Source organism: Anabrus simplex, chromosome 8 (genome assembly GCF_040414725.1).
Source record: "Anabrus simplex isolate iqAnaSimp1 chromosome 8, ASM4041472v1, whole genome shotgun sequence".
Taxonomy (NCBI): Eukaryota; Metazoa; Arthropoda; class Insecta; order Orthoptera; family Tettigoniidae; genus Anabrus; species Anabrus simplex.
Window position 1 is genome coordinate 52138974 of NC_090272.1, and position 72089 is coordinate 52211062.

At 39.0% G+C, this 72089-nt stretch overlaps 1 protein-coding gene across 1 annotated transcript; it reads right to left on the minus strand.

Annotated features, from left to right (window-relative positions):
• Positions 1–18183: 18183 nt before the first annotated feature.
• On the minus strand, positions 18184–51922 carry LOC136879292 (uncharacterized). The gene is given in 8 exon segments (XM_068229049.1): positions 18184–19008; positions 30710–32655; positions 38549–38952; positions 41701–42015; positions 44186–44254; positions 47107–47264; positions 50850–50853; positions 51692–51922. Coding segments are annotated over 8 exon segments (3474 nt in total). The 3' UTR covers positions 18184–18661.
• Between the last annotated feature and the right edge of the window lie 20167 nt (positions 51923–72089).

Here is a 72089-nt window from a genome sequence, read left to right on the forward strand (position 1 = left end):
TTGCTTGCCTGGTTGGCATTAGGATTACATAAAATCAGCTTCATGGTCCGTATCGCACTTCAATAGATTCACAATGAAGTATTTATTTATTTTCCACCTAGTCGATATAATGATTGCCTAAGGCAATTTTTATTGGTCAAAAGTGGTACATGTTTCGTATATTATCAACATCTTCAGCCACATAACACAGTTTAGATGAAAAATATAAAATTGACAAAGTAATGCTTTAGAGGAAGTGTCCTTGAAATTAACATAAGATTGACAAGATTAAAACAAACAAATAACTCAAGAGAAAATATATAAATTATTTCTACAATAGAAAGCAGTCGTCAAGGAAACACTTGTACAATATTCCATAGAGAAATTGTCCTAATAAATATTCTTTTCTTAATAATCCATGAAAAAAGATCAATTTATAAATTAAAAATTATACATTTTATAAGTAATTATCGAAATGAAGAAATCCTGATATCACAGTGCGGCTCTTATTATTAATGTAGATGAAAATATAACTAATTCCTAGTTGTCAAATCTTATTAAGCCTGCTTTCCTTTGGAACAGTAACTCCTGTCATTCTTTCACAGTTTTGCGCCGGGTGTAATATTGATGATGCGTTCTTCCTTGTTCTTGCACCTGAGGAGGAGGAGGAGGAGCGGGGGATATAGGTGTGTCAAGAACTTCCTTGCTGTCACCTATAGCTTCAACTGAGGAGGAACAAGTTGTAGGGCTATCTGTAGGTGGAGAAATTCCAATTCTTTTTTCTTGATCCTTCTCAAGCATTTTCAAATATACTAGAATTTGATAATATAATGGATTCTTATATTCTACAGCCTCATTAAGGTTATCATTTTTCTTTACAAGTTGGTCTAGATGAATGTACAGGTCTTCATATGTGTTCATTAAGCTGCCCTTTTTTAACTTTTTTATGATGGTCAGGTCTTGTTCTATGTTTGTAAATTTATGACCTGTGGCAGTCATGTGTGAACCCATTGCTGAGAATCTTCTATGTTTTTCAGCATTCACATGTTCCAAATATCTAACTTTAAAATTGCGGCCAGATTGTCCTATGTATGTGTTCTTACATTCAAAGCATGTGAGTTTATATATACCGGAATCAAAAAATTTATCTTTTTCCGAGAGATTTATTGTATCATGGTTGAAAATACTATGTTTCATGTTGTTATTGGTGGAAAATGCAATTTTGAAATTTTTTCTTTTAAATAAATTTGTTATTACATGAATGTTTGGATTATTATATGTGAACTTGATATATTTTTCAGTTTTACTAGGTTCGACTGCTAATTTAGATTGTTGCTTCTCCGAAAATTTATTAATTATTTTATCAATCATGTTATTGTTGAAACCATTCAAGAGGGCTTGTCGGATAAACAACAGTTCTTTATTCCTTTCAGATTTGGATAAAGGAATACTAAACGCTCTGTTAATGTAACTATAATATGCTGATCTTTTCTGTGCCTCAGGGTGTAACGAGTTGTTCTTGATAGTGGTCAGTGTGAAAGTGGATTTTCTGTGTATTTTGAAAGAAAATCCTTTTTCTTCTCTTGTTGTGACTATGTCCAGAAAATTCAGTGATTTTTCAACTTCTTCTTCTAAAGTGAATTTTATATTGAAATTAGTAAGCATACCAGAAATTGAAGATTTTATTAATGTTTTAAAATTCGTGTTAAATCAAAATTATTTTACGTTTAATAATAAAATTTACCAACAAAAAGGACTTTCAATGGGAGCCCCAGCATCAGGAATATTGGCTTTATATACTTAGACTATTTGGAACACACGAAAATTATTAATCAAATAGAGGGTTTGGATTTTTGGACACGTTATGTGGACGATGTTTACGCTATAATAGATAACAGACTCACCGATAGCAATAAAGTTTTAAATATATTGAATAATTTGGATTCCAATATAAAATTCACTTTAGAAGAAGAAGTTGAAAAATCACTGAATTTTCTGGACATAGTCACAACAAGAGAAGAAAAAGGATTTTCTTTCAAAATACACAGAAAATCCACTTTCACACTGACCACTATCAAGAACAACTCGTTACACCCTGAGGCACAGAAAAGATCAGCATATTATAGTTACATTAACAGAGCGTTTAGTATTCCTTTATCCAAATCTGAAAGGAATAAAGAACTGTTGTTTATCCGACAACAAGCCCTCTTGAATGGTTTCAACAATAACATGATTGATAAAATAATTAATAAATTTTCGGAGAAGCAACAATCTAAATTAGCAGTCGAACCTAGTAAAACTGAAAAATATATCAAGTTCACATATAATAATCCAAACATTCATGTAATAACAAATTTATTTAAAAGAAAAAATTTCAAAATTGCATTTTCCACCAATAACAACATGAAACATAGTATTTTCAACCATGATACAATAAATCTCTCGGAAAAAGATAAATTTTTTGATTCCGGTATATATAAACTCACATGCTTTGAATGTAAGAACACATACATAGGACAATCTGGCCGCAATTTTAAAGTTAGATATTTGGAACATGTGAATGCTGAAAAACATAGAAGATTCTCAGCAATGGGTTCACACATGACTGCCACAGGTCATAAATTTACAAACATAGAACAAGACCTGACCATCATAATAAAGTTAAAAAAGGGCAGCTTAATGAACACATATGAAGACCTGTACATTCATCTAGACCAACTTGTAAAGAAAAATGATAACCTTAATGAGGCTGTAGAATATAAGAATCCATTATATTATCAAATTCTAGTATATTTGAAAATGCTTGAGAAGGATCAAGAAAAAAGAATTGGAATTTCTCCACCTACAGATAGCCCTACAACTTGTTCCTCCTCAGTTGAAGCTATAGGTGACAGCAAGGAAGTTCTTGACACACCTATATCCCCCGCTCCTCCTCCTCCTCCTCAGGTGCAAGAACAAGGAAGAACGCATCATCAATATTACACCCGGCGCAAAACTGTGAAAGAATGACAGGAGTTACTGTTCCAAAGGAAAGCAGGCTTAATAAGATTTGACAACTAGGAATTAGTTATATTTTCATCTACATTAATAATAAGAGCCGCACTGTGATATCAGGATTTCTTCATTTCGATAATTACTTATAAAATGTATAATTTTTAATTTATAAATTGATCTTTTTTCATGGATTATTAAGAAAAGAATATTTATTAGGACAATTTCTCTATGGAATATTGTACAAGTGTTTCCTTGATGACTGCTTTCTATTGTAGAAATAATTTATATATTTTCTCTTGAGTTATTTGTTTGTTTTAATCTTGTCAATCTTATGTTAATTTCAAGGACACTTCCTCTAAAGCATTACTTTGTCAATTTTATATTTTTCATCTAAACTGTGTTATGTGGCTGAAGATGTTGATAATATACGAAACATGTACCACTTTTGACCAATAAAAATTGCCTTAGGCAATCATTGTATCGACTAGGTGGAAAATAAATAAATACTTCATTGTGAATCTCAATAGCTGCAGTCGCTTAAGTGCGGCCAGTATCCAGTAATCGGGAGATAGTGGGTTCGAGCCCCACTGTCGGCAGCCCTGAAGATGGTTTTCCGTGGTTTCCCATTTTCACACCAGGCAAATGCCGGAGCTGTACCTTAATTAAGGCCACGGTCGCTTCCTTCCACTTCCTAGGCCTCTCCTATCCCATCGTCGCCATAAGACCTATCTGTGTCGGTACGACGTAAAGCAAATAGCAAAAAATGTCTTTGTAAGATCAAGAAGAATTTAGAATTGTCATTTGTCTGTTATCCATTGCTAGCAGAATGTCGTTAGTTACTTTTACTAATGCTGTGTTGGTACTGCAATTCGATCTAAACCCTGATTGATTTCTGTCGAGTAAGTTATGATGTAAGAGAGAGTCTGTCATTTGTTTGTGTACTAGTTTCTCCGGTACTTTTGCTAGTACAGGGAGGATACAAACAGGGCGGTAATCGTCAAGGGTTATGGGGGTACTGTTTTTTGGCAAGGGTCGGCTGATGGCATTTTTCCAGTTCTCAGGAAAGATTCCTGTCATAAGAGAGGTGTTAATGATGTGTGTTATTGTAGAAAGAATGATGTCTAGAATTTTTCATAAAAGGTACAGGTTTATTCCATCGTGTCCAATAGACCCTGATTTTATGTCATTGAGGGCGTTTACATCACGTGGAGTCATATGAGAGAAGTAGATATTCTGTCAATAGTGCCTCTCTTGGTATTTCCGTTCATCTGGACGTTTCTTGAGCTAAAATAATCACTCAGATCATCCAAAGGTCCCTTACAGTTACTATTCTTTGTCTTTGTTTTATTTAGACCCATATCGCGGAGAGTTTTCCATACAACAGCAGAGTTATGTATCTTTAAAATTTCGTACGAGTAGCGTATTTTAGCGTTTCTTATCATTTGCGTTGTTTTATTTCGGAGTCTTTTATAATTCTCAAAATTTTCTTGTGCTGGATGTTTCATTTAGTCCACTTCTATCTATTCAGCGACCAAGGTGACGTACTTTAAGTTGTTAACGGACATTACACGAAAATGTGCAGGGGCCGTCCTGCATAAAGTACATCTCCTGATATATTTGTAGTGGCACGTCTTCTGAGAGAACAGGGAACGTGGTGCGTAAAAATTGCCTGTAGGCCTCCCATGTCAGGTGATTGGGAAGTACAAAGGGTCGCAGCAAGCACTCACCAAGGATGCCGGCCCAAGTTTTGATGGTGAACCTCTGCAACAGTGACATGTGGATTGATATCTGCCCATATGTGCTGGTTATAGAATGCCATCGCTTGTGAACGTTGCCTCATTGGAGTATAATACCAACACTGGAAAATTTGGCCATGGAATGCACTCTTGGAGCAACGACTGGCAGAACATTAGTCATGCAGGAAAATCTGCTGGTGCTGGGGCTTGGACCCACTGTAGGTGGTTCGGATACAGTTCGAGTTGGTTTTATCGCAGAAGTTACCAGATACTGACATGAGGAAGGTGCATCTGTCTACCTAAACTCCATGCGCTGACGTGAGGATTCTGGTGTACAGCCTCGAGAACATCTTGAATAGTGGCAGGGAAAGTGGATCTTGGCTGTCCTTCGGTGCCAGGTGCAAGTGTAAAGTTGCCATGTTCACGTAGGCGGCAATGGACACATTTAAAACTTTTACTATTAGGGCAATGACTATTTGGATATTGTTCTTGGTAGAAACGACGTGCCTCCACGTGTTTACATCCGCTGACCCATACACAAAATGCATGTCCGCAGTCTCAACATTGGAAAACCTGTACATTGCCTGGGAAACAACACAGCTGAATGAGTAATTGCACTCACAATCAACTTCAGTAGTTGCTAAGAAACTTAAGAATCGTACGAACACCCATAGTACGTCAATAGCAGCAATCAATCCTCTAACCTGTTTCCAGGAATCCAAATGTTCATGTTGTCCCCATCCTATTTGTTTGGAAACCACCGTACCCGTTTTGCAAGTGTTAACAGACTCCGTTCAGCATTGGTCTTTTTAGCAATGATTGGTACAGTTGATTAGTGTTAAATTAGTGTCACACCATGGAAGTGCAACAAACATGTCAGGTCATGGCATTTGATGGTCTGATAGACAGGTAGTGTCTGATATCTCAGAAAATACGCATTTCCGGACACATGTATATACACTTTTTTTTCCTTCTCCGTACGTGAGGAATCTGTTCCTTTCATTATGCCGTGTTTTTCTAAAACACCCTGTATGTATGTTCTTTCTTAAATTTTAAGCATTCTTATATACTGATGTGCCATTGCATTATGACCACCTGCCCAATAATGTGTTGGACTACCTATAGCTTGCAGAACTATGGCTACTTTGCAAGGCATTAATTCTGTGAGGTGGTGGAACAGTTGCGGCAATTGGGAGTTAGAGTGAGGGGGGACAAAAAATTGTAACAGACAACAAAAAGTATTCGGGTTTGTGGGGTATAGTGGGCAGGGGTTATACACATCAAAACTGAGAGGGCAAAAAGCTGCACTATGGTAAGTTTCTGTTATGCTCTCTGAACGAATTTTGACAGAGATGTAGAGGTTGACAGTTTACCAACCTAAGTGCAGTAATAATAGCTTTTTATGATTTTGACTCAATACCATACAATAAAACTTTCACCAAAGGCAAGATATTACACATGTATTACAATTAAATAGAAGTATGGCGTGACTGTACAATTAAAAATCATGTAGTATTCGACTACACACTAAGAAACTAACAGACACTAAAGAGACTGATGAATGCGCGTGGCAAGCGGGTGAATCATATCTCAGTGTCCATGACCTTGGCAAAAAAATATACCCATGCTACCCTTGCTCCCAGCAGATGCAAAGTCACCACCACTTGCTGTGGCACTATACATATCAGTTACTCATGACGAACAACATTTTGTGCATATTTCTGCTATTGTCTTAACAGCTAATTCTTTCCTTTATTTTCTTTAATTACTAACAAAAGAAAATAAAGGAAAGAATTAGCTGTTAAGACAATAGGGCTTTTACAAATGTTTTTTTTAAATAATTCCTGTAATTATTCCTATTTTCAGCTGCCTGAAATGGAATAAAAATGTAATGTTTTCTTCACGAAGTGAGGGAGTGACTGCCCCCCCCCCCTTTCCCCCCAATTGCCATTTCTGTGGTGGAAGGTATTGTGGGGCATCTTACACTGCAAGCACAACAGTAAGTCTTCCAGTTGTTGAACACTTGGGGTGGTAGTGATGTAACGTGAACCCACTTCTCCTAGTTGAACCACAAATGTTCAGTTGGGTTCACATCCGGGTTATTTGGGGGCCACGGCATTAAAACAAGTTCACTGTTGTGTTTCTCAAACCAGTCCTTCAAATTCCTGGCAGTGTGGCATGATGTGTTATCCTACTGGAAGTGGTTAACATAGGTAAGGACTCTGTTGATGTGAACAGATGAACTTGTAAACTTAAAAGCTTTCCAGTCTGATGTTTTTCTTTCTTTTTACAGGTATGTTATAGTGTAATATTTATATTGAAATTGTATGTTCGGCAGACTGGAAAGCTTTTAAGTTTACATTTAAACTGAGGCAACACTGTAAAGTATGGCTTCCTTGTTAACAGATGAACTTGGTTCCCAATGTCCTGATACTTGTCCAGTGGACCAGTGCCGTTCTGGGGTGGAGACATGAGATGCCATTGTTGTCCCTCCAGGGCAAAATGAATGCTCCCCACTACAGGGATAACATTCTCTAACCCATCATTGAATCGTTTCATCAACATTTCTGGGAAGAATTCAAGTTTATGTATAAAAAGTTTGCATCCATCGTGCAGGCATCGTCAATAATTTCATCAGTCGTGTCGGTATTACCTGTCTGGATTGGCCTCTATGTTTCCCTGATATCTATCCTGTGGTACATGCTTAGGATGCTTAGGATCGATTGAAAAGAGCTGTGCAAACATGTTCTGCCCCACCACAAAATCTATGGGAATTATGCAGGATTGCCACTGAAGAACGGGATAAATTAGACCAGCAGTGGTTAAATGACCTGGTGGACAGCATGCCACGTAAGGTGCAGCCTGCATTCATGCAAGGGGACATGTTAACTTGTCTGAATGAGGTTACTACATAATGGTCTCTTATCTCAAGAAAAGCAATTTGTGTTTCTGTTAGCTTACAGTCGAAGTGATTTGTTTGGTTTTGGTTATCAATAAGTAAACTGCACCTTTCAAAGTGCCATTTAAACATTGTATGGAATGCCTTAGAACTTTTGTTTGGTGGGTGATGCAAAACTTTTTTTGATATGTGTAAATAAAATAAAATCTTACTTTCAAAGGAGGCAAGGATTTCATCTAGGTTAAAGATAAGATCAAAATAAGGGATATGCTTGTAATAGAAGAAAGTAATACCAAATAACAGAGGGTGAATATTGTACTTGAATCTTCTAATTTACAAAGTTGTGATCATTTCTATTCTTCTAAATAAATTTTTCTACTTACAGGTTACAAACACTAAAAATTGTTATGAATATAAATTATTACATACACATTCTAATCACAACATGTTTGTTGACAGAGTTTAATAGTTTTATAAGAATTCACTTATAAACAAAAAAATAAAAAGACCTATAAATGTGTCCCTGTTCATAAAATGACACTTCACAAAGATAAAAATGAACAATCATATTTACATTTTGTGTTGGAAACATACCGTACATTAATTCAGATTCTGAAGATAATTCACCTCTTTTGGCATAGTAGTCTAATATCATAATGATAAATAAATAACAAATATATATAACATAACAACTGTTTTATATAAAATGGAATCACGCAAACAATTTCCTTAAGGATGTTTGTTTACTTTGTTGTTTTATTTAGACTAGTACCTTATATTTTCTGTAGTGGTAGAGTACTTTTAATAAATTGCCAGCACAGCAAATAGAACTCAGGTCTTTTCTTCTGGTATAAATCACTTTTACAATATTCACACACAATAAATTACATTTCTGTTCATATTTTAATAATAATCTTTTGGTATATGTACATATATCTTTGGACATATTTCATACGTAATAATATTAGAGTATACCATACATTTTAGAATGTCTCTTCGAAGATAATCTGTATTGCTCTTCAACTGTTCATAATGCAAAGTGTTAGGAATGTCTTTTGTTTTTCACTTCTTTTGACTGAAATAATAACAAATTAAATAATATACAAAATACTATTCATTCATATAATAAAATTAGTTTAATTTACCACTGCTGATAGTGTGTTTAATAAAATAATCATACTAAGTACACTCTTATGATCATTATTTTGATCTCCATCGTGATTTAAAGCTTCCATCATATAGTCTTTAAAGATTCCAGATATGAAGCTGGTAACTGCTATGTGCATAATTTCTCAGTAATTACCTTGAGATACTGGTCTTTCTTTAGCACTGTTAGGTTGAGTATTAGAGATTACCATAACCCAGAAGTTGATTTGATCTCTTCTACACTGTATAAAAAATTACATTACATTTACTTGAAGTAATACATAGAACATAATTTTCAAAATGCTCCTATTCTAGGTTGTAAGGAAATGCTTTCACAGACATAGAAGTTTATCTACAAAAGAGCCTAATATTTTTTTGTGGCCAAATGGCAATAATTTAAGAGATGTTCTAGGTTACTGGAAAGTTTTTTACTAAAACAGATGTCCATTCTTCAAATGTTCATTTGCATATCAAGGAACCTTTGGAATGGTAATCTGATACTGAGAAATAAGTACCTATTTCTTTCTACTAGCCTCCTATGTACACTATCACATTCTATAATTTGGCTACAGCTATAATATTTAGGTTTATTATATAATGAGGAGTTATTTTAGGGGGAAATGAATCATTATCATCGTCAAACAATTTTTCAGCATGTACATGTATTTACTCAATATCATTCTAAAGGTTCATTTCAACCAATATCTGAATATGTTTATAATGAGGTTATGGTCTCCAAATCTCAAATGTACTAAAAGTATTAAAAAGAAGTGCAATTCTGATACTATCCCTTAAATAATTGCAAGTTTCATACTTCACCGTATTAAATTTTTATGTGAAAAAATGTGATTATTTGTTTCACTAATTAAATTGACTGCTGATCAAAAGGTCAAATGCCAAGGAGTAGAGATGGGAATTTTTCTTGTATGAGAGTCTCAAGGCCTGCAGCGAAAGTCTCGAGAATCTCATGTAACACCTGTCAAATCAAAGTGAATAGTGCTCTCTGCATGCCTGTCCAAACCACAACATGTTCCTTATTCACATTTTTGGTTAATCTGTCATAACACATAACTTTTTAGAATTTCTTGCCTGTAGGGTAGGTACTTGGTCAGTCACAAAAATGATATGAAGAAGAACAGAACATAATTTAAGCTACAAATGCAGCCTGCAAAGTACAAGAGCTACCAGCTAATGCTTGACTACATTGAAATGTATCGTAGAGTGTGGCTCTTCAAATGGTTAACCGTGCTTGATATATGTTTGCTGTAGAACTCTTACAGCAGTAACAAATATTACGTTGAACTTCATTTTCTAGGACTTCTGTTAAATACTCCTAGGTTCATGATTTTTTGTGTGTGCTTTAAATATTACATTCAATAAATTATCAGCAGAAGGGTGCAATCTCACCAATCCACTATAAATTGAAAGTTCAGGCTTGAACATAATGACAGGTTCTGTTATCCGCCTTGTGTGTGAATTGACTGCAGAAAAATCAGACCTCCTACCACCTTTCCTTCTCTGGTTCACCGCGATATTATGGCATGTGTTCGCTGTCTGTGCACCACACACTTACTCTTTCTCAAGAGCTCTACTGATACGGCCACGTCACAGAAAACTCTTGCCACCGTTGAGTCAAGAAGAGACCAAGGATGCCCAAGAGCAATGTGGTGGCAAACAGCTGAAGCCACCTTAAAGAAGGACATTGTGTTGGGCTAGTTACAGAAGCACGGTGAATACTCTATTCAGATCAGAAGAGCTGACCTTGTGTGATATTTGGACTTTTATATGGCCAGGAAAGAAGTATTGGAACAGCAGAGCTCTCTGCTTTGGTCACAATCTCAAAATGTTTTCGTATGAATAGTACTTTCCTTAAAGTGAGTGGTAGTCAATCTCTGATATTCCATGTTCGCATATAATTCATTCACTTGAAAGAAATTGTAAGTTGCATAATGTATCAGTATTTTTTAATTTAAATAATTCTCTCCCCAAGAGTCCAATGAAGTAATTTTTTAAAAAAATTTTGGATTGTAGATATAGTTTTTGGTTACCAATATGTTGTAAAGTTGTAAATTGCATGAATTTGAAAGAATGAATGATAACCTGTCTGGAGAGTGGGAAACCATGAGTCAGTACCAATAATTGTTGTTAATCTCTTCACTACTTTGAAGTATACTAAGTAGGGTTTCTAGCATCACCTTATCCCAGGAACAGACCTAGAAAGGGCAGTCAGGGTCTGAAACAACAGAGGATGATAGTTTTACTGACCAGTCATTGCTTGCTTGATCTCAAGTATTTTGTTTCTTTGATAAAATTTCTAATATCATCTAATATCCTGATCTTCATTATAGTTTTCTCATTAAACTTGTAGCCTTTTTACTAATTTATGAGAAAGTTGGCTGAATGTTTCGGGCTGTTAGCTTGCAATGGGGAGATGGTGGATTCATACTCGACTGTCTGCAGCCCTGAAGATGGTTTTCCGTCATTTTCCATTTTCATACCTAGCCACATTTGCTTTCTTCCCAGTCCTAGCCCTGTTCAATCCCATCGTCACGAAGTTGGTGGGACGTGGAACCAGTAAGGGAAAAATATCATTTTTGAATCATTTTCAAACAATACCTCAAAATTAACAATCTTACAATCATAATACTGTTTTACTTATACTTGCTTCAAATATCTGAATTTTTTAATATGGTACCATATAATTATCTTGGTTTAAGGAAATTAACATGTGGTAAGAATTATTTATAATTATGGTATGGAAGATTTTGATTATATCAATGGTTTATAGCCATGAAAACTTGCTCTTCAGTAAAAATAGTTAATTATTTTCTAATAACATGCTATAATCTCTACATAATTATACCTAGTTATTATCAGTTTCACCATTTCTTCAACTATCCTTATGATCTACAACATATTTGAATACCCTGCCAACAATCACGTGCAGTTGAAATGGGACTGACTACAAACACTAGCTAAATTACAACAAGAAACACTCTACTACAATGCTTTTTTATCTGATATATACAAATGTGTTACACCTTACCCAAACTACATCAAGTCTTGTAAGTTATCACTCTTTAATAGAGGCACACACTGTTCCCAGCTAATGTTTCCCATTTCTAACTTTTAGGGACATTTTACACATTTTTTAGGGTTTCTTAAAAGAATATATTCATTCTTTTCAGTACTAGAATAAATTAACCCATTGTCAAAGTCACAAAACTTGGAGACATGTTATATGTTGAGATCTATTTTGTAAATATGAAATGCTGCTAAATGGGCTACATCTTAATAGGACTGGATTTCTAAATGGGCAAATGAGGTATGTATCTAGGGATTCCTTTATGGAGGGGCACACAAAATAGAAAAATATCCAAGGAAGAACAAATAATAATGTAGTACTGTATAGGCAGTTTTAAAAAATTCTGGTATCTGTTGGGTGTTTGTTTATAATATTGTAGGAATTCTTGTTTCTGTATACAGAAACTGTTTGATTATGAATTAGGTAGGGAGCTGCTAAGGCACTGAAAAAAAAAAAAAAAAAAAAACTGGCCTAGTGACCCAATATTTTAATGCAATAAAGAAGAATTATTCTGCTAACAGAGATAAGAACTTCATTGACCAGTACAAAATACATTCTGAAAGTTATTTCTCAATTAAAATTGATAACATTTATCATGGTTCCAATTTAGTACTGCAGTACATAGTAGTGATGGGTAGTCTGAGATGGGTTCTCCAGATTTCTCAAGATGAGCTCAAGCACTGTTCTTCGTGATGAATTTCAAGAGATCTTGAGAGCGTTGTCCTTGCATTGTATGGCAAGCAGCATGTCGTAGACCTACAGGTAGATGGAGCTGAATCTCGTTTGTACGGAGTGTGCGAATAGCTAACCATGGGCTTTCTCCATTACATAAATACGTGCTAAAAAGTTACTAGGCCGTTAATTTCTATCAAGGTCTCTTATTGACGCAGTATAATAAGGATATGCATTCTGGAACTGTATGCAGTGGTAAGTACACGAATAAGTAGGCTAAGTGCAGAAACTGGCTCTTACTGTAGGTGTATATCATTACTGCTCATAATTTATCAGATCCCACATTCAATATCCATTTGACCCGTACTTATGTTTACCGACATGTCATGCAATGTGTAATTCTGTCTAATTGTACATGACAACTTTAAGATGATATCTGAAACACAACATAACTCGTGGACGTAAGATTATTTTGAAGAGATGCTGCATCTGTGTTATTTGTTCAAAAGAAGTAAAATACATCAGCAAAAATACTTCTGGGATGATCCTGCACCGACAAACATATAATATCACTGAAGGAAAATCATCACAAAGAACACCTCCGGCCCAGTCTGTATCACAGGAATCTACCCTGTCGACAACAATTGCGAGGTATCCAGGTAGGTGGACATCCTATCTATAGTTATTCACAAATTGTACAGGTTATTCAGCTAACACCTCAAATAACTCATGAACTGTTTAAGATGCTGATATTCTGTTTTCACTTCCGTTAATGCTTTTTAGGTGGTCGTAGTTGAAAATGAAGTACTCTTCCAGGCTTTTGACTAAATTTATTGGCAAACACGTTTCCATATGAGAGCGTTATTACACGCAATAACTGCTGATGACATGCTATCAAGCTTAGACTTTCAGTTACTGGGATGTTGCACAGGTTGCAGCACAGGAGAATTGGTCTCGAGATTCTCACGAGAGTCTCTAGATCTCTGACATCAAATCCTGAGAGTCTCAAGCGAGAGCATTGCCCATCACTACTACATAGCTTGCTATTGCATTGTGTACATAAACTATATGGTTATTTCAGACTGATTGCTGCTTCATGAACCATAGTTATAAATTTTGTATATTTTAGATAATATTCTTTTGGATTTATCCTTTACTTTTCACAAAGGTTTTGCTAAACGACTAACCACAACTGTTCTGATAATGGCAAAGGTCAGCTGTTGTGGTTCACATAAGAGGAAGCTGAGCAAAGTCTTCCCAAATGAAAAGTTTCCCTGCAGTTTGTCTTGTTTCACATGATATAAATACAAATATCTATTATTTGGGGCTGTGCCAGTATATGTTTTTTGTTGTTGTTTACCTATCAGTTTTGTATAAAACGTAAGTCCATACTTGTCAATTACTTTTTGCCATTACAATGTAATGGTGACACTGATGATGAAGTGTGAGGAAGAAAAGGTGTGACCTGGTTATGATGGAAAGAAATTACATGAGTCTTGTATGACAAGAAAATGCTGATTTAATTTAAGTCTAAGATCTACAGAATCAACAATTTGCCCAGTGGCACTACATGGAATCTGCTGAGCGCTGCCTCCATGCATTGGAGATGTGGATGGCCCTTTGGTCACTTGAAGTCTCCCTACTCAGCCATGAATGAATGACGAAATAAGACAGCAGATGGATATCGTGCCTGTCATTGATAAGATGAGAGAGAGAAGTCTCCAGTGGTTTTTGTGTAGTTTGCCACTTTTATCATTGCTGTTCACTACTTAGAGGCAGATAGCTAACATTCTCGTGGTCAACTATCCCGGCGTTGGATTGAACTCGGTCAACACAGATATGAATATCACGGCCTCCATCAGGAATATGCATGTGATAATGCTAAATCAACGAGTTCAAAATCAGAATACTCTACCCCGCACTGTACTGGGACGCTTAGAAGACGATTATTGGAGAAATGGAAATTTTTCTTTTTCTACTTTTCTTTTTACATTGTAACAGGGCTGTATGTAGACTTCTATGTTAATCCATTAAACCTAAAATATCAATCAGACAGAATGAATTTACTTAGAACAATTCGGCATTCTAATTATGATATTCAGTCATAAAATGCTGTATCTCTATTCACATACAATTCTTATTCCAGACTCTTCTGTTTACAATGAACTTTCTTAACTTTTGCAACATGTTATATTTTTTGTTCCATTCAAATGGGATGGTCAAAGCATTCCTGATAAACTGGAATGTCCACCCTAATAGAACTGAGTGAGTGCTTGCTTCATATGAATGCAGGATAAACCTCCAGCCGGGTGTAAATGGAATTGGTCTGAAGAGACAGAATATGTATATATTTTTTTTAAATCGCAACCTATATGAGAAGCAAACTGAGGTGTAAGTGTTCAGAGTCTGGAAAAAAAAAAAATCTTCAGCTTATCCCAGGTAATTTTGGGGTCGCTAGAGCCACCTTGACTCATTTTTGGTTTTGGCCTGTGTTTTAGGCTGATCACCTTCCTGATGTCATATGATTTTTCAACTGCACTCTGGATCTATCAAGATTCACACCTTGGGAATCCAGCAGCTTGGCCACTGTGTTAATGATGCCCCAATAATAATAATAATAATAATAATAATAATAATAATAATAATAATAATAATAATGATGGTGATGATGATAACTAAATCTGGTCACAAGAATGCAAAAAAAAAAAAAAAAAAATTCAGCAAGAGGATAAAGATATTTTGGTCAAAGAAGAAAGTGATCACATCTGCTAAATAAGGTCAATTAAACTTCCCAGTTGAGTATAACAATGTAAAAATAATAACAATATTCTAAATGCTATGACAAGGATGAAGTGAAGACCTCTCTGGTTAAATTTTTTAAATAAAAGTGAAATGCACACAATGTGCAGATAATAACAAACAAGATTTACTTTTATGTAAAAGTGTCAGTGAGCATGTAAATTTCTCAATCACATCTGTCATTTACTGATAAAATATGTTTTGATTATAATAATGTGTTCTTGTTTTATGCAAACAATGGGTTAAAATTTATTACAGATCCTTTTATGAAAAGTTTTGTAAAAATATATTCAAAATTCCAAGATGTTTTATTTTAATGTCACTGCGGAAATACACAGTGAATTTTTGTTTGGCACATGTCTCGTAGATATATTACTAATATTTCCATAACATATAGGGATGTAGCAAAATATAGAGTATTTCCAAGGCAGACAAAATGTTTGGTCTTAGGAAGGAACACAGCATTGTAGAAAAGATTTAAATTAACAACTCACTTATCCATAAGGTTTGAAAGTACCATGTGGTCTATTTGGTTTATTAACATTGGATTACTTGTGTGTCTTGGAAGTATGGCAATAAAATAGAAGTATTTGTAAGTTCAATTTCATTCCTGATACCTGAAGACTATTTCAGAACAATTCTATGTAATGATAACAGTTCCATAATGTTACTTCAAACATCAAGAGTTGTTAGATTTGTTTAATTTTTTAAGAGAATTTATTAATACTTTATCAAGAGAAATATGTTCATGATCATGTTTCCTCTATTTGCTGGGATATCCGCAAGAAAATTTCTTTTGGTCCAGCAGCCAATGTTGTTGCTTACTTAGCACCACCCGGGGGACACGTGTAGGGCACTTTAAGGTTATACCTACGGATGTGGGCTGCTTCAAACCCTGACCAGCTAGGATTGATATCTGACCCTTGTAGGAAACTTGCTGGGTTCAACTTGCCAAAAAGTATCTGGGCTTCGTTGAACAGGGTGCAGACTGGTCTTGAAAGATGCAACTTCTAGCTCCACAAGTGGGGAAAAATTTCCAGCCCTCATTGCGACTGCGGTGACGTGGCTCAGACAGTCCACCATGTTGTAATGATGGCCCACTTTGGAGCTTCCAGGGAGGATACCACAAACTTCATGCGGCAAGTGAAGAGGCAGTGAATTGGCTAAATTCTCTGGACATTAAATTATAAGTGAACTACTATTGATTGATCCTTTGTCCGATTGTTGTTTTTATCTACTTTAAGTGTATATAGTTTCTCTGTACCCTCTATATGCCATATGAAATAAATAAAAATAGAAATGTGGCCAGTGAAGTCTTAGTGATGATCTAATTCCCTGGTGTAACCTAGGTGCAGTTCATAAGACAAGTCCATGTAAGGATTAAAAAAAAGGAAAAAAAAAAACTCTCTTTGTTAAATAAGATGGTGAATTGTGGCACAAGATTGGAAGACAATGATTTCTTGTGGAAGTTTGAGATATCACCTACATCTTCGCTAATATCACAGTAGACTAATATAACAAAGTTACATATAAGCCAAGTCATCTCCGTACAAGCCATGAAGGCCCTTAGAGTGGTGGAAGGTAAAGGCTTCCAGTATCCGTTACCTTGGCACTTTATGGGGTGGAGTGGTTACCTCTATGCCCAGCCGCCTTTGCCCCCAGGAATTAACCTGGTACTCATTTTTGGTGTAGGCTGAACGAACCTCAGGGCCATGTACACCTCCGGGAGTGGAAATCTCGTTTCTTAAATTTTACGACTTCCTGACGGGGATTAGAACCCACGTTCTTCCAGGCGAACCGAGCATGCCTTTACCGCCTCAGCCAGGCAGCCCTTCTATATAACAAAGTGACATATAGCATATCAGTTATTAAATATGTATTGTAACTGGAGTATCTTTTGTAATTTTCCATAATCATTTAGTATTCTGAAACTTTTAAAAGTAATGGAACAAATATGTGTTGAATGGAGCCCAGAAGATACGCAAAATGCTTTTTTATGTGGGTGGATATATCGAACTGTCACATAGAAACAAACCTGTTTCTGTACATTTAGGAATGGTAGGACCAGTTATTTTTTTGCCTATTTTAGTTTCTGTAGCCTATTTGATAGATTAATACCTTTTTTGCCTTTTTTAAGTTGTGGATATTTTTTGCTGTTATTTATGTATTAAAATTAATCAATGAAAAGAAATAAATATATAATTCCAATGTACTGTATTAATAATAAAGAAAACTCATTTTAACTTACTAGATAAAAAATAACATTTACACAAACAATATTTTCATATTACACAAATTTCTACCAAAAAGTCCACAAGCCAAATGGCTCAAATCTCTATGATCTGACACCATGGTTAGTAGGTTCAAGACCTGTTGGTGGAAAAGAATTTCACCATCAGAATGTTGGCCATCAATTTCTAATCCAAGTCCAAATTCTGTTCCAAACCTCTCCGCAGAGTTCATATGGAGTGAGGGCACATGACAGTTGGTGGTGATTCGTCTGTTGGGTGGGAGACATTAAGCCTTGAGCGGACCCCTTGGTATTATTGGACAGGATTAGGCTATGGGCCGATACCGGTTTTCACCCTCTCCCTATCTCGTTATCACTCACACATACACAATGTGTAGGTTGCCTATGAGAGTCAACTAAAAGACCTGCACAAGACCTTTCCAGCTAATTTATGAAAATTCATGTTACCATTTCTGCTGCTTTCCTGTGCCAAATAAATAAACCAACAAACATTTAGATACTGGACCTTATTTCTTATCTGTGCATTTTTTTTTTTTTTTTTTTGCCATATGCTAAGTTTAGAAGTGACACCTCCAGATGATGAAGAGTGGTTTTATATTATAATGAGTAGCAATTACAAAAATGTACAGAAATCCTCTGAAATAGCCTTTGTAACTATACCCATTTCCACTGTAGTATTTTAATATGTTTTGATTTAGGAAATTTTAAAACTAAAAATAATGAAAAAGGACCACATGGGAAGAGAAAGGGGAAAAAATATGCAACACAGTTTCCTTATTTTCATGTCATACATTCAGTCAAACTGAAAATTTTTATCATTCCCACAGACCCTAACATGGAACTCCTCTTGCATTCAAAGAACTTACTGTAGTACCCTCTTTATCTTGTATCTGTGTCACTGAGAGATTGAAATTATACTATAAAATAGTGTAGAAATAGTGTTTGTCATGGAAGAAAGCTTTTCTTTCTATTATTTCCTGATCACAATTTGTTGCATGAAACATCCTGAAGGGCATGTTCAAGCCAGTTATTGAATTTAATGATAACTGGAGTGTATATTATTATTTTTACAATGGTTTAGCATTCTAAAACTTAGAAAGCTATAGCCTTTCTACCCCTTCATCTTCATTTCCTTCTAGTCTGAGACTTTCTGATTCACTAGTGTCCAGTTGAATTTCGGCAGCGCTAGAGGAGTTTTCTTCATCTTCAGGATGGAATGTTTCATGCAGTTTTGCAGACTGGTCTTCTAAACTCCTCTTGAGTCCTTCGATAGTGTGAACCAACATTTGACGACGAAGTAGAGATAGCTGCTTTTGACACTGAGCTTTGTCGTCGAGCCTACGCCTGTCCTCTTCCTGAGCTTCACGCACTTTAGCTTCCACTTCGAGTCGTTCACGACGAAGCTGCTCTAACTTCTCCTTTAGACTTCCTTTACCACCTTTTTCATCTGTCAACAAACAATTACACCATGTGCAGGTGCCACAAGATTAGATTAAATTGAGATTCATGACAAGTTTAGAGTAAATAAATTTCTATTAATTCTTGTTTCACTAACAAATAAGGAGTGTAGATTAAGAGAAGAACTATATGACTTCCATCCAGGAATTACAAGAGTAGTGTTCTGAATGCTAGGAGGATTTAGCGATTGCTTTCCTGGAGACAAAGAAAACATATGACAGTGTATGCAGAGACCAAGTCCAGGAAGTCCTGCAAATTAAATGATCAAGTAAGAAAATGCCAATAAAGGCTTTCACAGTTACATAAGAAAGATCACAGCAGTTTTGGATTATTAGGCCATGTGTATGTGCAGTGTTTTGCCTACATTGTGCCATTTGGGCTCGTCAGTTGGACTGGCATGCCTTTCCAGTTTTGTTTTTTTTAATTTTTTTTTTTACAATTGGTTTTATTAAGAGATAAGAATTTCATATTGTTCTGTACCGAAGTGAGTTCAATAAAGTTAAAAGAAGGTATATAATGGTTCCATCTTTCAATACTATTAAAATAAGAAATGTAAGATTACATTCCTAATTAATTAAAATTGGTACCTGTTTCGACCAGTATTCGTGGTCATCATCAGTCAGTTACAAATAAGTGTAAAACAATGCATAGAAAAATAAAATGTGAAGTTTAAATAATTCTGTTTGGTTTCTGCTATTAAAGCACTAAAACCTTTAAGGAGCACTGTGCTTTGAAATATGCATCTTATTTGTGTTTTTTTGTTATATTTCAACGCACAGTGCTCCTTAAAGATTATAGTGCTTCACTAGCAGAAACCAAACAGAACTATTTAAACTTCGCATTTTATTTTTCTATGCATTGTTTTACACTTGTTTGTAATTGATTGATGATGACCATGAATACTGGTCGAAACAGGTACCAATTTTAATTAACTTAATATTGAAATGGCTTTATGTCACACTGACAGAGATAAGTCTTATGGCGATGAAGGGATAGGAGAGGGAAGGAAGCATCCATGGCCTTAATTAAGGTACAGCCCCAGCATTTTCCTGGTGTGAAAATGAGAAACCACAGAAAACCATCTTCAGAACTAGCGACAATGGGGCTTGAACCCACTATTTCCTGAATGCAAGCTCACATCTGTGCGCCCCTAATTGTATGGCCAATTCACTTAGTAATGTGCTTAACAGTGGCAGCCTGTTTAACAGTTGTGCTGACTTAGCAAATAATGATTGCTAGCTTGTTAAGGAAGAATAATTCTCTATTATATAAAAAATAAAATTGTCCTCTCTATAGATGTACACTGTGAGTCAAGGCACACCAGTCCAACAGATGTCTGGCTCCATGGTAAATGGTTAGCAAGCTGGCCTTTGGTCACAGGGGTCCCAGGTTCGATTGTCGGTAGGGCCGGGAATTTTAACCATAATTGGTTAATTCCGCTGGCACAGGAGCTGGGTGTATGTGTTGTCTTCATCATCATTTGAACCTCATCATCGCACGCAGGTCATCTATGGGCGTCAAATCAAAAGACATGCATGTGGCGAGCTGAACTTGTACTCGGACAGTCCCGGCTCTAAAAGCTATACGCCATTTCATTTCGGTCCAGCCGACAAGCCCAAATGGCATGCTGTGGCGAAACGCTGCACATACACGTGGCCTAACAACCCAAAATTGATGTGATTTTTTCTGCTTTAAGTAATGGAAGGTTAAAAATAACAGGTTGAAGCAATAAGGTATAGCCAAACTTTCCAGACACATTCCTCACATTTAGAAGAAGAAAATATAGGCATGGGTCCGGAAGCGCTGTATTTCCACGTTAGAACTCATTTTCTACAACTCTACTTAGTATATTAATCATGGGAAACAGATCAGTGCTTCCCCTGCGGGTGGGAGACGCAGGCGAAGAATACACCCATGGTATCCCCTGCCTGTTGTAAGAGGTGACTAAAAGGGGCGACCAAGGGACGATCGAATTAGAACAATGAGACTACTTTTAATTAGTACCACCATGCAGGGAACGCCATGGGTCGCTTTTACTTGCGCATAGTACCACTATGTTGGGTACACAATAGGTTTGTGATTAGTAGTGATAGTGTGTGAATCAGGGTGGGTTTTGCAGTACCTGTGATTAGTACCATTGTATGGGCGACACCATGGGTCTGCCTTGCCTATGATTAGTACCCACTATGTGAGGAATACTACGGGATAATACGAGTCCCTGTGATTAGTACATCTATGTGAGGAACACCATAGGTCTGTGTTACATGTGCGTATTACATTATCTGTGAGTAGTACCATAATGTGTGGAATGCCGCGAATCTACGCTACTTTGACTAGTACCACAACATGACAAATACCGTGATTCTACTTTCCTAGCGATAAGTATCATTATGAGGGGCCGATGACCTGTATTTTGGACTCCTTTACACAACAAGCATCATCAGTTCAGTTGCTGAGGAAAATTTACCAGCTCACTAATGATTATCAACTGACATCTCTTATTGGCATTCTCCTGCAGAATAGAAGATTCCAAATCTCTCTCTATGGTAAGAAGAGCAGATGGCACATACTAAAGAACGGTTTACCTCAAGGCAGTGTGCTAGCCCCTGTGCTCTTTAATATTTACACTAATGATCAGCCGATAACAGAACATACCAGGCTTTTCATCTATGCTGACGATACTGCAGTAGCTGCCCAAGGAAAGACATTTGAAGAGGTGGAGGGAAAGTTGACTTCTGCACTCGATACTCTTGGCTCTTAATATGAAGACAGTCATCTAAAAAGCCAAATCCCAACAAGACTCAGGTGTGTGCATTTCACTCAAGGAATAGAGAAGCTCAGCGGGAACTGGACATTACACGGCAAGGCAAATGACTAGAACATTGTCCAACACCTGTGTATCTAGGTGTTACTCTTGACCGAACACTGTCCTTCCAGAAACATTGCCACAACACCAGGCTGAAAGTTAGTTCACGGAACAATATTTTGAGAAAGTTCACAGCCACCACCTGGGGAGCAAGCCCTCACATCCTGAGAACCTCTGCTCTTGCTTTATGTGTGTCTGCTGCAGAGTACGCTTCACCTGTGTGGAGTGCATCCACTCACACCAAGCAGGTTGACATTGCAATCAACGAGACCGTACGAATCTTGTCGGGATGTCCGAAGCCAACGCCAGTTAACAAACTCTACCCGATTGTTGGAATAGCTCCCCCCACTATCAGAAGGGCTGTTGCTGCTGATTCAGAGAGGACAAAGCAGACTAATGATTCTTGCCGTCCACTGCATAATCACCAGGCTGTAGTCTGTCAAATGAAGTCGAGAAATAGCTTCATCACCAGGACTCAACCACTGGTAGGAACATCGGAGTCTAACCGCATCACCAGGTGGAAGAGCATGCTGCCGTCTGATATCCCTGCAAAGAAACAGCTAGCTCCAGGAAATGACTTGCCCTACCCTATTTGGAGATCACTTAATCGTCTTAGGGTGGGCGTCTCTCTTTGCAAGACCAACATGCAAAAATGGGTCATACTTCCAGCTGATGGAGACGCATCCTGTGAGTGTAGTGTAACACAAGATCCGAACCATCTGCTCATCTGTCCTCTACTAGAACAACCCTGCACTACACAGGACCTGATCGAGGTGAACAACAAGGCCATCGGAGTTGCTACATTTTGGAACGCTGACCGGACACAGAATGATGATGATCAATTCAGGAATGTGCTTTAGAAGCAGTCCCTTGGTCAGTAATACTATTGTTTAACACTAGTTCCTGGGAATGTGGGGTATTGCGAGTCGGATCCACTGATTGTTTTGAATTCGTATCCATCCATTTTTCGTTATCACGTTTTGAATTCTGGTCAGTGGATGGTTTTGGACTTTTAAATTGTTATTACATTTCGTCTCATTTTGTACCATTAGAGACCGATGACCTAGGTGTTAGGCCCATTAAAACAACAAGCATCATCATATCAGCGCATTCAGATTCAATGCGACAGTTTGTTGGTGCATGTATGAATGCTAACGGAGGATATTTTTAACATTTCATGTGGTGTGCTGGTACATTCTGTTCCTGTGTGTTTCCCATTATTAATGTACTATGTAAAGTTGTAGAAAATGAGTTTTACATGGAAATAAATTGTTTTTTTACCCATGTTCATGTGACATATTTTTTTCATGTGTGAGGAATGTGTCATAGAAGTTAGGCTATTACAAACTGTATATGAGATAAATAAGGGCTGAGTGTGGTTCAAACTGAGAATATATCACAGAAAGAGAAAGTCTGGAAGGGAATTGCACAGGGTAGTATAATCGGTCTGTTACTTTTCTTAATATACGCAAATGATTTAGGGAACAATATAACATCGAAAATAAGATTGTATGCAGATGACATAATTGTTTATAGGGAAATAAATAACATTGAGGATTGTTCAGAATTACAAAGGGACCTTGACAGTATCCAGGAATGGGTTGAAGAAAATAATATGAAGATTAATGGAGCCAAATCAACTGTTACAACTTTTACAAACAGGAGCTTTAAAACTGAATTTGAATATACTTTGGATGAGGTAGTTATCCCAAAAGATGGCAAGTGCAAATACTTAGGTGTGAGATTTGAAAGTAATTTGCACTGGAAGGGTCATGTTGATGACGTTGTTGGGAAAGCATACAGATCGTTACATGTCATAATGAGGCTACTTAAAGGATGCAACAAGAATTAAAAGAAAAATGTTACTTAAGTATGGTTCGTCCATTATTGGAATATGCAAACAGTGTTTGGGATCCTCACCAAGAATACCTAATAAAAGAACTAGATGGTGTGCAGAGGAAAGCAGCAAGGTTTGTAACAGGGGATTTCAGGAGAAAGAGTAGTGTATCAGAAATGTTAAAGGAACTTGGGTGGGAAACTTTAAGTAAGAGAAGGGAGAAAAGTAGACTTATAGGATTATATAGAGCCTATACAGGAGAAGCAGCATGGGGAGATATCCGTGAGAGGCTTCGGTTGGAAAATAATTATATTGGTAGAACTGACCACAAGTACAAAATTAGAAGGAATTTTAGCAGAAGCGATTGGGGTAAATTTTCTTTCATTGGGAAGGGCGTGAAGGAGTGGAACAGTTTACCAGGGGTAGTGTTTGATCCTTTTCCAAAATCTGTACAGATATTCAAGAAGAGAATAAACAACAACAGAGATAATAAATTAAATGTTAGAGGGCATTCGACCAGTGCAGGATATTGTAAATAATAAATGTGTGTGATTAAATTAATTCCATCCCCTGGTCTAAGGAGTTTGGACAGCCCAAGTAGGGGACTGCCTGTAGGGGTGAAGTACAGTGGGGACTTCGAGGGCCCTGGGACCGCTACGGTAGCTGTGAAGGCCCTTCAGGAACTCTGAAAAGTGGTGGCAAAAGGGGCTCTGGTTAAGACGCAGCAGGTCGTTATGCTACTTAGGTTCCAAAATGGGTAAAATATAAATATGTAAATAAATTCAATGTTAATTTTAATCTTATACCAGTTGTATAGTATTATTAGAAGTAATTTCACATACCGTACTGTATATGAGTTGACTATGTTTGTAAGATATTATAAGTAGAATTTTGTAAACAATATAAATTTATTAAGGATGATGTGTGTGTTTAATAGAAAAAATTATTAGCGTAAATTGTATAATATTGTATTCTAGGAAAATTTTCTTCGTCTCCTGTTAATTTAAAATTTAGTGCTTGACAATAATGTATTTTAGTGTACCATTTGCCACCGAGGTAGACACCTCATTTGCAAATAAAGAGATTTTGATTTGATTTGATTTTGGTCTCACACAAGAGTTCTACTACAGAATGAGGTAGCAAGGAATGAAGAATGTAATGTGAAGGCAACGCTATTTGCACACTATTAGGTGACAGGAAAATTGTCAGAAGAAGGTCAATCCATAGGAGATAGAGTTAAAATATATGATATGAAGTTTTCTATAAAGTAACCCATGAAGTGTTAACTATAAGATGCAAGAAACAGACTGCATATTGGAGTAACATGTCAATCAGAGAAGAAACTTTCAAATTCTTGAAAAATGTAATTGCTCTGTCAACGAGTATCCAGTTAGGATTAATCACTTGTTTCTCACAAACACATCGTGCCCACACCTGTTGAACTGTATTATGAATCTTGGTGGCAGTAAGCCTGTGACTTTTGCAGTAATTAGTACAGAGTGTAATTGAGGTACAGGTATTAAATCTCAATAGTAACTGAAAGAAAGCAAGCATTTTTAACATGATAGACTGATCATCTTCTCCCAGTTATACTCCATGTCTAGAAAATGTCAGTTTCAAGACATTGAAGGCAAAATAGACCAACAAGGAATAAAATCTATAATAACAGCTAACCACAGTAAAAACAAAAGGATGCCTCTTTTTTACTTCATATTTTGTTACTTTTAATTTTCTATCCCATTCATGGGGTTAAATTTCAATTTCAGAGTTTGAAGGTCATTTTCAGAATGTAAAATTTAAGTGCAACCATATTCAAATTACACCAATGCCACAGTTCAAATTACTCGAAGTGTCACTGAGGAAACATTAAGGAAATAAATACGTAGAAATGCAGGGAAACTTGTTTAAAAGTGTGAGCTTCTCTGATAGTACCAAAAAAGAAGATACCTAACGCACTTTAAATATTAATTGCAACAACATATTTGAAAGTGGTCATTTTATTCAGTTAGGATCTACTAGAATAGAAAAGTGTGATTAGTTATAATTATATTAAGATGTAGCCTAATACGTATACAGTATTAATGAATAAAAATAAGCAGATGTGTTCCAATTGAAAACCTGATTTTTCAGAATCATTTTGTTTATCTCACAAGGGAAGGGGAACGTATGTGGAAATTGCCAATTTATGTCAATTTTTCACATGTTAAATGAGCAAAAAAATAACACAATGGCCAAAATATTTATTTTGGAAATTATCTTGTGCAACCTACAGGAAGCGTAAAAGTTCGTGTGTTCGCATACACTACCTGCAAATCGCACTGTCCAACAGCTGATTTGAGGCCACACTGACATACGCTTATAGTTGTTGTGGGATAAGTGGTTGTTTGTTTAATCATAATAAGCATAGGCAAAGTTATTTTTCCGTTAGAAAAAAGATAAGTAAAATGTGATATTAAGCCCTTAACCTCGCTTTGTTACATCCGATTGGTGTAGAACCGTTTTGTGCTTTCAACATTTCTACCACAAGCATCATTGTTGCAGAAACTGTAAGGAATTTGCTTTTGTGTGTAACATCCCTTGTTATACTAATTAACCTTTATTTTCACCATAACAATCTTATTTTATTGCCTTAATTGCAGGAATTAAATTATTTCTCCTAATACCATTACAGAATTTTTGCAACATGCTCTGAAATTACTAATGGAATAGAAAAGTTCAGTGGCGCAGTCCCTCGGCAAGAGAATCCATCACGCGCCACAGTCCTGCGTAGCCAAGCGCACCAATTCAAACGCGAGCTATAACGCACCTAATTGTTTTGGCCGTTGTGTTATTATTGGCTCGTTTAACATGTGCGCAAAATTTAAGTAAGATCCGTTATTTCCCTGTACACGGCCTTCCCTTGTCAGTTCCATGATTTTGGACTTAATATTCCTTCCTTGTAAGCCTACAATACATAGAATTAATTTAAAAATAGATGGTCTGGGATGTTGAGAAATTTTTTTGCTGACATGACAGTAAGATGGAAATGATTTAATTTTTTCTGGAACTCATCATTAAGGTCTGACCTCTCACGACTGATGGGATAAATGTAATCTGTATTTCAATGTTTTGGTAATTGGGTTAGGTACACAATTAATTGAGGTATTAGCTTTTTTTTTTAAATGTACGTTATGTTGTTGAAGATGTTAATGACTGTTGTTTAAATGAAAATGTATTCATAAGTGTGTCATCAAACTGAAATGCGGAGGGAGCTTTTGGGGATTGCCTTGCAGGAGGGACTGTAAAATACAGTTATGCCACTGTGCTTATCTGAGAACTCTGAGGACCTCAAGGTATGTGATTCACAGTAAATTGTTTTAAAGATAAAGAACAGACATGATATAGGCTTTTGGGTTTATGCCATCTCAAGATAATAAGGTGAAATTCCTTATGTTTTGCAGAGAACTGTGTTCTGCATCATCGGGAATGTCCATGAGAAAAGCTTCTTAAACAATGTGAATTTAGACGTTATAATGGAAATGGTACATTTATTCATCACTAGATGGCTCCCCGGATGCGGTACAACGCTAGCGTTCAAAGTGGAAGCTGATGGAACCATCAGAATCAGTCTATGAGGTTCACATAACATGTGTACGTAACATATGACATTGACACAAGCCTGGAATGAAACATCTGGCGATGAGGAATGTACGAATTTGGAAAACACCGAGACAAAATAACAATGGTGAAGGGACAGGGAAGGGAACTACCTACGTAAATCCTTAACGGCTGGCAACCAGGTATTACGGGTACCGGCATGTTTGGCCAATGTATACCTTACTGCAAGTACAGGGAATTTTGTATACCCCAGGATGTAAAAGTGGGGACAATTTGTCCTTGGTTTTACCCACTTTTACACCTATGTGTAAATTTGTCCTTGGTTTTACCCACTTTTACATCCTGGAGTATACGAAATTCCCTGTACTTGCGGTAAGGTATACATTGGTCAAACATGTCGGTCCATTGGTACCCATATCAAGGAACATAAGCGTAATATTCGTCTCAACCAACCAGACAAATCAGCAATAGCTGAACACACTCCATCGTTGGGTCATGATGTCATGTTGCAAGATGCTCGAGCTCTTACCCACACTAGACACTACAGGTCCAGGATTATATAAGAAGCTGTGGAAATACATAGAAATCCTAACAATTTCAACAGGAACACTGGCTATCAATTAAGTAATACCTGGTTGCCAGCCATTAAGGATTTACGTAGGTAGTTCCCTTCCCTGTCCCTTCACTATTGTTATTTCATCTTGGTGTTTTCGAAAATTTGTACGTTCCTCATCGCCAGATGTTTCATTCCAGGCTTGTGTCATTGTCATACACCTGTCAATGTCATGTTATGTACACATGTCATGTGACCCTCTTAGACTGATTCTGATGATTCCATCAGCTTCCGCTTTGAACACTAGCGCTGTACCGCATGCGGGGAGCCATCTGGTGATGAATGAACACACCATTTCCACTTTTTTTATAACGTCTAAATTCAAAGCACATTGTTTAAGAAGCCTTTCTCGTGGACAGTCGAGATTTCCTTCTGATGATGCAGAGCACAGTTCTCTGCGAAACGTAAAGAATTTCACCTTATTTTCTTGACACGGCATAAGAGTAAAAGCCTATATCATGTCTATAATTACGGGTTGTGAAATCATCAATGGCAACAAGATAAAGAATGTTCCATGTAGAATATATCACTCATCCCAGGGAAAAAACAGGTGTAATTTTCAGTTTTTTAAATTTTTGCAGTAACCTACTAAGGTCAGTGCTTGCTATCCTTTGACACTAACAAGATAAGTCACTTCATTATAATATTGAAGAAATAGCCAAATTTTACTCCCAGGTTAATCAGAATATTAAACAGTGTTGTAAGTGGTAAAAATCGTTGTTAATCCATATTGAAGATACTGAATGTAGGATGCTAAAGGGTTTGTTGTGTCACCTATTCAATACATATATGTATTGTATATGTATGTGTCAGCCATCCAGAATGAAGATGTTACTCAGGAAGTACATATCTAACGTATTTTAATTATATTAGTCTTATGAAAAACATAAAAAATGTATGAGAAAAAACTGTTATATTCCTGTTTCTTACCCATAAGCTTGCTCAGATAATAAAAATAAATCATTTAATGTGGCTACTTAAGCCACATATATGTATTGAATAGGTGACACAACAAACCCTTTAGCATCCTACATATTAAACAGTGTCCGGTAAGGACCAGATAAGTTGAGTTATCTTGTTAATATTCTGAATATTATTAATAAAAGTGGCTTTTAAATGAATTGTTGGCAGTGACTTTACACAGCTGCTTCTGTTGAAGAGAAATATTAAATCTTACTAACAATCTGCAAATGTGAACTTACACGCTTTGGTTTTTACTGCTCCACATAAGAAAATAATGCCTGGTCATTACAGGACAAGTCAGTTTCATTCATGATCCTAAACAAATACTTCATTAATTTTTCGAATTAAACAAAATCCAACCAGATGCATTATTTAAAAAGCTGGTGCATTTAACAGAGAATGGTTTGACAACATTTGGTGAATCGGTGATTCCGTATTGTTCAAGAACAAAAAAAAAACTTCCCCTAAGAACTTTAATTTTTTGACTTACCATGTTATTCCTTGGGATGAGGGATATGTCTTTGTCTTTTACAACATTTATGAGTATTCTAGAAGGATCCCAGGGCTTTGTTTTCATCATACCTTGATAAAGGTGTATTTCTGTACACAATGGAATCTTATTTGGAAACAAAGAATTGCAGTTAAACCTCAAGTTGAGGAAATCTCTGAGAACATGGGTTAGTTAAAACGATGAGACTCAAAGTATGCTTACATCTTATAAACTTACTTTCTTTCATTTCACCAGTTTTTAAAAATCTTAAGTTCTTTTAACACTTTTAACACTACCATATTTTAACATGGACCCTGGCAGTAAATTGGGTCTTTTCCCTGAATTTTAATACATTACTGTATTACACAACAGTGGATCATAGTACATGCCTGATTTTTGTATCTTGTGAAGGTGTCAGACATCCAGAATGAAGATGTTAATCAGGAAGTACATATCTAACATATTTTAATTATATTAGTCTTATGAAAAACATAAAAAATGTATGAGAAAAAACTATTATATTCCTGTTTCTTACCATAAGCCTGCTCAGATAATAAATCATTTAATGTGGCTACTTAAGCCACAAATAAACACAATTACATTTGAAATACACAATTTACCTGGTTAGGTATAATATCCCTGAGAACATCGGGCTATGCACAGTCCAACCTTGAACTCCTTGCACCACTATCTACTTTTTTTTTTTCTTCGCGGTACAGGTGAATCATCAGCCTGAATCTCTTTGTCTAAACAAACAAATAAGCCCAAGTTTCTGGTGAGGTGAAGTATTTCTATTGCTTGTATTTGGAGTTAAATAATGCGGCTAAAAAAACTTGAAGTCGAAAGTAATGTAACGAATAAAACTCTTCCCCAAACTATCACTTGATATGTTGTCTGGTTCGTAAGCACAGTATTCATCACTGTAATCTATTTTTGAACCTGATACTCCCTATAAAATCTCCAAGATTGAGGCTGTCATTGAGCCAGTGTGATGACATATTTGTACAGTAACATGGCTGACAATGCAACAGATTTGGTGCATTCAGCACCCGGCACATCAAGTGCTTCGGTGGAGGTCACAGCAAGGAGAAACTACCCTTTTTATCATTTAGGTTTTAAATTTCCGGTAACTGTTGCATTCTAGTGGACACTAGATAAAGTACTACCTCCAAGCAAGGGACAGGAACCGTATGGAATACGTGCAGCTGTCTATAAACAAGCGCAAAAATCACGCCCGTATGGTATATGGGCACTGTCCACAACCAGGAAAGCAGTGCGCCCGTATCCCATACAGGCATAGTGTTGAAAGTGTTAACTCTAAAACCCTGCCAAGGTTCTCCTTAGCTGTTATTCACATTCTTACCTGTATCGGCCTTTAGTCGCAGTGACTGGTGTTGACTCTTTTCCAATGATTTCTGCAACCGATCAAATGTGGCACTGCAGGTGTACACTTTTCGTTTCACAGGTTCACTTTGCGGGCAGTATCCTGACCCGCCCATTTCATGGCCGAGGTCGATGGAACGAAATGCCATCAGTGGTGGTCTTTGCGGAGGAGGGTTTGTGGGCGATAAAGCTTCAGCTTGATGCGGAGTTGTAGACCCGTTTGACTCTGATGAGCTAGATCGGCTCAGAGGACCTTCTTTGTCGGTCTGTTCATCTGGCTGCTCTTCTTTATTGAATGTTCTGTTCTGTTCTTTCCAGCTATTAGGAGGAGAAAATGCTCTTAGATTGCCATTTTCAACACTTTGGTTTTGTTTCTGAGCTAATCCATCTAGGATCCTCTTTGGAGAATTTAATTTTTTATTCATTAAACAAGATTTAAGATTATTTTCACTGTTGCAGTCTGTTTTAAAATCTATTTTCTCATGTAGTTTACTACTCAATTGTCCTACACCATTATATCTATGCCCGTCATCAACAAGATATTTTGAATTCAGGAAGAATGGCTTTGGTCTTGGAATCATAAAATTTGAGTATCTTGCAGGAATAGTTCCTTTCATACTCACTAATATTTGCTCTGCTTCAAGTATAAGCTCCTTATATTTACGTTCTGCTTCTTTATCAGCTTCAATGATTGCAAGTTCGGAGGCAAATGTTGCCAGATAATTGGCATTTGGCATAGCCTTTTGGACATCATTACTTCCAACACCACAGCTGATAGAATTTGATCTTCTCTTTTGTATTTCATCAAAATGATTTGGTGATGTAGGAATTTCAATATTACTGTTCTTATCACTGATACAGTTAGCATTATTGTAGTTAATTTCTGCTGTAACTAACCTTGAAACGAGAGTAGTTTTCCTCAGCGAGTCAGGTTCATTTGGATTTAAAATTCTGCGTCTCATACTGACCGGTGTATTTCCTGCACTTCTGGTTCCACTAACACTACTGCGGGCAAGCATCTTCTGCATTAAAACCCGATTAAGATTCAACACTCCAGCAGTTTCAATCTCAGGAACTTTCACTCTGTCCACATCATTTACTAAATTGTTATTTGGAATATTTGCAGGACTTTTACTAGATACAGGATTAGAAGCTGGAACACGATCCCTCACACTACACTTCCGACGCATGGAACAGCGGAGCCTTTTCTTTTCACTGGGAGGTCGAGATAGCGGTCCACTTGCACTGTTTCCCCAGTTGGCATCACGTCTGTGCTTGCTACCTTCCCTAGTACTCCGGCGATTAAATGCATGTCCATCCTCCCCTCCCTTACGAACACTAGGGTGCCTAGATGATGGTCCTGGACTACCCGAACTTTCGTCTTTATTAACATTGTGTCGGCAGCTTGATCGTCTCAGAAATGACTCACGAAATCGCATTGCAGGTTTACGAACAAAATCACTGGGCATATGATATGTGCAGTGACCCTTGTTGACAATACCATTAGAACTTGCAGATTTGTCGGTTCCATCATCCAAATCTGCAGGATTCAATTCCAAGTATGAGCCATTGTCTATGAAGTCTAATTCCTCATCATCTTGAGGATCGTGTTCATCCCCTCCATCTTGCCCAGTATCAAAATCTGTGTCGCCATAATCCTCGTCACAGTCCGTAGGATCGCTGTCGCTGAGGATGTCCGTCTCCTTCTCGTACACGTAGCTCTCGTCGTACTTGCCCAGCATCTCGTTGAGAGTCAGATCGTCCTCTGATAAATCACTTGGGTTAGTCGCCGTATGAGAACTGGAGGTTGTAGATGAAGATGAGCACAGGCTGTCACGACGAGCCATAGCAGTGCCAGGCTGGGGACGAATCCACGAGCGCTGTGGTCTGTAGAGAGAGAAATAGATTTCATCAGATTACAAATAAATACTGTAAAATGAAATATTATGTTACAGGAGAGATGATAAAGTGAACTAGACTGGACTGATTATCTTGTTTTACGGGGAAATGAAACAACATAATCATCCTGTCTTAAATAACTAAAGGATAAAGAGCGGAGTTCCATTCCTTGACAGAATGAAGATATTGTTAAAAGAAAAGAAATGGCCATAAAATATATGGAAAATAGAGACTCTATAGGAATTGCAAATGTAATTTTATCTTTGTTTTTTTATAACAAGTTGTTTTACGTCGCACCGACACAGATAGGTCTTGTGGCAACGATGGAATAGGAAAGGGCTAGGAGTGGGAAGGAAGCAGCCGTGGCTTTACTTAAGGTACAGTCCCCAGCGTTTGCCTGGTAAGGAAATGGGAAATGATGGAAAATCATATTTAGGGCTTCTGACTGGGGTTTGAACCTACTACCTCCCGAATACTGGATACTGGCCGCACTTAAGCGACTGCAGCTATCGGGCTTGGTGTACTTTTATCAGTGTCAGACACAAGGGTTGTAAATAAAATAATGACAACACTCTTAGTACAATGTTACAACTCCATGCATTCACTAACAGGCAGTGAAGTACATCAGTTGGAGGTGAATGCCTGAAGCAGCCGGTGCACTGGGTGTTGACCAGTCACTGTTACCAATACTGAAAATGAAATGTTATTTCATCAAGTATTTATTCAAACCACCAAACGATTAAAAGTGAGTACTTACTGATTTGGGCAACAAACACAGATCTTTGGGTCATCTGATTAAACATTTCCATGTTAAAATGTTTCAAACATGATTAGTTCATGGAATATTAGACGATATGAACATTAAAACAAGAATAATAGTTAACACCACCTTTCCAATACTTATCTTTCCTATATTTAGGAAATAAACATTACAACAGGCGTTGTAAGATGGGACATGTTTCGCTTAACAGTAGTAAGCATCATCAGCCGAAAATAAATCTTAGCCTAAAGTTAGGTCAGGGCGCTGAACCTAGTGTCCTTAACATATATGGCACCCTCAGAATCAACATTTATATTTATAAAATGAAAATAGGTTTAAAACTAGTGTATATGTTAAGGACACTAGGTTCAGGGCCCTGACCTAACTTTAGGCTAAGATTTATTTTCGGCTGATGATGCTTACTACTGTTAAGCGAAACATGTCCCATCTTACAACGCCTGTTGTAATGTTTATTTCCTAAATATAGAAAAGATAAGTATTGGAAAGGTGGTGTTAACTATTATTCTTGTTTTAATGTTCATATCTGATGTCCAATACGGTCTACAATGAGATTTATTACTTGTAATATTAGACGATACCGAGCAAGTGTGTGGTTTGGGGCATATAGCTGTCAGCTTGCATCCGGGAGATAGCGGATTCGAATCACACTGTCGGAAGCCCCGATGATGGTTTCCCGTGGTTTCCCATTTTCACTCCAGGCAAATGCTGCGGCTGTACCTTAATGAAGACCACGGCTGCTTCCTTCCCACTTCTAGTCCTTTCCTGTCCCATCATCACCATAAGACCTATCTGTGTCAATGTGACGTAAAGCAAATAAAAAATAAAAAATCTCTTAGAGGATAATCTGGATTGTCATTTACAATTCTACAAGGTAATGTGAAATGAAGAATGAAAAGGTGATGGCAATTTCTGAAAATATGTTTGGTGCAGTGAAGCAAATATTAGTGCCATTACTAGGTACAACCATGTCTATTACTCAAACAGACTGAAAGCCTTTAATAACTGAAGAAGAACTGAATAAACCTGAAGTACTGTTTGGACACACCTTTCAAAAAACAAACATACGTCCTTATATTCCAATTGAACCCAGGCCCCTGTGGATGACAGCTAGTCGTGCTACCCTTTATTTTACGGAATTGGACTGACCTTTTATGTAGGGAAGCCTTTGGATCTATCATTATGAATGGATCTGCAGACCAGCATGTGAATTTTAATTAAATATTGGGGGACAGGGTACTGTTGCTTCATAATTTTAACTAAAGTGAGATAACGGGGAGTTATAAATTTAGCAGGTTGGAGCTCCTGCCCGCTGTGCCTGACATGCTTGACCACAGTTTCCAAATAGGTAGTTAGATTAATGAGGCTCAGTTGAATTCTACTAAGATCTCCAGATGATTTTTGTTTTTTGGCAAGTGGCTTTAAGTTGCACCGACACAGATAGGTCTTATGGTGATGATGGCATAGGAAAGGGCTAGAAGTGGGAAAGAAGCGGCCGTGGCCTTCATTAAGGTACAGCCCCAACATTTGCCTGGTATGAAAATTGGAAACCATGGAAAACCATTTTCAGGGCTGCTGACATTGACGTTCGAACCCACTACCTCCCGAAAGCAAGCTCTCAGTTGTGCATCCTTAACCACACGGCCAACTTGCTAGGTCTATCTCCAGGTCTTAACTCTATGGAAATCTTATTTTGGGGTGGTATAAATTCATTTGCAAGTAAAACCATTCAGCTGATACTTATATGACCCGAACTGTGTGACCACTTGCTTGGTCATTTAGTGCTTTCAATTTAAGCATAGGGACTTTAAAAATAAATTTAAATGGACGTATTTGTTTCATTCTTCCTTGCTAATGAAATAATCAATGTGACTCTGCACTTTACATAACCTGTTAGGCTGCATACATCGACTCCTAACCTCTGATAACCTTTGACTCCCTCTAACCACACCTACAGCTGGTCAAGCTTACAGTTTGTCACAAGAATTTTGTATCGTTAACCATTTCCCACTGATTAAATTGGCCAAAGAAATCTGTGAACAAGAATAACTTTGTTTTCCATATTAAACTTATGGGAAATTTGGTTATAATTTATTTATCTATAAATGAGCCAACGGTGTGCAAACAGTTTCTCTCAATTTGTTCACATGAAGAATAAATACATGAGTCAGATATCCATTTCATCTAAGTTCACTTTCACTGTTATTTTCATATTGAACTCTAATAAACCTCAGGATTTACCATTTGAAGTGTCTGTTTGTAAACACTCAATGGTTTGAAGTTATTTTGGCAATTAAGAGTACTTAAAATTTATACAATACAGGGTGGGTGTGATGAAGCTCCCTTGTTTTAATTAAGTGTCCATAAGTTATATACTTGGTCAATATTAAATGAAAGTTGTTTTGTTTTGTTTTGTTACAGTATCCCTGAGAATATCCTGACCTTCAGTAGCATCATCTTCCAGTGAATGAGGAGATGGCAGAAAGGTTGACTTTAAAAGAGTGTGCCCAGATTGCTTTGCAGTTTGAAGTGTGCGGATCTGTAGCTCTTGTTCAGTGATGGTGGTGGGGTGTTCATGGCCCTCATTCTAAAATCATTAAGAACTGTCACACCAAGCTAGTGACAACTGGGTTAGTTGTGGATAAACCAAAAAGAAGACGACCTTTGGAAGCACGATCTCCAGAAAATGTAGCGGTAGTGAGGGAGATATTCAATCGCAGTTCTGGTAAATCAACACTTCAGGCAGCTTTGGAGAGTGGAATCAGCAGGCATACAGTGCGTGTTGTGTTAAAGAAGGACCTTGCCTGGAGACTCTGAAAACCCCATTATGTTCAGGAGTTATCGTTGGAAAATTGTGGTTGGCAAATGGAATATGGGGTAATTATGCTGTCATGGCATATTAATTGGCTGGATGTGTTCAAAAACATTATTTGGAGCAATGGGGCACTTTTACACGTTGGGGGGTGGGGGGGTCATCAGTTAACACAACTGCCATTATTGGGCAGAAACAAATCCAGGAATGACAGTTGAAAAATTCCAAAGTCCAAACGAGACACCATGACCAGCGACCGGTATCGCCAGATACTGAATGAATATGTGTGACCAGTGATATCACAATGGGACAGTTTTGTTGATATCTTTTTCAGCAAGACGGAGCACCACCTCATTTTGCCTTAATCGTTCGTGACTGGCTGGATGAACACTTCCAGGACGTTGGCTAGGACGCCGAGGACCACATGAATGGCCTGCTAGAAGTCCTGACCTCACCCCTTGTGACTTTTTGTCGGCTTGGGCCAGAGAATGTGTACCGAACAAAGCCACACAATCTGAGCTAAATAGAGGAGAGAATCAGAGTTGTCTTCGGAAATATACCTCAGATTTTCCTGCAGAAGTCAATTGATGACATTCCTATATGTTTACATTGTTTGATCGACAGTGCAGGAGCATATGTGGAATTTTAGTGTGGTACACACATTCTCATAGTCCCGAGAACCGATCACAACTTGTTCCATGTGAAAATATTTGTTAAGAAAAAGCTTATGGACATTTAAAACTAGGAAGCTACATCGCACCCCATCCTGTAGAAATTGCATTTCTAATCAAACTATAATATTTCAACAAAATATAGAAAGGAAGAAGTGGCAAATCAAGGCATAGTGTAAATAGAAAGGAACACGATGAGGAACACACAATAGGGTAAACACAGTGACAGATCAGTGTGATAGGTGGGAGTAATAGCATAAGGCAACAAGGACAAAAGTATAAAAACAAAACAACAAGCATGATCGCCACATCTTTATGCACTGCTATCAATTCCAATTTCTTCTTCACTTTCTTTTCAGATCTTGGTAAGAATGTTTCTGCTTCCTAGCTTTATCTGAAGAGCAGTCATCAATTTTACCTTCCCATTTCCTGTAAGTATCCTGCCTTCTTGTAATCCTGTTACTACCTTAAGGTGCTCTGCAATGGGATCAGTCTTCTCTACAGCAGAACATAGCTGTTCAGTATGGCCCAACAGTTTTATTTTGAAATTAGTTCATATCCAGCTGAATAACACTATAGGAATGGTCTCAGGCTTAATTAGATCCATCTCCTTCCATTAGCTTCCTGTATTTATTAATATTATGTCACCTTCCCTTGGCAGACAACAAGTAGTCACAAAGGCATTCCTGACCTCAAAATAAACAGGATCTACAGATCCACTGTAACCAGATACTAACTGCAAACTGTTTCAACCTCTCTGTCCAGTAGATGGAAGAATGGATTTCTAAAACAGATCCTCAACTTTTGCTATTTTCTGTCACCATAAAGGATCAGAACTCCTCTGGGGTGTCTTCCAAGAACATGGGTTACACTCAATGGGATTTGTTCTGGGCATGGAGTGTGTGCCTACTCCCTCCTTAACTGGCTATTGTGCCCCTGTCAAGACAATCCAACATATTACGAGTGAATTTGGCTTACGAGATTATCATGGAGATTAATCAGAAATTGTCAGTGTTAAACCAGCTTCACCTCAATAGAGAGAAGCCTTGGACTTAAGAACATGAACTGTCATGTCTTGTTCTTTATCCTAGTCCAAGTTTCACAGCCATACAGCAAAATGGCATGCAATGAATTAGGTAGACTGCTTCGTTTGCATTTCAGGTTCACTTTCTGGTTTCACCATCAACCAACAACTCTATAGAATGTTCCTCCAGCTTGAATTATACTGGTAATTTCCTTATCTATGGAATGATACTTGTACTGCATATCTCCCTATATTAAGTATTTCTCTTCCAGGCGCTGATATCATTTGTGTGTTATTAATTACAATGCAAGTAAATACGGACAATGAAGCTGATAGATTATAGTTATTAATTACATTTCTCACACTCTTTCATACACCAGTATTTAAGTTTTTTGTTAGTTCAACTTCGTGTTTTATTTCTATCTCGGGTATATTCCACTGTTCAATTTGATTGCCAACACAAAATTGATGTGGAAAAAATATCATTTGCTGTTCGACTGCAAAGCTCCAAGTAGGCCTATTAGTAAGTGACGTGGGTTTTTTATTTTTATTAAATTTTGAGTGAATAAGGCTAAAGTAGGTAATATAATACTTACGGACTGCGAATGATATCGACGTGGTTAGCGGAGGCGGAAAGTTGTTGAGAGCGCGGCAGAGTGACGTCACTACCAGAGCCGTATGAAGATGAGCTTTCGCCCTGAGCAGTATTGGGAGGCGTCGCCTTGTTGGATGCTACCCAGGGATTGGTGCGGATACGGTTCCTTTGCCGAGGAGACGCCGTCACTTGTGCACCGTTGGCGGCGTGAGAAGGTGTCGCTGATAACACTGCACCCACCAAAAGGTGACCACTGGAAGTTGGAACTGGACTGATCGGCGGAGCATCATCCAGCTGCACAAAACTCGTACGAATAGCCCCGGGGTAGCGTCGACTTTCGTCGCAAGACTCGGTGCGTCGGTGACTATGAGAAGGCGGGGGTTGAGACTCATCAGCCGATAGCGCCTGGAGAGAAAGAAAAGTACGAATGTCTGTAGTCGGCAAATGTATCTACACTGCTTTGTGTGTGAAATCGAGGAACTGACATTTTGCATCTCTTCAGGCAAACATAATGAAAAGTAAAATTTCTATACAATATGACATTTTTTGGACTTCATATAATCGAGTCATTCATAGATATGAGCAGAGCCATGAACTGAGTTAATTGCTATTTCAAAAGAAGTAGGTTATTTTCCAACTTATTAAAAAAAATATATAATCACAATGATTTCTGAAAACGCTGAGCTTAAAATAAAGGCAAATATGAAAGAAAATTAGAATAGCAACGTAGTCTTCTCTTCAACCGACCCCAGTGACACAGTCGATTCGTCATTCGCCTGCTCAGGACTAACTACGATATCTCGGACCATAATATTAAAAAGAAAATGGCGGAATTCATAGGTTAGGGCGTCATCTAACTAACTTGATTTCGACGTTAAATCTTCACATATTAGATTACTTTCCTCCAGGAATCCCAATATTAATGTCAGAAATATGTACTTTGTAGACAATCATTGAAATGATGCACAATAAACAAGAAGGTTGTTACTAACGAACGAATTGAATAACACAACATTGACATAACGAAACTGGGGAAAACCACAGCCTATTTCCAGTCATTTGACCGGGTCAGGAATGGAACGAATGAAACCCCTATCTAGCGGCGAGGGTAGGAATTGTGCCGGCTGCCGAAACCTGTCGCACTCCTCTGGGACAATGATTAATGACTGACAGATGAAATGAAGTGGTATTGGAGAGTGTTTCTGGAATGAAAGATGACGTGGAAATTCGGAAAACTCGGAGAAAAACCCCCGCCTCCGATTTGTCCAGCACAAATCTCACATGGAGCGACCGGGATTTGAACCACGGAACCCAGCGGTGAGAGACCGACGAGCTGCCGCCTGAGCCACGGAGGCTTCAACGAAACATCTAAATAAATAGATATACATCACCTGCAATAGATACATGTTATCTAACAAAGCTTTGCCTAAGTGAACAGTTACAAAAATATTAAGACAGGATTACTAAAAAATTCAAAGTAAGTTAATGTGAGCATATAGGCACATCTCTATTTATCCACTATTTAGAGATTGAATTTAGAATAGTGTAAAACAGAGATAACCGTGCCCTCATTATATAACATCCATAATGCCACAATAATTTTATGACTTAAATGCTTATAGCTAGAGGATCTTTATGCCTCTCAATAGCTGATTGTTTTGTTGAAGAATGCAAGTATCACCAGGTTACGTTGCTCGGCAGGGTTATCCTGCACCTCTCACATCCTGTTGAACGTCTATTCATATTACCTTTAGTTGTGTCCGGCTCCATGGCTAAATGGTTACCTTGCTGGCCTTTGGTCACAGGGGTCGTGGGTTCGATTCCCGAGAGGGTCGAGAATGTTAACCATAATTGGTTAATTCCGCTGGCACGGGGACTTGGGTGTATGCGTCGTCTTCATGATCATTTCATCATCGTCAAGACTCGCAGGTCGCCTACGGGAGTCAAACCAAAAGACCTGCACCTGGCAAGCCGAACTTGTCCTCGGACACTCCCGGCATACGCCATTTCATTATTTTTTTTACCTTTAGTTGCCTTCGTATTTGTGCATTTTGTTTATCTTTACCTTGTGCTTGTTTTTATATTTTGCAACAAACAATATAACAGTATACAGTACTCATGATATCCTATTGTCACTCTTCTTCTACGATAAACCTTAATAAACATTTGACAATCATTACCAGTGAAGACGGAAGGCTTCGTTCTTCCTTTTACGGAAATGCCTATAGATTAATTTTTCATACTTGCACACATGGGACTTTAACTTTTTTATAGCGCAAACATTCAAATATATATTAAAGCAGAAATGATCAATGTTAATTTGGGCACTGAGACAGTAGACCGTCGTTCTGAACTACCTCACCCTACCCGTCAACAGTGAAACATCCTCCACATGGTTCGGGTGAGGGAGAAAGCTCGGTTGGTCTTGGTGTGTACTTCGGGTCGATGGGGCATGCACAAAAGGGACGGCTGTTCAAATACAGTATGTGTAAGTATGTATTAGTCTGTGAGGCCACGGATCCATTTTGTGATGCAATTCTTAAACTACTGCAATTCGGTTTTGATAACCATGTTGTGAATTTTATCTCATTTCATGGACAATGTTTAGCGTGCTTCCCAGGTAAATTTTAAAATGAAAATCCACAGCCTGTTTTCAGCCATTCGACCGGATCAAGAAAGGAATAAATGAAGCCCCATCTAGCGGCGAGGATAGGAATTTTGTCGGCTGCCGAAGCCTGTCGCACTCCTTTGGGGTAATGATTATGACTGATAGGTGAAATAATATTGGAGAGTGTTGCTGGAATGAAAAATGACAGGGAAAACCGGAGTGCCCGGAGAAAATCCTGTCCCGTCTTCGCTTTGTCCAGCACAAATCTCACATGGAGTGACCGGGATTTGAACCACGGAACCCAGTGGTGAGAGGCTGGCGCGCTGCCGCCTGAGCCACGGAGGCACACAGTAAAATTCTATAATAAATCTGTAAAATAATTACAACGACGACTCTATTAATTTAAATAAGTAATGGCGGAAGCGCACGTATATAGAATTGAACTGCTCACTTAAGCAATTAAACTTGTTTCCATCTGAAATTCGGTGTTGTAACGGAGTAATTGCATTCCTAATTGACCGTTGGTGTCTCACAAATTGCCTTACCTCTGGTATGGGTTTATGGTGGTGAAGCGCTGGATTACTGCTCTCCGCCACTTTGATGTTCCTTGCTCGATGGTCCCGGTCCACCCTGCAAGACGGCGGGATTCCGTTAGCACAAGCAAGTAGCACTCCGGGCTGTCCAGGCGCTGTGGGGTTGGTTGATGCCGAGTGGAAGTAGTGAGTTCCTGTTCTCAGGTTGATGTAGTACTCAGGAGGGAAGGATGTTCCAGGGGAAGTGCCATCAGTGGAGTACCCTGTTGAATATGCAGACTCGGGCGACGACAAGTTGTTAGCCGTGTAACCATTCTGCTGCTGCTGCTGTTGCTGTTGTTGCTGGTGTTGAGGTGGTGGTGGTGCTTGCTGTTGATGGTGGTGAGGACGAGGCTGGTGATTAGACAATGCGATGGCTTCCACATCTTTATCACATGGATCTTCCTCATCAAGTCGAGGACTGCCGTAATTGAGATCACACCGTAGAACCTGTGGGCAGAAAACATACAGTGTGTTTTAAGACAAAGCATAACCTACTATGTTATGGTAATTTTATATCTTAGAAAGTCATTAAATATAAAAGGGTGAAAATGTGGACGCGATATTTCACATCAGTCATTAATGTGTACCATATACACAAGGTCTTTCAGCATAGACATGTTTTTGGGCTGCGAGTCTATCTGGACATAAAACGGAGACAAAAAAACCGACACCGTGGTAACCATGGCAACCAGTGTTCATCTAACTTAATAAGTCTTCTTCTTCTGCATGTTATTAAAGCAGCAGAGGGGTCGGATTTTAATAAGGGCGGAAAAAAGTCCTTAAGGCACTCGGTGACGATGTCGGCATGTAAAAGATCTCTGCTGACACATTTGGTGTTTACCCCATAAAATTCATTAAAACTCAGCCATAGACGCCCAAGAGAGATTCGGTTTACTGTGTCATCTAGGAGGCCTAGAGTAAAACAGAACGTCGAAATTGACGAGCAGACAGCCAGATGGCCTCAAATTGGAATGTCTGAATACGGTAGCTGAGGTCATACGATTATTTTGGGTTAAAATCTTATTTTATGATTTTCATTTTCTTTAAAATTTCCTGGTTTGTTTTGCAAATCGTCCAGAGTTATTATTATTATTATTATTATTATTATTATTATTATTATTATTATTATTATTATTATTATTATTATTATTATGCTTTTACGGCCTCATTGGGCCACTTCAGTCAATCACTTTCTGGTCATCTTCTTCGGTAAGTTTTCTTTCCGAATTGCCCTGTAGCTTTTCATTCGTTCTGATCTTTTCTGTCGTTCCTCATCTGTAAATATTATTTTTATGTTTTTCAGTTTGTTTAAATTTTCTGTTTTATTTTGCAAATCGTCCAGAGTTATTTGTATTCTTCCATATCCTCTCTAATTTCCTCAATCTATGCTACTTGTTGCTTCAGATTCCAGAGTTTCTCTATAATTTTTCTTGTTAAACTGGTTTCTGGTGTCCTCAAAATGTGACCAAAAAATATTAGACATGATATAGGCTTTAGGGCTTATGCCGTGTCAAGAAAATAAGGTGAAATTCTTTACGTTTCGCAGAGAACTGTGCTCTGCGTCATCAGAAGAAAATCTTGACTGTCCACGTGAAAGCATCAATGGCAACACAAAAATATTATTATTTTACAACTTGCTTTACTTCGCACCGACACAGATAGGACTTATGGCGACGATTATTATTATTATTATTATTATTATTATTATTATTATTATTATTATTATTATTATTAGTAACGTGTGCCAGACCTGTCCGTTCTGTATTCAGTAGGTACAAATGAAGCTGTGTTTTAAACGAGTATCCACTGTCTTTGACTGGTCACAGCAAAGCCCCTTACACACTGTAACGTCACTAAAGCCAATCAGTCTTAGATTTTTGTGTAAGTTATTAGGTCCGTAGCATAATATTATATAGACTACATTGTTACAAGAATGCAAGCTCATTTTTTTCGCGAAAATTAATTACACCTGTAATCAAGTAGAGATACTCGCACTACACGAAAAGACATAGAATTGTCGATAAGGACTTGCTCTCTTACCTTTTAAAGAAAGCAACATATCCATGAATTTCACTTCTTCCGTGTAGGAGATATCTATATATCTGTATTTTAAGTTGTGCATGGTAGCCGCGATTCTATTCAAATGGTGACCTCATCTCGCGCAGCCGCAGTAACAAAGTTATTTGCAGCCTCAAGTCCACGGTTGTTAGGGGTGAAAAAATCTGTATGGAAAACATAGTATTTAATTTCTCCCTGGTAGCATAAAAAAGGTAATATTCTTGAGCAGGCCTACATTGATATTCCTTTTACAAAATCAACAATTCAATTATTTTTTTCAAAGAACTTGTGAGCTATTCTGTGAACTTTAGCAAACACGTATTGGTGTTAGAATGGATAAAAATATATATTAAAAAAGCCAAAAGGCTAAAACTGACTCACTGACTGACTCACTCACTGACATTAAGGTTTACCCACTTCCAGATGAGCTAGAAACTTGAACTTCGGCAAACTGATAGCTATTAGACTGTAACCCAAGGAAAAAATACAAACAGTTGAAATTTAACCCCCTCCCCACCAAAAAACAAAATGGCTGACGCAAACTTCCATGTGCGCTAGAAAATTGAAAGTTGGCAGAATTATAGCTCTTGGCCTGCAACCGACGGAGACATTCCAAAAGGTTCTAATATTCAACTTTTTAACTCCGAAAATATCGAAATATGGAGGCAATTTTCATGACGGTGCAGACCATCCTTTTCAGGTATTTTGTGGCTGAACGGTAAGTGGTATCGCAAAACGGACAACACATTCGGCATCCATCATGAAGAGATCTAAGACTTAACTCTATGATTTTTAGTCTTATCTAGATCCCTTATGCCTTAGATAGAGCTGCATTTTCCAATTTTACGCCAATGTTGCACATTTTCAATAATTAATTTTATTGTTTTGCGCACTTGTAAGACTGATGGAATCATAAAATTCGGCAGGCTGATTGGCACGTCGGCCAAAACCAAATAATAATAATATAATAATAATAAAAACAACAACACATTTTCGTATAATGGGGTCTATAGGCCTACTCATTAGTCCTCGGAAAATTGTCACCCTCTAGCTAACACCTGTACCTAGTAGGGACATTTCGTGACTCACTTAATTCCGTGATTACGAATAAATGAGCTCTCACGAAGTATAATACACTGACTGAGCAAATGTCATGGGATAGCGGAGCACTGATGCGCAGGTATGTTGTCTGCGCACCACACGCCCCCTGTGCCAGCGGCAGTTGTATAGGAGACCTTGTGAGCTGTGGCTGTGCATGTGACAGGTGTAACATGGAACGTCGTCGTGAGCTGACACCGTTCGAACGTGGTATGGTGGTCGGTGCCCGACGGATGGGAAGTGCGATTTCGGAAGTGGTACGGGAATTCGGCTTCACACAATCAACCGTGTCCAGGGTGTGAATGGTTGAATGCGGGTGTCCAGCCACCCTCGATGACCGTTACCGGCGACATCTGAGACGGATTGTCAATAGTGACAGATGGATAACCGTGCAACAAATCACGGCTCAATTCAATACAGGCCGGCCGTGCTAGACACGTCTCCCAGTGGACAATCCGTAGGAACATGGGTTCTATGGGGTATGGGAGCCGGCGCTGCACATGGGTGCCACTGTTAACCCAACGTCATCGGGCACAACGACGCGCATTTGTCGCCAGTCACCAGGGATGTACACTGGAACAATGGCGTAACGTGATATGGTTGGGCGAATCATGATTTCAACTGCACCATGCCGATGGGAGGCACCGTGTATGGCGCAGACTACATGAAGCGATGGATCCCGCCTGCCTCGAAGGTGTGCTCCAGGGCGCTGGTGTCTCTGTTATGGTCTGGGGTGCATTTTCCTGGTATGGAATGGGCCCTCTAGTTATTCTGGAAGAGACTTTGAATGGTACGCGGTATTTTGAGCTGCTCGGAGACCATCTACACCCATTTTTGGTCTTCCAGCGCCCAGACGGTTCTGCGGTGTTTCAAGGTGATAACGCGCCGCCACATCGCTCCCACATCGCCCGGGAATGGTTCCAGGAACATGCAGCGGAGGTCCAACGACTGCCATGGCCACCCAGGAGCCCCGATATGAACCCTATCGAGCATATCTGGGATGTCCTGAAACGCAGGCTCCTGCACCCACGAACAGACCAGCATTGGCGGCCGCTCTGCAAACGATTTGTGTCAGCTCCGTCCAGAGGATTACCAGGGACTTGTCGACTCACTTCCACGGCGTCTCAGTGCAGTTCGCAGGGCCAGAGGGGGCCCCACACGCTATTAGGTGACTATCCCATCACATTTGCTAAGTCAGATATCACCACTAATCAGCATAACTCGCAACTGATATGGAATGCTTGGAGTGAGTTCATTCTTCATAGGAAGCCATCTCGAGGTGTTGTTAAGATGCTTCGTTTCCGCTGTTTTTGTTCTCAGTCCTACATTTATTGCGAAAAGAACATGCATGGCCTCAATTTATATTGTGTTACAATACACATTCCTGAGCAGAATATTGTTCGAAGATATGGCATATACACAGTTCAAAAAAATTAGGGGAACATGTTTTTGAACGTATCCCATGCTCCACAAAACAATACCTCACACCGAGGTATTATTACCAACTAAACCTTTATTCTTTACCGTTGAAGTATACAAAAGAAAATCGATAGATTCGCGTTCATTTTCAGAACACAAACGGGTATGTCCAAATAGGGGCGAAAACAAAGTGATAGCTAACAGTCCTCCAGGGTGGGTTTTTATTACAGTTGGAGAGCTTCAGTATGGTGTATGTCCTCCACGAGCATTTATCACAGCTTGGCACCTACGTGGCATGTTCTGTATAAGTCGACGGAGGTCTCGTTGCGGTATCAGGTCCCATTCTTCTGAGAGCCTGTTTGAGGCCTTGGAGAGTTTGTGGTGGAACAGAACGCCCACGAACACTTCTGTCAAGCCTATCCCACACATCCTCGATGGGATTAAGGTCGGGACTCACTGCTGGCCATTCCATCTCTTGAATGCCCAGTTCTCGCAAGACAGCTTTGGTAATGCACGCTACATGAGCTCTGGCATTGTCGTGTATGAGTACGGATTCAGGGCCAACACCGTATGCAGCAATCAATACATGCTGTTGTATATCTGCTCGATGTACCCCGCAGCGGTAAGATTACCACGGACAATGACAAGATTCGTACGGCCATCAATACTGATGCCACCCCACACATCACAGAACCTTGTCCGAATCTGTCGCCTTCCTGCACAACATTTGGCATGTACTGTTTACCAGGGCGTCTCCAAACACGTTGACGTCCATCACGCTGTGTTAGGGGAAATCTGGACTCGTCTGTGAACAACACAGGTTTCCATTGGCAAAGCTGCCAGTTGACGTGGGTACGGGCAAACAGAAGGCGAGCTGCGCGATGTTGCTGCGTTAAACGGAGCATTCGAACAGGTAATCTGGGTCATAAGGACACTTCTCTTAACGTGTTCCTTACTGTCTGGTCAGACACCGTGACTTCAGTGACCCTCCTGAGGTCTTGTTGCAGTTTTCTGGCAGTTCCTGAACGACGCCGCAACTCACGGATGGTCATATATCGGTTATCCTGTGGGGTTCTCATGCGTCCACGACCTTATCTAACCCTCCTTGTGAAGTGGCTTGTCTCACTGTAGCGATTCCACAAGCGTTGAATAACTAACGGAGAGACATTGAGATCCACATCAACACGACCAGTCCATCCTTTCTGGATCAAAGTGACGGCCCTTGCGACATGAACCTCGTTAAGATGTCTTATGGGATGTGCTGGTTGACGTACAGCGTGCTCAAATGACCGCAGTAGTCTGTGTACCTCACAACGACGCACGGAAGCATCGCTATTCACTTTGTTTTGAGCGGTCACCTGACAGTTTAATGAATGGCTACGCCTGCAGATGGAGTATAAATTCGATTTGACATCCCCTGAGTAGCTGAGGTCTCAAGGTATGTTGTACGACTATTGGAACCCCATCTACCAAATTAACGTTCACATACCAGACGTTACAAAACATGTTCCCCTAATTTTTTTTGAACTGTGCATATACACAAGTATAATCTAATCACTTGACCGTCACAGCTTAAGTTATTTGTACAATTTCTTAGCAAATTTAACACTCGACACCCATTGTTCTATCATGGAATTAAGTGAAATAAAAACGGAAGCAAAATTAAATTTAATTAATTAAAGTAAGTTAAATTAAAATTACATCTACAGTGAACATATACTGTACTTATTTATAATTGTGCCCCTGTTACAACGCTAATAAGTATTAGATATTTAAGTATTTTTATAACTGATATTAATCGCAGAATTCTAACATGATCTTAAATTATAGTTATTTGATTAAATATTTAAGGATCAAATAGGCGCTAAAATATTAACGCCAACAGTAATTAATTTGTTATACCAATATTCATTGTTTATTAATATAGTGAAAGTAAGTATTTGTGTAATGACTGACTTCAAAGGTTCTGCTTTTAACTATCTTAGTGTTTGGTAACAGTAACTACTTTGTTACCTATCTTTTACAGTAAATAATTAATTGTTACGGATGTAAGGTGGTACTATCACGGAATTAAAGAGGTTAGCACGAAATTAGGAGAAGTGCATTTATTTTTCAAAGACGTATTGTGTTCAAAACCGATATTACTGTGGTTTGTTGACATGCAAGGCCTCAATGAACATACATTCAATAGTAATTTTCAGTTTTAAAAATTCATTTTGTTTTCATATTTAATACCGAAAATGGACTAGAATGCCTAATATCACGGAATTAGATGAGTTGACCCTACACCAGATTCCCCCATCTCAAGAGAAGAGTACGCTGGGGAAGACTCGGTAAAGTCCAGCCACGTAACCTGCTCTTAATTGCGGTATCAGGGGATTTTGAAAAACTCAGGAAGTAATCGAAATCTGAGATATAAGGATTCATTGCACGTTTCGTACAGATTGATTACACGTCCATACTAACTGTGGAGAAAATATTTATATTAGTGAATGGAGATAGTTACCAGATATCAGTGGCTTCAGAGGGCAGCATTGTTTTAAATTTACACTTTTGCTTATGTCGCACGGACACAGATAGGTCTTATGGCGACGATGGGATAGGAAAGACCTAGGAATAGGTAGGAAGTGGCCGTGGCCTTAAATAAGGTACAACCCTAGCATTTGCCTGGTGTAAAAATGGGAAACAACGGAAAACCGTCTACGGGGCTGCCGATAGTGGGATTCGAGCCCACTATCGTCACTTTTTAAAAACTTCTGCTGCATAGTGTAACATATCTTGAAAATAGATTTAAACTATTTGTGGACCAATACAGATTTCATATGAGTTACAATGTACGTTTTGTTGACACTAGCAGCCAAGTAGCTGGTTATAGGCTATTGGACAAATTATTATTATTTATACATTAAAAGAGTTTACTAAAACAGCTTTGGCAAAATACATCCGCCCGTTCTACTGGACCAATTTGCTTCATTTCTGCTTTATTCTCTCCGGAATTACCTGCCGGTGAATCGTGAGACATTGACAGGTCTCTAAGTTCAGCCAACTTTGAGTAATCACAAAATCAAATCATTAAATGATCACTCCAATAATTGCAGACGAAGGCTTACCCTAACCCGCAATACATTCTGTACTTAGCAGGTTGCTAAGCGACTAACACTTTCATTAATATTCTAATATATGATTTTCATCCTTAGTAGTGTGACAGCATGCAGCCATGTTTGATTACTACCTGTCAAGCCAGAGAGTACACACTTCCTGTGATAATGGATGAATACTATTCTCTGCTAGATACTCTTTGATTCTGTGACCTTCCCCAGCTTCTGAATATACTCAACAGATGGCAGAACGTTCCTAATAACTTACATGCTGCTAAGAGAAGACACTCTACGTACGTACAGACGGGCAGGTATGAAGTCGACTAGCCGACCATTAATAAAGTGCAGGAACAAACGCTTGAAAAAATGGGTAGTCTACTTACCCGACCAAGTATTCAGCCACAGTTAATATTGTATGTTGCAATATCTCGGGCAAGATCGTTTGAAAATGTTAAGAACCAGTTACGGCCGAATGGCGAAGTACAGATAATATTGTATGGAAAGGAGTGTTATAAATTAAATTACGAATCAATCAGTTATTATGTAGCAGTATTGAATGTTCAGAAAAACTATTGAAAAGGGCACGCAAAACAATATGACTGCGACAGCATATCAAGACGAGTTATCTGACCTATTTATTTATTTATTTATTTATTTATTTATTTAGAAAGGAATGATGTGGAGCAGCATGGGCCCACTAATTATTATTATTATTATTATTATTATTATTATTATTATTATTATTATTATTACCATTTGTTGTTATTTCTTGATGAATGCAGTATATATTATTATTATTATTATTATTATTATTATTATTATTATTATTATTATTATTATTATTATTATTATTATTATTATTGTTGCCATTTTTTGTTATTTCTTGATGAATGCAGTATCTTTGCGTCTGTCTCTTGGCGCTGGCCGTAGCTCCCACTGAAGTGCCAGTCTCATCCATGGCTGTGACAATATGGAAGCTGCTGAAATATACATGGTACTGAGTAATGACATTCAGTCTTCTGATTGTTATGAAAGATGCTATTCATTGGACCGGTCGAACTGAGCCAGGGAGGAAAACTACCTCACTTTGCCTAGTACGTCTCATTTTGGTACCACCATCGGCTTGTCGGTTTCTCTACAACCATATAACCTCGGTTGGTCATATATGAGGATCCAACCAGATTATTATTATTATTATTATTATTATTATTATTATTATTATTATTATTATTATTATTATTATTATTGTTCAGAGAATTTCAGGATACTTTCCAAAATAGTGTGTATTCTCTTGATTCCTGTTTTCTTGTCACTAAATCTATTATATTTAAATCATTGGCCTATCCGGTCTCCTGATATTAATCAACTGAACTTTGGTCTATGGAGATATATAAAACGTTTGATGTACGCTAATACAGGAGCACAAAAGTAGTGTTTAAGTCTTACTTTGCTTAAACATACAAGATAATGTATAGACACTCAAAGTGGTGGTAATTGTTGTTTTAAGAGAAAGTACAGCTAGGCTGACAATGTATGTTCTTCGCATTTAATATCTACTTTTAAAATTTTTGTTCTTAATAGCATAAAATAATATTAGTTATATTTATGGTAAAGCTTGCACACACCTGTCAGTGCACTTTTATCGCTATTAACGAAAATACTCTTCCCTAGAGTTAGATTTTATTTACCGAGCTCGATAGCTGCAGTCGCTTAAGTGCGGCCAGTATCCAGTATTCGGGAGATAGTAGGTTCGAACCCCACTTTCGGCAGCCATGAAAATGGTTTTCCGTGGTTTCCCATTTTTACACCAGGCAAATGCTGGGGCTGTACCTTAATTAAGGCCACGGCCGCTTCCTTCCCACTCCTAGCCCTTCCATGTCCCATCGTCGCCATAAGACCTATCTGTGTCGGTGCGACGTAAAGCAACTAGCAAAAAAAAAAAAAAATCGAGCGAGTTGGGCACGCGGTTAGGATCGCACAGCTGTAAGCTTGCATTCCGGAGATAGTGGGTTCGAACCACACTATCGGCAGCCCTGATGTTGGTTTTCCATGGTTTCCCATTTCCACACCAGGCAAATGCTGGGGTTGTACCTTAATTAAGACCACCGCCGGTTCCTTCACATTCCTAGCTCTTCCCTATCCCATCGTTGCCATACGACCTGTCCGTGTCAGGGCGACGTAAACTAACTTGTAAAAATAAAAGTTAGATTTTCTACAAGGTGTCCATTCCCTTGGAAGTACTTCAACGTAGGTTTTTGATAATGGTGAGAAGACTATGAGATACTTACATGTTGGCTCTTGTGAGTGCCGTTCTTTTTGGTAACCACAGGGCTAGTAGGTGAGTTGCCCGCTGAGTCTAGGAGCGCTCTGTCAGGAACAACCTTCCCATTTGCCTTGGCTTTGCTCCCAGTCCCGTCCTTGTTCCTCTGCTGCTGTTGTTGCTGCTGCTGTTGCTGCTGTTTCTTTCGTGGCCGCACGATGTGCGACTCCATCCACGAGCGCAGCTTAATTCCGAACATTGAGGAGGAAGGGCTCAGCTGCTGCGGGGAGAATCTACTCTTGGGGAAAAGGGATTGGTGACATTGCCAGACCAGGGTCTCTCATCCTGCTACGGCCTGGAACAAGAAGACAGACACGCGTCTTACTTACAGTTCACAGAGAGAAGTTTGCTACCGCCTTTTTTCACCCAAAAAGTAAATCACACGTAAAATATACAAGTATAACTTAAAATCCACTTCAAAATTAGTGCAATTAACAAGGAAAAGATGAAGGCAGGGGCACAAAAGTTGTTTAACTTTTACATTGCTTAAAAATCAATGTCTCAGAAATAATATTAATATAATTTATTCAGTCATTAAATATGTTATACCGTATCCAGTATTCGGGAGATAGTAGATTCGAACCCCACTGTCGGCAGCCCTGAAAATGGTTTTCCGTGGTTTCCCATTTTCACACCAGGAAAATGCTGCGGCTGTACCTTAATTAAGGCCACGGCCGCTTCCTTCCCACTCCTAGCCCTTTCCTGTCCCATCGTCGCTATAAGACCTGTCTGTGTCGGTGCGACGTAAAACATCTAGTAAAAAAAATATGTTATACAACAAAATAAAATCCACAAATTTAAAGTCAATACAAAAAATGAATGAGTTAATGGCACTGTATGTTCTTCGCATTTAATACCAAATTTATCAGATTTAATTTTAGTTATTATCATATTTCCTCCCATGTATACAGAAACCAAACCAGACCAAACCAAACCCCATGCCACTACAGCCCTTGAAGGGCCTTGGCCTCCCAAGCAACCGATGCTCAGCCCGAAGGCCTGCAGATTGCGAGGTGTCGTGTGGTCAGCACGACAAATCCTCTCGGCCGTTATTCTTGGCTTTCGAGACCGGGGCCGCTATCTCACCGTCAGATAGCTCCTCAATTCTAATCAAGTAGGCTGAGTGGACCTCGAACCAGCCCTCAGGTCCAGGTAAAAATTCGTGACCTGGCCGGGAATCGAACCTGGGGCCTCCGGGTAAGAGGCAGGCACGCTACCCCTACACCACGGGGCCGGCATGTATAGAGAAACCCCGCGAATATCCACAATAAGCATTAGCTGAACCGAGGGAATTTGCCGTGTGGTTAGTGGCGCGCAGCTGTGAGCGTGTATTCGGGAGATAGTGGGTTCGAACACCACTGTCGGCTGCCCTGAAGATGGTTTTCCGTGGTTTCCCATTTTCACACTAGGAAAATGCTGGGGATGTACCTTAATTAAGACCACTGCCCCTTCCTTCCCACTCCTAGCCATCTCCTACCCCATAGTCGCCAAAAGACCTATCTGTGTCGGTTCGATGTGAAAGCAAAATTGAAATTATTCCTTTTAAATTTGAGAAAAGTGTACTTGCGTGAAACTTACAAAATACCATGCGCTCATTCTGATTTTCAAGGACTGTACATACACATACTTAGAATCATATGAAATTTAAATATACGAACATCTCTTTAATTTCGAAGTATTCCTACTCTGAGTTAACAGGATTCATGCTTGACAACTTTTTAAGATTACATCTGATGTATCGTATGGCTTGAATGAGTCTTTTGTAGCCTGTAACGAGCTACATCGGAACTTACGAGCTAGATTTTACCGGTTTATCCATGCATCATAAGACCTGCATTATGAATAATTGTGTTTACAACAGTCAAATTTGGCATTTGAGAGATATTTTATAGGAACTTTATTTCTGATGTTTCTCAAGAAATAAATTCTATTTAAGCATCCCATCTTAGATTTGGATTTAAATATATCCCTAATATTTCGCAGAATTAATTTTATTTGAATTAAATACCATTGTCCGAGTCTTTTTATCATTCCTCAAGCCATATTTGCAGATAACTATTCAACTGCCTGATTCAATGTTCACTAGCTCTTCGACTATACTGGCGTCACTTAAAATATAGTATCATCGGCATATAGAACTGAAGAGCCCTAAGGGCCTGTAGCATGAGGTAATTCATTTATTTGCTCGAGAAATAGGAAAGGATCTAAGACAGAACCTGGTGGGCTCCGTGCATAATACGAAGTTTGGCCGATCGAACTCCTCCCCACTTTACTGCTTCCTTCCGATTACTCAGGTAAGAAACTAGGATGTAAGAAAACATTAAGTAACTATCTTTGTCTTCCTGTAAACTACCAGTCCATTAAGTGATTTTCAAATAATCATATATTTTAAAACCTTATCTGGGTGAATGGACTGTAAATATGAAGGTTTGGTCGAAATATACTCAACAATCAAACAAGCAAGCAAGCAAGCAAGCAAACAAACAAACAGAGACATACGATAAAAACCTGTAAGTCTTGAGTTGACTTGAAATGGATAAATATCCGAACATTGCAACGAATGTATAGACAGCGGACACCCTACTCTTTTATATGTAAGGAGTATATTATACATAAACTATTGCAATTTAATTTTTCCATTATTTTGTAATACTTTATTCTTTTAACACGGACATCTTTCACTTCATCATCATTATCATCAGAACACTTTGACCTTTAAGCAGCTTAACACTAAAAGAACAGTCACCAAGAATTAGAACGTAACTATACTATATTAGCAGTCATCATCTGTGTTATCTGGAGGAATTAGTACAGATGGCAGAACGATGACTTCTTAACTCCAGTATCCCATGTCCGAATTCTGACGACTTCCGATGGAATTTTCAAAGGAGAAATTATATGTCGACAGAAATGGTATTTCAATTTTAATCGAAGGGGCGTGATAGCCGAGTGACATAGTTACTGGATTTTCCCCAAGGCGGCTGCGGTTTGAATCCCAGGTAACGCATGGGGGATTTTCGAAATGAAAACTCACGTTGCTGTGGCTCGTATTCTATGGAAAACTCCAGGTCCTTATCACGATATCCCCAGTCACGTAAAATGATAAGCCTTGGTTTGGCTTAAAATTTAAATTCTCATCTGAAATTATCTCCGCGTGCATGGTAACTCAAAAATAAGCTGGAAAAAGTCAGATAGAGATTATCACATGATATGCATTTTTACATTAATAATAGTAATAATTATATTATACATATTCCTAATAATTTCACAGAATTAATTTTATTTAAATTAAATACCATTGTCTGAGTCTTTTTATAATTCCTCAAGCCTTATATATATATATTATACCTGGATTGACCGTACATAAAGTATTTCTTAAATACTATTCACCGTTAAGAACTGATGAAGTATTGGCGTGCGTATTTTTCGAGCAGTCACAGATACTAACTCTCACAGGAGCAAGTAGTCGACCCGCACAACGCTGCTTGCGTTATCGCGTAGCCAAGCACTTGCCAAGGACAGGATATACATTCTCGAAACATTCATTCATTTTTTTTCTAAATCCTGAACCAATTGAGATACCAATTTAGAAACAACGACATCTTATAGTACACATTTCGAATGTCTCCTCATGTCAATTTCTCCAATCGATCCAGGGATTATGGAGATATTCAAGATTTTGTAAAACACTACGTCAGAGCCGGTTCTCTATAAAAGGGCTACCACTCTAGGTACTGTCATCAGTTCAGATCAGTTCAGATCAGTTCACCAACAGTTCAACAGCGGTCTACACCTCGACGATGTTGGATCGCCGCGTGCTAAAATGTCGTGCATACAAGACGAGACTATGTCCAAGTGACGTGCGAACTTTGGACATACAGTAGAATAATTCCGGTGTTACGGAACCTATGCATTTTCAGTGAGTAGAACCTCGTTAAAGAACTTGTAAATATTCTAGTTTGACTCCAAGGCTTTTCAACCATAGTATGTGTGGCACATATGTCAGAGCAGTTTCAAACTGAATTTAATTGAAGCTTTAACATTACGGCTTGAGTGATAGAATATTCAGACATTTTGCTTATTGACTAGTGTTCTAGTAGTTCACTTCAGACATTGTGGAGAATACAGTAGTCTGTTATAAGTGATATATTCAAGTGAACTGAACTTTGCTAATAAAATATAATACGTGTTTCGTGTAAGATGCAGTAATCATAAATGCTATTTCCAAGTGAATTGTACTTTGCAAACAGATATTTAATGTCACGAGTGCAGTCGTAGATCGCTTTAGACATTCATGTAGAACGCAGTGATTACAGTGATATTTCCATTTGAACTGTGATTTGACAATTGACACTATCTCAAGTGCTTTTGGTAGGTCGCCGCAGACGTTCAATTTCATTACAAATTATAGAACATTTTTTTGCTATTTGCTTTACGTCGCACTGACACAGACAGGTCTTATGGCGACGATGGGATAGGAAAGGCCTAGGAATTGGAAGGAAGCGACCGTGGCCTTAATTAAGGTACAGCCCCAGCATTTGCCTGGTGTGAAAATGGGAAACCACGGAAAACCATTTTCAGGGCTGCCGACAGTGGGGTTCGAACCTACTATCTCCCAATTACTGGATACTGGCCATATAGAATATTTAGAAACCATTCTAAGTTAAAGTTATTCCATCAGACACTATATTTTCTGATGCGAATAGGAATAAACTGTGCATTTATTAGTGCAAAGGATCAGTGTTAATTTCAGTTTAGTGGGAAGACACCACGCAGGTGAAGGGATTCGAAATTTGTTTTTCGTGTGTGAGGAAAACAGTCACAAATATACTTCACACAACTGCAACTTATTTTATTAAACTAACTTTCTAGTTCTAAGTCAGAGCTGAGTCAGTAATTAAATATTACGTTACGATTACGAAGTGCTATGGTTTAAGTGGGGACTGTTAAATGTGGACACTCGCGTAACATAACCAGTGAGTGGTTACCCAGCGCCGAGACCTTCTAGAATCGACGACGACCATTGGTGCTTACAACGGATCGTGGCTCCATGGTTTGGTTGCTGAGCACGAAGGATCGTGTTTCCATGGTTTGATTCCTGCCCTTGGAAGCATCGTGGTTCCATGGTTTGGTTTCTGAACACGAGGGATCGTGTTCCCATGGTAGGGTCGCCGTTCAACAAGGAGTATGTATGGAGACAAATTCACTGTAATCAGCACACTTGTAAGGTGAACCTTATGTGAATAAATCCAGTATTTTAAGCATCTGAACTCATTGTAGTTAGGACCTCTCTCTGTACCCAGCTCCAGGCCTACACCCAGTGTGCCATGTGGTTAAGACATCTTCAACTCTCCGAAAAACTAGTCGTGGTTTATCATTCAATAATTTCCCGGTACAATATATATATATATACATACATATTATTACTGTATGACCTCAGCTACCACGTTCCGGCATTTTGATTTTATGGAATTTAGGCTGCCTGCGCGGCAATTTCAAAATTCTATTTTACTCCACCAGATAACAGAAACATGATTTATGTGGGGATTTCTTAATTAATTTTATAGAGTGTACACCACGTGAGTGTGCCGACATTGTTCAACATGAAGTGACGTATGGATTTTTTCCGCCCTTCAAATATCCGACAACCTATGCAGGTTTTGAACCCAAGATCTTGGAATAATGAGGCCAGCAGTCTACCACTGATCTACAGAATGATTATTGTTTGTTTTATACATATATTTTTTCAAAAACTTTTAATACGCGATTTTTTAAATGTTGAAAACTGGGCGAGTTGGCCGTGCGGTTAGGGGCGCGTAGCTGTGAGATGCATGCGGGAGATAGTGGGTTCGAGCCCCACTGTCGGCAGCTTTGAAGATGGTTTTCCGTGGTTTCCCATTTTCACATTTCTCAGCAGACAAATTAGAGGTCCGCATACTACGAACAACGAAAAATTAGACAATTTCCTCAGTTGTGCCGAAAGTTGAAGGGTTAAAGGGCCCGCAAAAATTTCAAATTTGATTGTTGGATAGCTGTATAAAAAACACACACACACGCATCGAAAATCACTGCCGGCCTAAATGCAGTTCCGGGAAGCAGCCTAAACTCGCTTGTTTCTTTACTCGTCTCCTTTTTTATTCAAATCCTGGACAAATTAATTTATTAACATAATTCTGTCTGTATTATGTTCAATACTGCCCGGCGTTTCTTGATTTCTTGAAAAATGTCCAACTGAATTATAGTTATAAGGGCTTTAGTGAAACTCTGCATTGACTCACATTAGCGCTCGCAATGGTAGAAAAAAGACTAAAAAAAACTGCTAATCTAATCGACCGGATAACGATGATAAGTAAAGGATTTCAATTTTTAGGAATAAATAAAGAATGTATTCTTATACTTTATCATACTTTATTTACCTAAAATTTGTAGCTCATATCCCTAAGATGTTTTCAACACTGAGTTGCTCGCTTGAAGAGCTAGAACTGTGGATTATTTTTCCAAAACCATGTGTACATGAGGATTGTATTGCTGTACCTAACAGCAATGATGGTATTAGATTTAGGCTCGCTTTAATAAACGTTATGTATTGATCAATGCTTTTACGCCTGGATAGCTAACTCGAATAATCAGATAGAGTAGAGTCATTGATGGGATTGGAAAGCATGTCTAGCGGGTGATAAACCTATCTGTCCATGCGCAATTGGGCTAAAACCTACTTTGCTATTCACGTGGTAATGCGTGCAACCCTTCTGACAGAGGAGTGTGGCAGGCAGTCTATACACAGTGCTAACAGGGGCTCAACGATAAACACGCTCTGCATAGTAGATGAGACCCCAAACCTCTCCGATGAGAAGAGAGAAAGGTAACGGGGATGGGGTTGTGGGCTAGTGAGGAAGGGTGGAGGTGAGAGAGTATATTTGGCATTCAAAGGACCGATGCTTGAATTTCTCCGTGGGATGGACAACCTGAGCGTAGTTAGCGTTTCACCCATTCTCAAATGCGAGAAATGCAAATATCCTGTGGTCTTTTCCCTCTTTCTACTCACGGTCCTTCCGAGTCGCTACTAAACATATTCAGTTCAACGGTTTCACAAAGCCTAATCGAAATTCTTTGTACCTCTATAACGAAGATCATGAAGTCAGGGACCTCCTACGCATCTGATTAGCTCAAGAAATGACTCAATGTGATAAGCTTAAAGATACATTTGTAATAATAATAATAATAATAGTCAACTGTCATGCCCTTCTGCATTCAGCTAGTAAGCTATTTTGAATAAAATAAAGTCTGCAGAATTCTATCTTTGCCACTAGCCCTGTGGCCTCTTTCATTTATTACGCTTAAATAATTAAACATTGAGTCTATCCGTTGTCACCTTGGTCTCCCTCTGCTTTTCTTACACGCCATGGACGAATTTATTATTGTGCCAGGCTATATTACTCCAAGTGAGCAGAGATAGCGAGCGAGTCGGGGAAGAGACAGAGGAGAGTGAGGTGTATGGGCAACAAATTTTATGAAACATGGAAAGAATTCAAGAATTACAGAATGCTGTTGATCTCAAGGACGAGCTTACAGCAATAACTTTGCTACATCTTAATTCGATTACACATACTACACCATACTTGGAGAATGCACATCTTACGTACGTTAAATAACCATTTGCTCCAGTTTCGTATCTGACAGTCCAACTTCCCGGGTTTTTTCCCAACTGACATCATTTTAGCCTTGGAGATGTTAATTTTCACATACTCGCTGCATCTCTTTTCAAGATCCGAGATGTTAGAATACACGTTTCAAGCACAGTCTGCCGTTCAGCTCAATTCAACATAGGGTAAACTGCTTATTGCACTTCAATCCAACTGAATCATTCCCTGCCATTTTGTACTTTTCAGTAAATAATCCATATAAACTGTCAGCAATAAGGGTGATCGATATATCATCAATAGGATAGAGCCTCCAGGGCTAGGGCGGCAGCGCGCAGGCCTCTCACCGCTGCGTTCCGTGGTTCAGATCCCGATCATTCTATGTGAGAATTGTGCGGGGCAAAGCGGAGGCGGGACAGGTTTTTCTCCTGATACTCCGGTTTTCCCTGTCATCCTTCATTCCAGCAACACTGCCTAGTATCATTTCATTTCATCTGTCAATCACTAATCATTGATCCAGAAGAGTGCGATAGGCTTCGGCAGTCGGCAGGATTCATATCCTCGCCGCTAGATGGGGGCTTCATTCATTCCATCCCTGACTTTGTCAAATGAGTGGGAATAGGCTGTGGACGTATTCTCAATTACAGATGAATCAATACAGTATTAGATAAAACAAATACACCCTAAGTCAACATAAGCGGATCTTCCGAAATAATTACCATGTATAAACTAAAAATAGAGATATTTATATACACATATTTACGTTGTTATGCAGAGCGGACGTTACGTTCTTGGGTTCGTTAGGACACGTCTAATTTTAGAAGGTGGTGAGTGAAAAATGTCCAGTGATTCACTCACCTCATCCAGTGATAAAGCACTATCTAACCTCAATAACTACTTCGATCCAAGAGTTAATAATAATAATAATAATAATAATAATAATAATAATAATAATAATAATAATAATAATAATAATAAAAACATAATCTGTGAATTCTTCAGGAAGAGGAATAGACAGCTAAAATGGTTTCGAGAAAAGTGACGTTAGACTTGACGAAGATGGGGTTTCCGGAAGATTACATCATAGAGAGAAATCGATTTAGACAACCCGTCAATAAGTTTCCTGGTTTCCAGGGCAGTGAGAAAAGAGAGATTCTATACAGAAGATGATGATGATGATGATGATTGTTGTTTTAAGAGGCCTAACATCGAAAGTCATCGACCCCTAATGGAACAAAAATGGACGACATGAGATATGAAGTTAAAATTTTAAAAGTATCCACTGACTAGAGTTAAAAGATGGTGATGCAGACAAATGAGTATGAGATTACAACAATCAGTGGAACTAATTCGCAATGCCTTATTTTCTAATAAATAAGAGAAAATGCAAGAGACAAAGGAATAAGGCATTGCCTGCTAGTACAAATATATATACATAATTGACGTTAGACATTAAAATAATACATTAAAATATGCAACACAAACTAAAATGAAGTCAATAGGATAAAAGCGCAATTGACGCAAATACACTAGCACAAAGGACATCATTACACACGATAAAACAGACCACTATCCCTCATAAAGCGGATGACGAGGTCTGCTGACTGCTCGTCATCTCGCAGGACGAGGAAGATGGTACACGGGAATTTTAGACTACGGCGCAGATCGACCAGGTCCACGCACTTCGTAAGGATGTGTACCGCGGTAAGATGATCGCCGCAAGTACACACCAGAGGGGGTTCTCCTTTCAATAAATGGGAGTGCGTCAGGATACCGTGGCCAATCCGAAGACGACATAATACCATTGCTTCCCTCCGAGAAGCCCGAAGGGAAGTCCTCCATACCTTCGTTGTACCTTTTATCGCTCTCAGCTTATTTGGAAGTGGAGTGGCCCGCCACTCCATCTCTCAATGGGACATAACCAGATGTCTCAGCTGAGAGCGAATATCACTTGCTGGAACCTTGAAAGGCAACGGGGGCAGTGTAACTGCCTCCTTGGCAGCCTGATCTGCTAACTCGTTTCCCTCTGTGCCCATGTGGCTTGGGAACCACAGAAACGTGATTCTTGTGCTGGCATCCGAAAACCCGGCCAGCAGGTCCTGGATCCGCTGCACCAGAGGGTGCCGAGGGAAACAGGTATCAATAGACTGTAGCGAACTCAAGGAGTCAGTACACACAAGAAAGTGTCGGCGCTCATTGGACAATGCGTACCGCAGAGCTTCACAGATAGCATAGAGCTCTGCTGTGTACGCACTACAGGTTTCCGGAAGAGCAAATAAAAACCTATCAGTGTCGACAACGAACGCACAGCCCACTTTAGTGTCTGTTCTCGACCCATCCCATACAGAAGAACAAAACAGGAGAAAGAATGAAAATAACTGCAGAGAGTGGAGCAGTGAAGGCTAAAAATACCGCAAAGGTTGTCAAACGTGGTACAATGAAGGCCGAAACGAAGAAATATAATAATAATAATAATAATAATAATAATAATAATAATAATAATAATAATTGTTTATCCAAAACCTTGTCCCGTTTCCCTACATGGTCGAGTATGAGGTGAGATGAATCTGTTGTGGCGGGTTTTTATGATCGGATGCCCTTCCTGACGTCAAACTCATCAGAGGAGTTTATGAGATAAAATGAATGACGTGATATGTGACAGTAGGAAGGGAGAAGGTGAAATCCTGTCGAATAGCGCCAAGGGGTCTGCTCAAGGATTAACGTCTCCATCCGACGGACGACTCACCATAACAGCGTCATAAGCCCCCACTTCATATGGACACCGCCGAGAGGTTTTGAATTTAATCCAGGCTTTTGGCACGCAATCTATATGGTGAATTTTTTTCGGCCGACGGGACTAGAATAAATAATAATAATAATAATAATAATAATAATAATAATAATAATAATAATAATAATAATAATAATAATAATAATGAAAGTGATAACCCACATCCTGTTTCCAGTCATTCGACCGCGTCAGGAATGGAATGAATGAAGACCCCATCTAGCGGCGGGGATAGGAATTGTGCCGGCTGCCGAAGCCTGTCGCACTTTTCTGGGGCAATGATGAATGAATGACAGATGAAATAAAATGATATTGAAGAGTGTTGCTGGAATGAAAGACGGCAGGGAAAACCGCAGTACCCGGAGAAAAACTGTCCCGCCTCCGCTTTGTCCAGCACAAATCTCACACGGAGTGACCAGGATTTGAACCACGGAACCCAGCGGTGAGAGGCCGGCGCGCTGCCGCCTGAGCCACGGAGGTCCCGTGATGATAATAATAATAATAATAATAATAATAATAATAATAATAATAATAATAATAATAATAATAATAATAATAATAATAATAAAAAGATTCTTTTCTGACCCCTTTTTTCGATTATCTAGGGATCCACACTAAAGGTTATTGTTGTTGTTGTTGTTGTATGGGTTATCAGTCCATAGACTGGTTGGATGCAGCTCTCCATCCCATCCACTATTTTACCTTTGGAGTATTTACCCGGGAGGAAGCCGGCTGCTAAATGAGCGCATGGAACATTTTTTACAAGTTGCTTTACGTCGCACCGACACAGACAGGTATTATGGCGATAATGGGATAGGAAAGGCCTCGGAATTATAAGGAAGCGGACGTGGCCTTTATTAAGTTACAGCTCCAGCATTTGCTTAATGTGAAAATGGGAACTCGCCCTATATATTTTGATGATAATTAAAATTAAGTTTGATAAAATATTAAATGCAGGGGGACTTGCAATATCATGTACTCATTATCTGCTACTGCTAGTTGCTTTACGTCGCACCGACACAGATATGTCTTATGGCGACGATGGGACAGGAAAGGGCTAGGAGTGGGAAGGAAGTGGCCGTGGCCTTAATTAAGGTACATCCCCAGCATTTGCCTGGTGTGAAAATGGGAAACCACGGAAAACCATCTTCAGGGCTGCCGACAGTGGGATTCGAACCTACTATCTCCCGAATACTGGATACTGGCCGCACTTAAGCGACTGCAGCTATCGAGCTCGGGGTACTCATTATCTTTCTTAGAGTCTATACAATAAGCCCAGTTGTACGGCCCGATGCCCTTCCCGACACCAACCCTGTGCAGGGGGGGATGTATTCACTATTGCATGTTTCTGTGGTGTTTGATAGCGGAATTCCTCCTATGTTAATGAACATGTGTATTACGACGTTCACAAACACTCAGTCTCACAAGGGAACATCCACAATGGTGAAGTCGCCGATCGCGATGAAACTTAGAAAACACATTGAGGTACATGCAAAAACAATGCCAGCATCAATTTTAGGCGCCAACATTCATTAGCACGTTACCTAAGGGGCCTAAAAGTTGCGACATTTCAAGTTCCGCGCGATCAGCGATGAATACCTGCTGGCCAATGCTAAGCCGACACATACACTCTCCGTCTGGAGACACACCCTCTGCACCGCCTTTTACCCTCCAAGAGGTTCTCCCCGGCACGTTCCCCTCCCTTCTCCTCGCGCTTGCCGGCTGCTTGGCTGTGGAACGAGACCGGCGCTATATTTTGCTTCTTTACGTACTATAATTATTGAAATCCTTTAAATCACGTTCCGTTTCACACATAATGATAATAAATAACCTGAACGTATTTACTCATATTTTATGCAAATGTTATATTTTCATTCCTGCTAATTCCGGTGGGTTGTCAATTCGTGGGTACAACCCCGAGTTAAGCACCATCGGGCGTGGACAAACCTGGTATAAGGTACCGCGTCCGACCTAGGCTTAAATTATTATTTACGTCTGAAACACCTTGAAGCTGTCGGTAGTGTCATTTAGAGTGACATTGCCCTTAAGGACTCGTCGCAAACGTTTTCATAAATATTTCATAAAATGTAAACTGCCTATACAATGTGGAAATTCCAAGCGAGAGCTATGAGGAAGGCTGATAGCGTACGCAGTGTAGCACAGGTTCTGTTCGACAGCTAAGCAGACGGCAGCGCGGGGAGAGGGAAACGAGTGGTGCTGAACCACGCGGGGCGGAGGGGAGGAGGAGCAGAGGTGTGGCACAAAGCAGTGTTCCGGCTAAGCATTGGTCAGGAGGAATTCATCTCTGTTCGCGCGGAACTTGAAATGTCGCAAATTTTAGGCCCCTTAGTTAACGCGCTAATGAATGTTGGCGCCTAAAATTTATGCTGGCATTGTTTTTACATATACCTCAATGTGTTTGCTAAGTTTCATCGCGATCGGCGACTTCACCATTGTGGATGTTCCCTTGTCAGAGCCGGGGAAATGAACCAAATGCGTATAAGATCCCCGATGCGTACGAGAATCAAATCTATGGCCCTATGCACCGAATGCTGAATAATAATAATAATAATAATAATAATAATAATAATAATAATAATAATAATAATAATAATAATAATACAGGGGGCAATCAAACAGACAGGTGTGTTTAAATATCTTGGCGAGCGCACAGAACCAAACATATCTGAAAAAGAAGCTTTCGTGTCGCGAATGAATAAAATGGAAATGGCTTATTAAGTGACCAAATAAGTTTGCAACAAAAGTCCATATCCTTGAAATCAAAACTCAGACATTATTGCATTGTCGTAAGACCAGAGGCTTTGTATGCAGCGTAATGCCTTGCTATGAACAAGAAAGACCACGTAGAAAAACTGGAAACTAAAGAAAGAAAGAAAGAAAGAAAGAAAGAAAGAAAGAAAGAAAGAAAGAAAGAAAGATCTTAAGGAAAATTCTTGGTCCAGTTAAGTACAAAGATGAATATAGACGTCTGTATAACCATGAGCTGTATACTCATGTCCAGAAGATCTCTGATATCATGCGGAGAAGGAGAATTCCATTTTACGGTCACTTACTAAGAATGAAACTAACACGATAATCGAATCAAATTTTTTTTACCTATTTTTAAAGACGAGAAGTTCGAGCCAACTTGGTTCAAGGAGTTGGAAAGGGATATAAAGGAGATGGGGATCGCTTATGAAGATATAGAAAAGCACAACTCACTCAGGAGGAAACCAAAAGACCACCAGAGTTTTCAAGGAAGGCTGAAGTTGAAGAAGAGACAGACCTGGACAGAGGAAAGAAAAGAGTAATACCGGCAACGAATGAAGGATCACAGGACGAAGATGAAAGCTCAGGGAAGACAGCTGAAATATCGTGGTCCTTAGTAGGTCGATACGAAATAATAATAATTGTACCGGGAGGTACACCTCCACGTCGCTAGTTCAAATATTGCGCCAATTTAAACTCCTCTACAAGAGAAGTTTGGAACCTTGAAAACTGAACTAATTCTACTATTTCTTAAAAGATGTCACTACGGTAAATGGTGTAATTTTGAAATTTTCTGAAATGTGTCTATTCCGACGTGTTTTTGTTTACTATCTGGCAAGAAGTGTGGACGTCCTCTTCTAGATGTCACTGCCTAAGAACTATAATTATGCACCCTAGTGCGAAGTGAAGGAATTGTTTTTTGAAGAAATTTGGTATTCATAACTTTGTTCTTTGTTAAATTTCTTTCATTCCTTTTTTGGGTTGGCAGTATAACCCTTCTCTTTCCGCCAGTTTTGAATTTAACCAATCAGTAATTTCTGTAATTAATTATCCTCCAATCATAGCTTTCTTCCTCAGGTTTCCATGTGTAATTCCTAGTCTACCAATAAAGTTGAAGGAGTGTGTCTCTTCATTCTTGAAAGGTCTCGAATTTTCCACGAGGGTATAAAAACTGCTGATTTTCTTGTCTCCGGGCCACTTCAGTAACATCTCTCTTAGTGTGTGAATATGTAGCAGGGGGCGGGAAGCGCCTCTTTCTTCAAGCGGCAGTTCATCTACAAGGTAATGGCCTGTTAAGATCTTTATTTCTTGCTAGCTCGGCAGTTTAACTCTCGGGGAGGGTTCGAAACCTTTAGTATGTAACCTACCTTCTTAAAATGTAAATTCTTTTCTGTCTAACTATAAATTACAAATCTGTAAAGCGGGGATAGAGAGTGCTTCACCCTCTCTAACTGCCCTTCATTTTTGAAAAAGGAGGTGGCTACGCTGTCATAATCGTTCTGCTCTTCTTTATGTAGTAAAGTTTTCTCATACGTGTCACCTCCCTAGCTTGGGATTAACCCCTGTATGATCGGCCTAGCGCCACATAGTTTTTAGACAAAACTTGGTGTAGGAGTGCAAGTTATCGCCTCCATTCGTTTTGTATTTTGGGCCATTTACTTAACCCATTTGTTTTGTTTTCCTTCCTGCGAAGGCCCTGTAGATTGGGTACTAGTTACCCCTGTTTCCTTGTGTGCCTTAAGGGCAGATAGTAAGGAAGTTTGTTGTAGCCTTTGATAGGCTTGTAAAATTGAGAGCGGGTCTGCTCTTTTTCTCTTAACATTGTAATTAGGAGCAAGTGCTCCTCGTACTTAGGGGTTTTCTGCCCTTCAGCTATGGTGGTTGTGTGCTCAGAGCTCAGGAATTAAACTTGGGGCTCGAAGCCCAAATCTTGTAACGACTGTAATCTGTAACTTCTTAAATTGTTGATCTGCTACTTGGTACCTGTTACACTTTTGTTATTTGTTGTCATTTGTTGATTTTGAAAAGAAAATATAACCTTTGTTAAAGTTTTAAATTAACTTTAATTCTGTAGTTGAGACCTATTCCCGCCCACACCTTCTTTCACCTCTAACTACCACGGATAACTACGTAACAACAACAACAACAATAATAATAATAATAATAATAATAATAATAATAATAATAATAATAATAATAATAATAATAATAATAAAAATTTGTACGTTCACTAAGCGGCAGGGTGGAGAATGTTAACACACACTATAGTAGTAAAACGACTTGTGCTCTTCTTAAGGGACTGGTGTGATGTATTAGGTGATGCCAACCCTCGTTACTGTCACCAAACTCGGCTGACACGGCGACCTGCCTGCAATCAGCAACGTCAGCAGCAATCTGCGGCCCCTGTCAGTCGGCCTCCCTCACAACTTACCCTACCTCGCCTTCCCCAGGAACATTTTAAGATCATTTTGAAATGTACTAATCTTCACAAGATTCACTCTGAAAGCATTGCGAAAAAACCTAATATTTGTCCTGAGTCGTTCAGCTGTCACAGTCCCTCATATTCTCACAGCCGGTCACGTTTCCAAGGGCGAATAACAGGGAGTTTCAGATCCGTCAGATGTTAATAATTTTTGAAGAGAAAAAAGGTGCTACAGACAGTTCAAATATAGAAAAAAAAATACCCGGAATAATCCACTTTTCCCACGGCGCGATAAAGCCACGAAGAGCCATGGCCTACCAAGCGACAGCTGCTCAATCCGTAGGCCTGCAGATTATGAGGTGTCATATGGTCAGCACGACGAATTGTCTCGGCCGTTATTATTGCCTTTCTAGACCAGTGCCGCAATTTCACCGTCAGATAGATCCACAACTGTAATCACATAGGCTGAGTGGACCTCGGACCAGCCCTCACATCCAGGTAAAAATCCCATGCCTGGCGGGGAATTTATCCCGAGGCCTTCTGGTAAGGGGCAAGCTCGCTACCTCTACACTGCGGGACCGGAGAAATATTCCATATGTATGACAAAAGCCAAACGATACGATTAAATATATCCTGCGGAGACCCTAATTACAAACTTATCTAAATAATAATAATAATAATAATAATAATAATAATAATAATAATAATAATAATAATAATAATAATAATAATAATAATTTTTCTTTAACTGTTTACCCTCCAGGGTTGATTCTCCCTCGGACTCAACGGAGGATCCCACATCTACCACCCCGAGAGAGTGTCCTGGGTCGTAGGGATACACCTGGGAAGGAAGACCAGTACCTCGCCCAGGCTATGCTGAACAGGGGCCTTGTGGGGCAGGGGGAATGGGAAGATTGGAAGGGATGGACAAGGACGAGGAAAGGAAGCGGCCGTGGCCTTAAGTTAGGTACGATCCCTGCATTTGCCTGGAGGAGAAGTCGGAAACCACGGAAAACCACTTTGAGGATGACTGAGGTGGGAATCGAACCCACCTCTACTCAGGTGACCTCCTGAGGCTGAGTGGTTCCCGTTCCAGCCCTCATACCACTTTTCAAATTTCGTGGCAGAGCCGGGAATCGCACCCGGGCTTCCGGGGGTGGCAGTTAATTACACTAACGACTACACCACAGAGGCGGACAGTAATAACAGTATTAGTAATAATAAACTGGGACACTACTGCGTAGCAGTCAGACCGGCATGTCTTTTTGCTGTGGAAACACTAGCAAAAATAGGTGATATGTTGGTTGAGAGAATGGAAAGGAAGTTCTTCAGAAATATTTGGGTCGTAAGAAAGTGTCTTCCACCTGAGGTCAAACAAGGAACGGTATGCGAGAAGAATCGAAAAGATCACCGTCGTTATGAAGGAATGAAGGTTAACCTTTTATGGTCACCTGAAGAGAACGAACCCGGAGAGATTGGCGCACAAACTGCTCACTTTCCAGGAAAAATTGAAAAATTATCGGCGCTGTTTGAAGGAGGCGCACAGACACAAGCGGATAAGTGTTATAAAACCAGAGGACATAATGGAGAGGTCCATCTCTAGGAAGAAAGTTGCGGGATTGAGTGATGATCCAGAGAAAGAGCCTGCTAAACCGCGGAACATCTTGGCGGAAGAACGGCTAAAAAGGGGGGAAAGGCTGAACTGGTTACCATGTAAACAAAAAGATGTAAGACTAAGAAAGAGAGGAGGCTTGTGTAACAGTAGTCCACTGTTGGCTGTATCGAAATAAATAAATAAATAAATAAATAAATAAATAAATAAATAAATAAATAAATAAATAAATAAATAAATAAATAAATAAATAAATAAATAAATAAATAAATAAATAAATAAATAAATAAATAAATAAATAAACAAATAAATAAATAAATAAACAAATAAATAAATAAATAAATAAACAAATAAACAAATAAATAAACAAATAAACAAATAAACAAATAAATAAACAAATAAATAAACAAATAAATAAACAAATAAATAAATAAATAAACAAATAAATAAACAAATAAATAAAGAAAAATAAATAAATAAATAAATAAATAAATAAATAAATAAATAAATAAATAAATAAATAAATAAATAAATATATAATTTTACAGTCGAAATGAGATGGAATGATGCAGCATTTCAGACAGCGAATACTTATTTTGTTGCTAGCCTAGCAAGGACTTTTCTTTAATCTCCTGTGGCAGTAATGTTGTTGCAGTCAGAGACGTGATTTGTGATTAAGATCCGATCCCCCCAGTGGTCTCTTAGGAAGTTCCTTTCTCAACTTTCAGCTTGATAAAGAGCTTGATAGCCCATTTGGGAGTTCAATCTGTCTGTTTGCAAAGCTCGGGAGATAGAAACCTTAGAGTAATGGCTGCAAAGATACAATATCAGTGAAAGCCACTTCCTTCATTGACAATTAACAAATAAATTGCTACGTCATTTATAGTCGGGGCTGAGTAAGTCACACGGTAGAGCTCTGAGCTGATCCCAACTTGGCAGGTTCGATTCTGGCTCAGTCCGGTGGTATTTGAAGGTGCTCTAATATGTCAGCCTCGTGTCGGTAGATTTACTGACACCTATAAGAACTCCTGCGGGACAACATTTCGGCACCGAACCGTCTCCAAAAACCGTAAAAGTAATTAAACCAAACCGAACCCCATGGCACAAGAGCCCTGAAGGACCATGGCCTACCAAGCGACCGCTGCTCAGCCGGAAGGCCTGCAGATTACGAGGTGTCGTGTGGTCGGCACGACGAATCTTGTTGCACATTACTCTTGGCTGCTATGTCACCCGTAGACAGCCCCTCATTTATAATCACGTAGGTAAAAGTATTATTGGTTAGTGTGGTGTAAAATTATTATTATACCACCTCTGTGTGCTTGAAGTAGTCTGAAATATTGGGTGAATATTAATCGTATCAAGATAAAGCGTTCTGAAATAAGGTCGTGAAGTAGGCTGTATAAGATATAACCACTTGTCACTTCCATTTCTCTTTACTTTTGTTTATCTGATTTTCGCCTTATCCTTCACTTCCCACATCATTGGAACAAGAATCACCACCATTGACTAGCAGGCGTACTATGACAGTTAAGATTTGGATGGGTTGCCACGCGCTGTTGGTGGGGGTAAGGGAATGGAGGAGCGGAAAGGAACTGGCCACCCCACCGTACGTAAACTCCTGCTCAGGCAGTCCTCTGCGGAGGTTCAGACCTGCCTTCGGGCAGAATACACCCTTACCTTACCTTCAGCCGGTAGTTGCCTGTCGAACTAACATAGTGGTGCAAATTGCTCGGTGAGTTAGAGCTTGTGATTCCTAATCAGACCACCCGTAACAGATTAGTGTTAATACACTGAAATGAATACACACATAAGGGAAACCTAATCCTCATACAGGGTGATCCCTGTAACATTTTACAATTTTAATATAATAATACAACCTGTGACAATAAAGTTCGGTGAATGAAATCAGAACGGTCGATCCGGCAACACTGGCGACACGCAACACTGCACCTGCGTAGCAGCAGGTTTTGACCACCTGCTCCCAACGTTGTTCAGTTGAACATCGTGTGTGTGCCGTGTAAGACCTGTTTGACACAGTGCGTGTTTAGTGCGTTGGTTCTGAACTGCGAACAGGAACATGAGGGATCAACATATGAAATGAAATGGCGTATGGCTTTTAGTGCCGGGAGTGTCCGAGGACAAGTTCGGCTCGCCAGATGTAGGTCTTTTAATTCGACTCCCGTGGGCGACCTCGCGTCGGGATGAGGATGAAATGATGATGAAGACGACAGATACACCCAGCCCCCATGTCAGCGAAATTAACTAATTATGGTTAAAATTCCTAACGCTGGCGGGAATCGAACCCGGGACCTCTGTGACCAAAGGCCAGCACGCTAACCATTTAGCCACGGAGCCGGACTGATCAACAGATCAATGTACGGTACAGTTTTGTTTTAAGAGGAACACGTGTTCTCATCTTGTGCCACATCACTTGACTGACGATCAGAAGCAGGCACGTTTAGAGGCTTCACAGGATTTTCTCGAAACAGCGGATGTGACACCAAATTTCTTGAACTGCATCGTCACTGAGGATGAAACCTAGTGTCTCAAGTACGACCCTGAAACGAAATGGCAACGCATGGAATGGCGTTCTCCGGGACCCCCTCGTCGGAAAAAGGTCAAAGCCGAAAAGTCACGCATCAAAACGATGATCATCACCTTTTTCGATAGTCAAGGCATTATCCACAAGGAATTTCTACCTGAGGGAACGACACTGAATGCTGCACGGTACATTGAAATTATGACCCGTTTTATGAAATGTCTATGCAGGGTACGACCCCAGAACGCACAACAAGGTTCATGGTTTTTTGTCCATGACAACGCTCACCCAGACACAGCCAATATCGTCAAACAGTTCATGGCAAAACAGGGGGTTGTGCAACTTGAACACCCCCATACTCGCCAGATCTCAATCTTCCAGACTTCATCCTATTCCCTCGACTCAAACTCGCTTTGAAAGGAAAGAGATTTGAAGATATTCCTGACATCCAACGAAACGTGACGAGCCTTTGGACACCATCTCAAAGGAAGCCCTCTTGCAAAGTTTCCAGGACATGTATCGCCAATCTCAGCAATGCATAATTATGGGAAAGGACTATTTCGAAGGACAGTAAGGTCATTGTCATGAATTGTTCA